Source organism: Peromyscus eremicus, chromosome 4, assembly GCF_949786415.1.
Source record: "Peromyscus eremicus chromosome 4, PerEre_H2_v1, whole genome shotgun sequence".
Classification (NCBI taxonomy): Eukaryota; Metazoa; Chordata; class Mammalia; order Rodentia; family Cricetidae; genus Peromyscus; species Peromyscus eremicus.
In genome coordinates this window covers 68828972-68899296 of record NC_081419.1, presented here as the reverse complement: position 1 = coordinate 68899296, position 70325 = coordinate 68828972, and the positions used below count along the sequence as shown (strand labels likewise).

At 50.9% G+C, this 70325-nt stretch overlaps 1 protein-coding gene across 2 annotated transcripts; it reads left to right on the top strand.

The window, feature by feature from the left end:
• Positions 1-15482: 15482 nt before the first annotated feature.
• On the top strand, positions 15483-63048 carry Prdm11 (PR/SET domain 11). Of its 2 annotated transcripts, XM_059260979.1 has the most exons (7): positions 15483-15707; positions 16036-16139; positions 16602-16864; positions 36628-36695; positions 50037-50224; positions 55067-55681; positions 56731-63048. In XM_059260979.1, the coding sequence occupies exons 1-7, from the start codon at positions 15589-15591 to the stop codon at positions 58893-58895; spliced, it is 3522 nt and encodes a 1173-aa protein (XP_059116962.1). In that variant the 5' UTR covers positions 15483-15588; the 3' UTR covers positions 58896-63048. The 2 variants fall into 2 exon arrangements, with proteins under 2 accessions (XP_059116962.1, XP_059116961.1); XM_059260978.1 differs by lacking the exons at positions 50037-50224; positions 55067-55681; positions 56731-63048 and adding exons at positions 40431-40852; positions 43844-45929.
• Positions 63049-70325: the final 7277 nt, after the last annotated feature.

The window sequence follows — 70325 nt, the reverse complement described above, 5'->3', positions numbered from 1 at the left end:
TGGAATGCATGTGGCTCAGCTCAAGGTCTGAGAGAATCCTGAGAGCTTCAGGCACAGTTGGGTCCAGGGGCTCGCACAATATCACACAATCTCTGTCCAGCCTTCTCTGTTCTCTTGTGTACGGGGCTCCATTCCCAGGCCACTGATGGGTTGGGGTTGGGAATGGGGAAGGGGCACAAGCCTGCCAGCAGGTACCTCCGTTCTGCATCCTTTTCCTCGTGAAATCATGTGAAGGTCCATCTCTTCATCCATTGGCTGGGCCTCCAACCCTTCCTTGCACCAACCATTGGGTATTGCTGATCCAGTATGCTGATCCAGGCTCTGATTGGTTGGTCCTCACAGTCACACATCGAGCTAGAGAAGGGACAGGGTGAAGCAAGCCCACAGGCATGGCTGCTGACCCATGAGGATGGGAACCTTGTTCTCCAGGTTCCCAGCACGAAGGACGGGGCTGGCGTTCAGTATAGGTACCGCAGGAGCACAGGTCCAGAGGGAGTGAATGGGCTTCCTTCACTGGGTTTGGAAGACACCCCGGCCAGGGCACTGACATATTAGAGCTTCCCCCTCCCACCTCCTTCCTGGAGGCCTGTGAGGAAGGTCACCTTCCTGGCAGTGTGACAGCTCTGCAGAGCCTCACTCCTCTAAGCTTGCCAGCTCACCAGAGCAGCCCAACCACCCCAGTTTGTCCCACAGGTGTGACACACAGTCATCACAAGTGCCACCGTGAATACTCGGCCATCTTACCCGACGTTGGTCTCCTCCATCTGTGAGCTCCAGTAGCTCACACTGCTTGCTTGGCCTCCTTTCGAAGCAGAGCTCCTGTCCCATCACCCACAGGAAGGGCACAGTGAGGAGTGAGATCATGCCTACCGCAGGTGCTTGTGAAAGGCAGGGCCTCTGCGCCGCCCTCCAAGCCTCGCTGTCTGTCAGCACACGGGCCTGTCATGAGCCCTTCCACCTACATGGAAAGGCGCTTACTGGGTTCTTCATACATGGTTGCCACAGGCACACATGTATGCACACACAGAGAGAGAGAGAGAGAGAGAGACAGAGACAGAGACAGAGACAGAGACAGAGACAGAGACAGAGACAGACAGAGAAAGAGATGGAAGTAAGCCCAGGCCCCTAGTGTCAATACTAAAGTCCAAGGGATCAAAACAACTTTTTCACCAGCAGCTCAACACACAGTAGGATCACCTGCATGCTAGACTAGTCACCAGGCCCTCAGATCACACTGGAGCATGGGACGAGGCAGCAACTCTGTATACAGTGGGTTGCTGTGTAGGGAAAGGACCTAGGGCTGAGGGCCCAGCACCTTTCATAGCAAACAGAGAAGCCTGTCTTCAGGAAGCCAGCCGGTGCATGCTCACAGTCCCCTTGACTTACTTTATTACTGTAAAGTGACCAGTGGCAGAAATGGTTTTGGAGACAGAAGACAGGAAGTCCTTACAGCCAGAGATGGTAAGCAGAGATGTTACAAGGATGCCCAGAATTCAGGTGGGCAGCCCTCCCCCATCTTGAACACGCACTTGTACAATCCCCTAAACAAGTCATGTTAGGCAGACTTTGGCTCAGGAAGTCAGGGGTGGAGCCTAGGGTTCTGCTTCACCAGGGTAGCTCCATGTGATGCCAACACTTGAGGGTCGTGAGCTCATCCCTTGGAAAAGAGGATGGAGACACACTGGAGGGGTTTTCATTGTAAGATTCCAGGTCATGGCAATCAATACAGAGCCAACGAGAATGGCGAGGATGAGTGGGATGGACACGGAGGAGGAGACTGGAGAAGTGTAGGCAAGGCTGGGCCTCCAGGGGTCTTATGTACCTGTACGTCTCCCACAGTGTGCAGGAGGCAGGGGCATGTCTGAGAGCTCAGCGTTAGCCAGCGTTCCAGCCTCAACACTGCCTCGTGAAGGCCCTATACCTGACTTACGGGGGCACTTGCTCAGACCGCCTGGGATTCCTCATTAGCAGGGTGAGGGGAAGAGCAGGTGAGTCCAGAGGCCACGGTGTGGTGCTAGCACTTGCCCAGCACAGGCAAGTTAGTGGTCTATGTGGGAATCCCTTAATTGTCCTCCAGAGAGCCCTCGTGTCCAGGCCTGGGCCTCTCCTGGCCTGCCTACCTTCCTGCTTTGCCAAGGGTGACTGTGGCTTTCCTGGGCCCTAGACGGCCCAGCCCAGACACCTCTCACTCCTCGCGTCCTGCCCCTGGCTCCTCAGCCCTCACCGGGCTCTGGATGGCCCATATTTAGGATTCTGGAGCCCCGGGGGGTCTTGGGGAATTTATTTGGACCTCAGGGCTCTCCTCCACAGAGTGGCTGGGGGAACCTCCACTACCTCCTCTCCCCATGTGCGGCTAGCATTCTGGGATAGCCATGGGGGAGAAGAAGCCTGGGATTTATTTTTAAAACTCTTTTTTTAAATTTATTTTTATTTCATGTGCATTGGTGTTTTTGCCTGCATGTGTGTCTGTATAAGGGTGTTGGATCCTCTGGAAGTGGAGTTACAGACAGTTGTGAGCTGCTGTGTGGGTGCTGGGAATTGAATCCAGGTCCTTTGGAAGAGCAGCCAGTGCTCTTAACCACTGAGCCATCTCTCCAGTCTCCATTTTTAAAACTCTTTAGTATTGATAAACATTTTTATTACCTATCAAAGAGTGAATAAGAATTTCTATGTACTTGTCACCCAACCTCAGTTAGTAATTCCTGGGCACTGCTGCTCTGTTTTAAGTTAAGAATACACCCTGCTGGTCTCAAATACAGTGAGAAGCGCCTCCTCCCTGGCTAGTCATCTACCCCTGGCAGCCGTCAGTGCCCAGAGCCACCAGTACATAAGAAATCATCTTAAGTACCAAACACATTCTGTGTGTACTTCCAGTGTTATTGTGTACTTGAAAATACATTCATTTATTTTGTGTGTGCAAGTGTATATGTGTGTGGGTGCACATGTGCCATGGTGTGTGGAGAGCAGACAATAACTTTAAGAAGTCAGTCCACTCCTTCCACTGTGTAGGTCCGGGGATTGAACTCACCAGTCCGGGCAACAAAGGGCATTACTCACTGAGCTCTCTATATATTTTGCCTAACAGCCTTACCAAGTCGAGGCTGCCTGTATCCACCGGCCCAGAGAGGTTCAGGCACTCCCCCAGTCACACAACAATAGCTTGAAGCATCATGGCAAGCACCTCTCATCAGCCATTCCGTTTCTTACTCAGATCCTGCTGTCACCATGGAGGAGGTCCTGCATCTGAGAGTCTGTTGTGTGTCCGCTTTGTACCAGGCCTTGTTCTGGCTGCAGAGGACACAGCAAGAACAGATAAGCATCTTCACTTCCTGGAGTCTACAATCTAGCTGGGGAGACGGGGGCCAATCTTATAAATAAATACTATACAAGTTGGACTATGATGTGCTCTACAGAAAGTGCAGCAGGAAGGAGAGAAGGAGCAAGAGGTGCTGCTATTTCATACAGGATGCCCAGAGATTTTACATCAGTCAAAGCCTGGAGGGCGGGACAAGCCTTGTGGACCTGCTGGAAAGAGCACTCTTTGCAGAGTGAACAGCCAATGCAAGGCTCATGCGGAGGCTGGGGCAGTGGGAGAAGCATGAGAGATGAGGTCTTCGGAAATGGGGACAGCGTCCTATGTTTATTTGTTCTGCATGAGATGGTCACTTTGTAGGGTCTGTAGCAAGGGGCCCCTTGTGACAGGTTCTCCTTGACTGTGGGGCGGGGGAGGGACAGTAGGGAGCCATTCAGGAGAGGGAGTCTGGTGGCTGAGATCAGGAAGAGTAACTGGGAGGAGTGGCTTCCTTCTTTAGGAGGATGGCCTGGTGTGGTAGATGTGTTATGGAGCTCACAAGCCCTAGATAGGCCCGGGGGGAAAAGGAGAGAAATGGTGGGATTGAAGGTTATATGTAACTTTACAACTTTTTGTGTTTTGTGAGATGGGATCTCACTGTGTAGAAGAGGCTGTTGTTTGAAGTCTGGATTACAGATGTGCGGCAGCACACCCGGCTCCTGTGCCTCTTGTAAAGGCCCCAGTACCAGGCCCTCCCCACAGAGTACTTGGTGCCTACTCCCTAGAGAGGGGATGCATCAGAGCAGGAGGTGGTTTCCAAGGCCCAGGTGGAGTGCTAAAGCCATCAGGAGTAAGCCTATCCAGAGGGGGCCCCGTACCTGCAGTGGGGGCCCCGTACCTGCAGTGGGGCAGGGCCAGGCAAGAATGGGTGACGGCTGCTCAGAACAGAAACCCTGTCTGGACAGGCTTGAGAGAGGAAAGCAGGGTTCCAGGAAATGAAGAGGCGGCTGGCTTCCCAACCAGGGACAGGCACCCTGGCTTTGCCCATTGAATTCCCCCCTCGAGTGTGGTCAGCACCAACCAGTTCCCTGATCCTCCAGCCCCAGTTGTGTCCACTAGTCCATCCACCTCGGCACAGACCCCAGAGGACTGGGACTCAGTCCCACTGGACAGCCACTGCAGACTCCTCTTTCAGACCCTAGGTGTCCGGGCTTCTCACCTCTGTAGAGCAGAGGCCCCAGGACCCTTCCTCTGTTTCCGTCATCCACAGGGTTGACGCACGGAACTCAGGAAATGCTGTTTCCCACCATTCCTGGCTTATAGAAAGGGCGCACCCCAGACCCTGCCAGGTGGAAGAGCTGCGTAGGGGGTGGTGTGCAGGAGGCCGAGGAGCTACTGAGCCCTCTCTGGGTCCGTCACCCCGACTAGCGAATCTCAGTGTGTTCACTAGTCTGGCAGGTCTCTGAATCTTTGTGTATGTGTGTGTGTGTGTGTGTGTGTGTGTGTGTGTGTGTGTGTGTGTGTGTGTGCTATGTGCAGTACACACATGCCCACACACTAGAAAGCACATGTGAAGGCTGGAGGTTGTTTTCTGAGTCTTCCTCTATTTCTCTCCACCTTATTTTTGGAGCAGGGTTTCTCACGGAACCTGGAGTTCAGTGCTTTAGTTAGACTGGGTAGCCAGCAAGTCCCCAGGATCCATCTGTCCCCTCCCTGTCTGCAACACTGACATTATAGGCACATGACCCCGTGTTCAGATTTTATGTGGGTGCTAGGAACTGAACTCAGTTCCTCATGCTCGCACAGTAAACACTTTACTAACTGAACTTTTCCCCACTTCCACATTTTAAATTTTATTTAAAATTTCCAGTTCTGGTTATGGGATCCAGTGCCCTGCATATGCTAGGCATGCATATTCTGCCATGGAATCACAACCAGCCCTGTGGAGGTTTTATAGGGTTTAATCTCCAGTGCACATTCCCCTCTTCCAGAGGTCAGTGGGTGAGGCTGAAAGCTCTAGCCTTCTAAAGACTTGGGCTTTTTAGAGACCAGCCCTACCCTGAAGTTCTCTGGAGTCCCCACAGTACACCTCATTAGCATAAACTCAGGTGCTGGCCAAAGGGCTTCTTATGAATAACAAGAGACATTCTAGCTAGAGAGTGTGCCAGAAACCAAGGACAAGGCCAAATATGTTTCTTGTTGTACCCCATGTCCTTCTGCTCTGACAGCTGGTTTCATGGTAAGGACATGCCCTGCAAAATCCTCATCAGGGCTTGGCTGCCTTAGCAACGGTGACTGTGGGCTTTCTCATCAAAGCCACAAAATAAACACCTTTCAGTCCCTTTGACTGCCCCAAAGTGCATCAGGTGCCTGCTCCAGAGGGGACTGCCATGTGTGGTGATATTCCTTAAAGGCCAGGCTCTGGCTGGAAGTGATGGCAGACACCTTTAATCCCAGCACTCAGGAAGCAGAGGTCACCCTGGTCTACAGAGCAAATTCTAGGATAGCCAGGACTACACAGAGAAACTTGTCTTGAAAAACAAACAGAACTGGAGAACTGGCTGGTGAGATGGCTCAGCCATCAGTTAAGAGCAATGGCTGCCCTTCCAAAGAACGTGGGGTCCATTCCCAGCACCCACATTGCAGCTCACAACTGTCTGTAACTCCAGCTCCAGAGGATCCAACACCCTCACATAGGCAGGCAAAACACCAATGCACATGAAATAAAAATAAGGAAATCATTTTTTAAAGAAAGGAAGGAAGGAAGAAAGGAAGGAAGGAAGGAAAAGAAAGAAAGAAAGAAAGAAAGAAAGAAAGAAAGAAAGAAAGAAAGAAAGAAAGACAAAATAAAAAGGCCAGGCCCCATGTCCAGTCACAGTCACTGGGAAGACCCTGGGGGTTCACCATTGGTTGACATGGGCAGCCCCTGTTTCTGAGACTGAGAGTAGGCCAGATGCTCCTGAAGGGAAATGTGACACCAGAGCATGTCAAGGACCATGGGAAGCAAGCCCACGAAAAACGGTGCTGCTCTGAACCACCTTCTCCAACCTCTGCCTCTCCAGTTCCTACCGACCTAGGAGTACACGTAGTACATTTTAGAAGCCTGCAGAAGGGTCCACCCTGGAAAGACCACAGTGTTCTACCAGACCCACCCAGCTGTGTTCCACTGATGCTCCTTGGAAGAAGCCCTGATCTGGCCAGAGCTCAGTTCCACAGCTGTTTATGGGGTTTCTTGCCTTGGGGCCCCTGCAGAGATATTTCACCTTTGTTCATACAGAAAAAACACACGTCTTACCAAAGCATGGCCTGAGATACTTCTACAAACACAGCCATAGAACCAGCACCCAGGCCAAGAAAAAAAGCCTGACTTTAGCACCCTAGGAGCCATTTTCTGCCTATTCCAGTTGGTTCCAAGAGGAGCTCTGAACTTGACCTCTGTATCACTTCCTCTTCACGTAGATGTGACTACATACCTGACAGAAACAGTCCGAGGGAAGAAGGATTTATTTTGGCTCATGGTTCAGAGGATACAGGCCATCATGGTGGGGAAGGTATGGTGGCTGGTGCTTCATCTGTGACAGCTAGAGTGAGGCCCGCTCATGTCTCAGTGACACACCATGTTGCAGAGAGACCTCAGTGGGAACTGGTAAGCCCCTGGCTTTAGGCTCGCCCCTATCTGCAGGAGCCCACTGCGAAAGGTTCCATGCTTTCTCCGAACAGCACCACCACCTGGGGACTAACTGTCCAAACCTGTGAGCCTTCAAGGGGGTGGGGCTCAGCGGCCCTGCAGGTTGAACCACAACTGCTTCACCCCACAGCTGTACCTGGTTGTTTGGTTTCTTAACTTTATATAAATTAGACCGCACAGAAAATCCTCTCTAGCGTCTGGTTGCTCTTCTCAGTGTTATGATTCAGCCATAGTGTACATGTGGCCATGGTTCGATTACTCTTTCTGTGTGGTCTTCTATTCACTAATTGATTTTATTTAGTACACTGGCACATACTTGTCACCTCAGCTTTCAGGAGGCTGAAGCAGGAGGATCAAGAATTCGAGGCAGACTCAGAAACAAAAAAGGAAGGGAACTCAGTGAGCGGTGTGCACTCCAGGAGGAAGCAAGAAGGGCAGAGTGAGTGTGCACTCCAGGAGGAAGCAGGGCAGAGTGAGTGTGCACTCCAAGAGGAAGCAGGGCAGAGTGAGTGTGCACTCCAGGAGGAAGCAGGGCAGAGTGAGTGTGCACTCCAGGAGGAAGCAGGGCAGAGTGAGTGTGCACTCCAGGAGGAAGCAGGGCAGAGTGAGTGTGCACTCCAGGAGGAAGCAGGGCAGAGTGAGTGTGCACTCCAGGAGGAAGCAGGGCAGAGTGAGTGTGCACGGTCCTTTGAGGCCTTTGCTTAGGATGCCGACAGCTAGCCAGCCCGTTGGTCTGGTTGACACACAGCACTGTGAAGAGGATGGCTGCAGCAAGCAGGCAGGTCTTTGAAAGTAGGATCATAAAGCAAATAAAGCCAGGAATGCTTCATGTTGGAAATACCAGCCCGCATTGCTCCGTTATCCCTCACCCATGGAGCATAGGCCGAGCACAGCTTTTGTGCTCAGCTTCTAATCTGGATCCCTTCGTTTGTCAGCCTGGGGTTGGATCTGAGTCTATGGATAAATGGGAAGAAGTCCTTTAAAGCAGTGGTTCTCAACCTGTGGGTCTTGACCCTCCACCCAGGGTCGTATATCAGATCTCTTGTATTTCATATATTTACATCATGATTCATTACAGTAGCAAAATTAGTTGTCAAGTAGCAACAAAGTAATTTATGGTTGGGGTCACCACAACATGAGGAAATGTATTAAAGGGTCGCAGCGTTAGGAAGGTTGAGGACACTGCTTTAAAGGTTTCGTTCTCCTGGCCCGCCCTTCTTTCCCTCCCCTTTGCCTCCCTCTTTTCCTCTCTCCCCCCCCCCATCCTCCTCCTCTTCTTTCTCCCCCTCTTGTTCTTCTTCTTCATGCTGAGGTCCTTATCCAGATCTTCAAATGGGATTACTCTGTCTTTTCATATTGCTTCTGGGCTCATTCCCCTTCCACAGCAGTTTTAGACTCACCCCAAAACTGAGTGGACAGTACAGAGGTCTCATATGTCTCGGCTTCTTACTCACCACAGGGGCATGCGGATTTGTTTCAGTTGATGACCTCACAGTGACATCATGGTCAATGTCCACAGCTAGCATGAGAGTTCCCTCTTGGTACTGGTGGTTCTGAACAAGTGGGTGACTGGATGTCCACCTGTATCTGCTATTAGAGTCCCTTTGTGACCAGCCTAGGATCCTGCCACTTTGTCCCTCCCTCCCTGTTACTGTCTCCACAGATTTCCTTTCCCAGAGTGTCACATGTAGCAATCGTACAATATGTAACTTTTCCTCAGTGACCTTTTCCACTTAATAATAACATTTCACTTTCCTTCCATACATAGAGCATGTGTTTCGTGTCAGTCATGGCCCAGTAGCCATGTGTATGTATATGTATATATATATATATATTATATATATATTATATATATATATATATATAATTAGATGTTAAAGGGGGCTTCCATGAATTCAGCAACATCTTTTAATAAATTTATCTCATAGTGATATTCTCTAGTAATCCTGGCACTTGAGAGACAGAGACAAGATTGTAAATTGGAAGCTAACCTGTGCTACATAGCCAGACTCTTTATTTTGTTTGATTGTTTGTTTGTTTTGAAACAGGGTCTCACTGCAGCTCTAGCTGTCCTGGAACTCACTATGTAGACCAGGCTGGCCTCGAACTCACAGTGATCCTCCTCAGTGCTGGGATTAAAGGTGTAGTCCACTACACCTGGCTCACACACACACACTCTCTCTCTTAGATAAATAGGTTAAAAAGGGCCTTTTGAATGTCATAGGCACAACCACCTGCCTTTGCAGGCTTATCTTACATGTAAATTCAAGGAATATTAATTATTCTGCCCACAGAGAGTGCTTGCTGAGCATATAAACTCAAAAATTCAGGGACTAGAGAGATGGCTCAGGGGTTAAGAGCACTTGCTGCTGTTACAGAGTATCCAAGTGTGGTTCCCAGGACCCACATCAGGTGACCCACAACTGTCCGAAACTCCAGCTGCAGGGCATTTGATGCTCTCTTCTGGCCTCCATAGACACCTGTACATGTGTGTGCATACCCAGGTGTGTATATATACACAAACACACAAATAAAAATAAAATTTTTAATCCAACTATTCCCTTGTATAATTCCACAACGTCTCCGTTCCTGCTCCTTTGATCTACTGTTACCACTGCTAGTTGGTGGGTTGTGGTGGTGCACATCAGTGCTCGGGAGATGGAATCAAGAGGATTGCCACAAGTCTGAGGCCAGCTTGGTTTACACAGCAAGTATCAGCTCAGCTAGACTGCGTAGTGAAACGCTGTCTCAAAAAACAAACAAGTTGGGTTGGAGAGTTGACTCAGCAGTTAGGAGCAACTTGTTGCTCTTTCAGAGGACTGGGGTTCAAGTCCCAGCACCCACATGGTGGCTCACACTTCTCCTGTAACTCCAGTCTCAGAGGATCTGACACTTTCTGGCCTTCATGAGCACTGCGCACACATGGTGTGCGAATAGTCATGCAGGCAAAACACTCAAACACATAAATTAATAAAGTAAAATAAAGATTTAACTCCTGACAAAACAACCTCAAAAAAGAGAACCCTTAATCAGATCTTTTCATGAAGAGGAAACTGAGGCTTAAAGCGTAGGCAAAAGTTATCTCAGTTTACGGCACAAACAAGCCCAAGCCCCCAAGGCTCGGGATCCCTAGCCCAGGTATATATATGTCTGGCCTTAAGTCCTTTTGTTATTCAAGGAGACATCAGAAGATGCAGGGTGGATCCCAAACAGAACTGCAGACTCTCATGGTGCCAGGCTTGAAGGAAGCCAAATGGGCACAGTCTCCTGATGCTCCAGCCCCCTGGCTGCCAGGCATTCTGGGATCCTGGCTCTCTGCCAAGGGTGAAAATGAGCTGCAGGCCTCTGGCCACTCTCTGCCCCTCCTCTGGGGTTTGCATCTCATTGCTGAAGGTTGCACCAGGCTTAATCTCTGTAAGTGCAGACTCCAAGGAGCCAGGGCGCAGGGAGCAGTGCCAGCAGCTTGGAGTGCTCCATGAGGCTGCCCTCTGCTTGGGCAAGGAGGCCAGAGCAATATGCAGAAATGGCTTTTCGAGCTTCACCTGGCCTATGCCTTCCGGAGCCTGCTGAGACTAATATGTCGGACGTGGTGAAGGTCACCGGCCCGCATTCTCTCTCTCCAAGTGTAGGTTCACTTAGTGACATCTTGTTCTCACCCATGTCCCCATAACCCTTCAAATGAGACAGAATCACTTTCAAAGTAAAGGCACCAGTGACCCACTCCAGGATTTAAATCACAGCACTCATACGAGTGAGGCTTGATCACAGCCTCCAGGCAGCTGGGCTTTTCCAAGAATGGAGAGGACCAATAGCCAGTAAGTAGATGTAAGATAAGGACAGCAGGGGCACCCTTTTTGATTTGTTTGCCAGGAAGCTCAGAACCGAATGGATGCTCCAGCCATCACTAACCATCTAACAACAGATTATGATAATTTTGACGCCTCATGGGTGCACATGGGAGAGCACAGTACACATAGGACATGCTTGTCATCTCTGACACCTGGAACCTGAGTTCTGACACTCCGTTTGTTTCCTAAGCCACCTATTTTGTACAAGTTGAGTATTCCTAGTCTAAAAATCCCAAATCTGAAGTAAGTCAAATTCTGCCATGTTCAACAAATGGTCAAATTTAGGAGCTTTGGGATTTGGTAAAGAGTGTGCCAGCATTCCAGTGTTGGGACACTCCCAGGTCTGAAACACTTTTGGTCAAGCATCTCAGACAGCAACATCTAACCTGGGCATGATTCTGTAAGAAAATGTGAAGTACCACATGCAAGCAAAAGCCACAGGCCTCTCTATTGGGAGGTGAGAACGCTGTCTGGTGACCATTGGAATTGGACTGTGTGCCTCTTGTCCTAAGTAGCCATTGTGTTTCTCTCCTTCTCCATCTGACCCCTGCCATCCTCTCTGAGCAGCCAGGGAAACAAGCCGCTGTAAAGTGGTGCTACGAGGCTCTCTCCAAGGCCTCCCCTCAGTCTGTACCCTGTTTTCTCCCCCTGGGATGCCCTGGCAGTTATGATTAATTCTGGCTTGTCCATGAAGACTCCTTAAGGCTTAGCAGGCATGTCCGAACCTTTTGATGTTGCTGCTGATGTGCTACTTCCACAAAGGTCATACTCCAGAGCCTTGCAAATCAATTAAAAAACAAACAAACAAACAGAAATAAGTAAAACCGGGCTGGAGAGACGGCTCAGTGGCTCACACAGTGGCTCACACTGCACTTTCATGGGACTCACTCACTTCCCACTTCGTAGCATCTACATCAGGTGGCTCGCAACCACCTGCAGTTCCAGCTCCAGGGGATCCTACCACCTCTTCTGGTCTCCATGGGTACCTGCATTCACACGTACAGCCTCTCTCTCTCTCTCTCTCTCTCTCTCTCTCTCTCTCTCTCTCTCTCTCTCTCTCTCTCACACACACACACACACACACACACAGATAGACACACAACTAAAAATAAACTAAAATCTATAAAGTGTTCTTAAACTATTTTAGATATATTTATTTTTATCTCGTGTGCATGAGTGTGTTGCATGCATCTGTGTCTGTCCACCACATGCATGCCTGGTGCCCATGGAGGCCATAAGAGGGCATTAGCTTCCTGGAACTGGAGCTACAGGTGGTTGTAAGCTGCCGAGTGCTGGGAATCAAACCTGGGTCCTCTGGAAGAGCAACACATGCTCTTAACTGCTAGGCAATCTCTCTAACCCCTATAAAAGTTCTTTAATAAGAAAAGAAAATCTCGCTGGGCGGCAGTGGTGCACGCCTTTAGTCCTAGCACTCGGGAGGCAGAACCAGGCGGATCTCTGTGAGTTCAAGGCCAGCCTGGCCTACATCGTGAGATCCAGGACAGGCACCAAAACTACACAGAGAAACCTTGTCTCGAAAAAACAGAAAAGAAAATCTCATGATGTCTTAAGTGAGTTTATGGTTTTGTGTTAGCCATCTCGGGATGCATGTCCAGGAGAAAGGCACAGCGGCTGTCTTGAGTGCTCATACTTTGAGACTTACTGTAAGAACTGGGCTCCCACATTCCTGAATCTGATTCAGCAGTGCCTCTCATGGCCCTAGACCCTCAGTGCCAGCCTCGTCACCCTCCTTACCACACTCTTGTCTGGCCGCATGGGGAAGGAGAGTCGAACAAAACTCCCAAGCTTTCTTTCCTTGAAGTCTCTTGTGGAGCTGTCTAGGGGGCCACTGGGACACAGAGGACAGTGCGTTTTGACCTGGGTCATTTGATCATTAATTCATTTGGCAGATGTGGGGGTGGGGTGGGGCTGAGACTCGGGTGGGACAAGGCAGGTGCTTAGGGTGCAGAATTAACCGAGGTCCACTCCCATGCCTCACAGACTCCCTGGGAATGAAGGCCCTATAAGTTCATGCCCTAACCCCTGGTGTGTATTTCCCTAGCCTCCACATGTTTCCTAGCGTTTTTTTCCTGGCGCCTGTTACAGGTGTTAGGAAGTCAGTGGTGAGTCAGAGAGCCTGTAAAGCCATTTGTCCTGCCCTCAGGGGGCTTGCTAGAGGCAAGCCTATGACCAAGACTAGCAGAGGTACTACCGGGGTCAGAGAGCAGTGAGGACATGGGTGGGGACACATCTAGTCCCCAGGCATTGTGGCTGGTGGAGCACCCAAGAGCCGGAGCAGGGGAGCACTGTGCAAAATGGTCCTAGGCTGTGTGCTCTCAGAAAGCACCAGAGATGGTCAGTGATTGGCTGAAAAGAGAAATCCAATCTAGTGGAGACTCTTCTAAGCTGCCCTTGTTGGTGTTGCCTGGCTATGTTCCTGACAGCTTTCTTACTTGCTTTCCTTCCTTCCTTCTTTCCTTCCTTCCTTCCTTCCTTCCTTCCTTCCTTCCTTCCTTCCTTCCTTCCTTCTTTCCTATTGTTTTTGTTTGTTTGTAGTTAGGGTCTCACTATATAGCCCTGGCTGCCCTAGAACTCACTAAGTAGACCAGGCTGGCCTCTAACTCACAAAGATCCGCCTTCCTCTGCCTCCTGAGAGCTGGGATTCAAGGTGGGCATCACTATGTGTGGCTCCTGATCAGCTTTCTGTCCTGGAATTGTCGCCTCCTCCAAGCGTACTTGTCCCTGCCACCCACCACATCTGTGATGGAATCTGTCATTAGCTACATTTTGGTGGAAGGAGAGAACCGACTCCTGCAAGTTATCTTCCGACCTCCACATGCGTGCTGAGGCGTGGCCCCACTCCACATTAAATTAAATAAATAGATATACTAAGAGAAATGGCAATGTAGAGAAGTCAGACAACCTTCGTTATCAGTCAGCCTGGCAGCGATGGTCAAGTACCACAGACAGACCACGTGGCTTCAGCCTCTCACTTCTGAAGGTTGAGAGGTCAAAGGTTAAGGTGCACTCATTCAGTTCCACTGAGATGAGAGGGCTCTCTACCTTGCAGATGGGACCTTCCTGCTGTATCCTCACAGGCAGACAGCCCCTTGTCAACACTCCCTTATTGAGGGCACCTGACCCTAAACACCTTATCCAGTCTCTCTGTCCTCTACAAATAGACACAGTGGGATTTAGGACTTTAATATAGTGGAGCGTCAAAGGTCAAACGTTTAGCCGCTAACACCTGCCCCGTGGCTGAACAGTGTGTTATTCAGACTTGAACTTGGTTCTCCGGAGTTCAGACTGCTCCCCGACGCAGGGCTTGTGGGACTCCTGCCCGTGCAGCTGCATCCCGGTCAGCCTGAGTGACCTTGGGCCGGTCCCTTCTCAACTTCCAACCCTCGGCACCCCTTTCTCCGCGGGTGGCTGGGCAACCATCGCCAGGGCCGGGAGGTGGAGCAAAACGCGGTGCTCGCACCCCGGGCGGCGCAGGTGGCGCAGGGCGCCGGCTGCAGTGGCCGAGGTGGGTGTCGGCGGTGGCGCTGCGGAGGCTGCTGCGGGCCGCGCGCGACCGTCCGCGCGTGAACCCGGGACTGTCCCCTCGGCGGCCGCCCCCTCCCACCGCTCGTGTCCTGCGCGCCCCGCGCCCCTCCCGGCCGCCAGCCAACTGCGTGCCCCCGGGGCCGGCAAGAAGCCACATGCCCCCGCAAGGAATGCCGGGCTGCCGGGAGGGCGGGGGGCGGGCTGGGCCGCGGCGCCCCGCCGCGAAGGTGGGTGACGGCCGGGGCGCCGCCCCCGCGCACACTTTCCCCGCGGGTCACCCGCGCGGCCGAACGGCGGCCCCCAGGCTGGAGGCAGGGCGCTCTGTCCCCTGCGGTCCCCTGCGCGCGCCCCCCGCGTCCCGGCTCGCAGGAGGGGCAGGCCGTGCCGCTCCCCCACCCCTCCCGCCGCCGCGGGCTTTGGGGCCCCCGGTGGGGAGCAAGGGGCTGGTGAGCCGAGGAGCAGGGGTGTGGCCAGCGGGGGCCCTGGGGAGTGAGTCACACACACACACTCTGCTCGCCCAGTCCCGGGGCCCAACACGGTCCCAAGGCCGAGCTACTGCACAGCCCTCCCGAAGAAGAGTGTCCCGGGGTCTGGCATGAGGACCGTGGGGAGGGGCTGCAGCCGGGTTCTGTGGTGCGGGCGGTAAGCATGCTCTGGGGACACTCCCCCCCTGGAGAGATGGGTGGGCTTGGAGTCAGGACTAGCGCTGGCTGGCACACAACCAGCTCCCCAGGCCCGCCTGTACCTGCTATGAGCTGCCCAAAAGGCCTGGCTTCTTCCTCCTGGCAGCCCCTCACTCGGGGCCTCACAGCCAGCCATGCAGAGCTCATTTCAGCTTTCCACTCCCTCGGGGCCCCCCTTGGCAGAGTTTGTCAGGTTCTTGGGGGATCCTTGTGTCCTTTGGACTTAGTGTTCAGGCTGTGCTTCCCAGGCCTGTCTCCTGGCCTGAGCTGCCCCTGGGCCCTGACCCCATGGGGCTGGTGGCTCCAGTCGTCCCCAGGACCAGCCCTGGATAGAAATGGCATTTCCTCTTGGCCAGGCTACAGCTGTTTTTGTTGTCTGAGTTCTCAAGCGCTTCCTCTGGGGATGGCAGGGAGGGTAACCAGACTCCTAGGGACCCCTGCTCTCCCTCCCAGCCACTCACCCCTCTTCCCCTGTCTCTTTGATCTTCTTCCTGTGCTGGTCCGGCCTCCGATGCCTGTCCCCAGGACAGAATGACTGAGAACATGAAGGAGTGCTTGGCCCACACCAAGGCGACTGTTGGGGACATGGTGACAGTAGTGAAGACAGAGATCTGCTCACCACTCCGGGACCAGGAGTATGGCCAGCCCTGGTGAGGCCCCTGGGTGATGACTTGAGGAGGGAAGGGTGGGTGGCTGGGCTGGATTGGTTGGGGATCCAGGGGATGGCCACCTTCCTTCCTGGGCAGCTCCTGGGGTCAGAGGTGAGCAGGCACTAGATGAACTTGGGCAGAGTTGCTCAAGGCCCAACTCTCAGGAATTCACATGCTCCACCACTCCTGCAGCGGACGAGCCGCCTGTTCGAGTTCTTTGCCCATCTGCAACCCCCTGCCTCCTGGACAGGTGTCCAGCCTGTCCTTCCTCCTGTACTGTCTCTGATGGCTTCTTTGCTTTTCTTCTGTGGGCCCTTGCCCTGGCCAGCTCTAGGAGACCGGAGCCCACTTCCATGGAAGTTGAACCCAAGAAGCTGAAGGGAAAGCGTGACCTCATTGTGACCAAAAGCTTCCAGCAAGTGGACTTCTGGTGTAAGTGGAGTTGAGGCTCTAGGTGACTCTTCCCTTCACCCCATACCCCACCTGGCCCTGGTCTGGAAATATTGTGCCAGAGTTCCAATGAGAGGCATTCACCCAGGCACACCAGGGTTCAGCAGCCTCTCTTAGGTCTTAAAGCCCACAGATGTACAGTGGCATTTCCAGTTCAGGCCTGTGGCCCCAGAGCCATTTTTTTTTTTTACTTGAGACAAAAGCCTTGACATTGGCAGCGTGTCCTTCAACCCCCCAGGGAGGATCATGGGTTATTGCTGCTGATGGCCCTGGGCCTGCAGCTGGCTGAGCAGATCTAGGGCTGGGAGGCCTGAGTTAACATGCAGTGTGCTTTCCATTGCTCTAAGTGGTCCTCAGTGTGGCCTCTGGTAATTTTCTCAGCCACTGCAGGACGTCTTACGTGGCACCACCACTGAACTTTTCCTCTTCTTCACATCCCTCCAGTCTGTGAGTCCTGCCAAGAGTACTTCGTGGACGAGTGCCCGAGCCACGGTCCCCCCGTGTTTGTGTCCGACACGCCAGTGCCTGTGGGCATCCCGGATCGGGCAGCCCTTACCATTCCACAGGGCATGGAGGTGGTAAAGGAACCTGGTGGGGAGAGCGATGTGCGGTGTATAAATGAGGTCGTCCCCAAGGGTCACATCTTTGGCCCCTATGAGGGGCAGATCTCTACCCAGGACAAGTCAGCTGGCTTCTTCTCATGGTTGGTGAGTGTCCCCTGTACTAGTCCTTGGGAGACGTTGATAAGGGACTTGGGGGGAAACCAGCAGGGGATAATTTGTGCCCACACAAGTGCTCTTCTGTGGTTACCTATGGCTATATGGATGATGGATCTTGCTATCCCCTTGCCCCAGCCATGTGACCTTTGTCTTTTGGTGTCCAAGGGCCATGCTAAGGGATCCACCTCGGTAGCAAGGAGGTTAGTTATCACCAGGTAGAACTTAAGGCTAGTTTTCCCAAGTATCTTTTGTGTGCTTGTGCATGTGGGTATGCCTGTGTGTGTGTGTGTGTGTGTGTGTGTGTGTGTGTGTGTGTATACCCATGCATGTGCATCTGGCTGTCCATTCAGTAGTATTTACAAAGAGCTCAGCCAACCCCTCTTCCAAAGTGGAAGATTTGTAGCTGGGGGCTGCAGGGCCGTAGAACATGATATTTGGCTCAGAAAATGGGCATGGCGGGTGCTGGAGGGAAGGATTTCCACAAGACAGACATGGTTCCCATTCTTGGGAACAAATGGTCTCTTGGGAAGACAAGCATTGAACAAGCATGTACAAGTGGTTATTGACACCCGAGAGAGAGCACAGCACACTCTGGGACACTGTGCTTGTGGTGCCTGGAACTTGCATCCGGAATGTCCGCAAGCTTTGTTGTTCACTGTCCAATGACTTTGAACGTGTTACTTTCTTCTCTGGGCCTGTTCTGTGGCACAAGGTTAATGAGAGCTGCTGGTGAAGATTCCTGTTGGCCTGGCACCGTTCTTGGGACTGCGATTGCTAAGTCACTAAGACACTTGTCATTGCTTGATATTACTGCCGTTGGCCTGTGTGGTGGTTTGAATAGGAATGGCCCCCAAAGACGGATGAGTTTGAGTGTTTGGCCCATAGGGAATGGCATTATTAGGAGATGTGGCCTTGTTGGAGGAAGTGTGTCACTGTGGGGGCAGGCGTTGAGGTCTCCTATGTTCAAGCTGTACCCTGCGTGGCACAGTCTCCTGCTTCCTGGGGATCAAGAACTCTCAGTTCCTTCTCCAGCACCATGTCTGTCTGCATGTTGCCATGCTTCTCGACATGATAGTAGACTGAACTTCTGAAACTGTAAGCCAGCCCCAATTAGATGTTTTCCTCTGTAAGAGTTGTGATGGTCATGGCGTCTCTTCACAGCAATAGAAACCCTAACTAAGGCAGCCTGGTTGGGTTCCTTCAGTCTAAGGCTTGGAGAATGAATCACAGCTGGTCTTGGAAGGGGGCTAGAACTTCGTTCCATGCAGACAGAAGAGATAGGGAAGAAGTCTACTGTGGTGGCATTGGAAGCTAGCAGAGGTGGTGTGGGATCATTTCCCAAGCCCAAGGACTGAGGGAAGCTGGTGATGTGGCCAAGCAGAAGTGTAGCTAGGTCAGGTTGTGGCACCGAAAGTATTGGTCTCAGGGAGGAGGCTGGGGAGAGGGTTCATGTCACATGAGTATGGTGATGGCTTGAACTGAGGTCTGGAGGTGGGCGAATCTGAGAGATTCAGGAGGGAGAGCCCTGAGGTTGGTGAGATGGGCAGAGTGCCAAAGTGAGGAGTAGGGGCTTTCAGACACATAAGGAGGGATTCCTAGGACGGCTCATGGAGGAGAGGCAGAGGGGGAGGGGTGTCATGGGATGGTAGAGGAAAGCAGCAGGCCCATTCATACCCCATCTCTGCCTCTCCCTGAGCATCTCCCTGGTGCCAGGCCCAGTGGCAGGACAGATCAGATGTGAGTCGTCCTACCTGCATGGGCAGGAGATGGAACTAACCAAAAAATACTGAAAATACACATAACACTACTGGCAGGTGTTAGTGAAATAAGAAGCTGGGAAAAAGTAAAGAGCCAGGGGAACCCATGTGGCCAGAGGTCAGACGAGGCCTCCTGACACTGAGCTGGGGTTAAAGGAGGAGCATGGCCACCTGTGTTAGTCAGGGTTCTCCAGAGTAACAGAATTTATAGAATGAATGAATAAAGAATTAGTCTCTCTCTCTTTCTCTCTCTGTGTAGATAGATAGATAGATAGATAGATAGATAGATAGATAGATAGATAGATAGGTAGATAGATAGATGATAGATAGATGTCTTAGCTGGACATCTATATATGTCTTATAAGCTGGATGTCTTAGCTGGTCTTCAGTGTATGCCAGGTCCTGAAGTAGTAGGCTCTAATGCCAGTGACCTGCTGGCAAGGCCAGGGCTAGCGGCAAAGAGCAAAAGCTTCCTTCTTCCCCGTCCTTATGTAGGCTTCCGGCAGAAGGCATGACCCAGATCAGAAGTGGGTTTTCCCACCTCAAAGATCCAGATTAGAAATGGATCTTACCACTTCAAATTAGAGAAACATCCCTCACAGGTGTTTCCTTCCATATTTCGGTTTGAGTTAATTCCAGATGTAGTCAGGTTGACAATCAAGAAGAGCCACCACACCACCGAAGTACAGATTGGTGAGAGGTGTCAGATGGTGGACTTGCGTGAGCAAAGGCCCTGTGGCAGGAAGGGGCACACAGCATGCCCGAGCAGCAAACATGGGCTGGAAAAGGGATGGAGGTGTACCGTGTGGGGTCCAGTGCTGACTTCATTCCTTGAAGGGCTGTGGGAAGATTCCAAATTGTTTCAAGTAATGAGGAATGACCAGATCACATTAGTTGCTTTGTTTGTTTGTTTGTTTAGTTATTTGTTTTGCTGTGTATGTATATGCTCAGGGTTGTGGCGCGTACACGTGTGTGTGTGTGTGTGTGTGTGTGTGTGTGTGTGTGTGTGTGCGCGCGCGCGCGTGCCTGTGTGGAGCCAGAGGTCAATGTCAATGTCTTCCTAACTATTCTCCACCTTAGTTTTGAAACGGTCTCTTTCTAATCTAGAGGTCGCCAGTTCAGCTAGACTGGATGGCCAGTAACCCCCTGAGGGCTCTCCTGTCTCTACCTCCCCAGACTGGGATTCAAGGTGCATGCCACAGCATTGGGTTTTTACCCGGGTCCTGGGGATCAGCTCAGGTCTTCATGCTTGCACATCAAACACTATCCACTGAGCCATGTTCCCAACCCCACGTTAAGGTTGTGGATGAGCAACTTCTGCGGCAGCCTACAGAACTACTGTGGCACTGGTTAGGAAGCGGGTAGTGAGTCAGTGTGATTTCAAGCCTGCAGTGGAGCTGGCGTCGGTGGAGACAGGGAAGAGACATGGTGAAGGGAAGACCACCTTAGGACCGGATGGAGGTTGAGGGCCAGTCAGGATGGAGTGGCTTCAGTAAGGGAACCAAGTGTCACTTGCAGCTTTGATCCTCCCTGCCTCTCACCCAGCAGATGGGTAGACGTGCCTTCACTTCTGAAGACTTCCAGGTGGAGAGAAGGTTGAGTACGATTGGGACTCCATTGTCCGTCTTGTTGAATGTTGATGCCAGCAGGCAGGTGGATGTACAGTTCTGGAACCTACAGAGGAAGTACAGAGATGTTACTTGTGTTTGAAGATGGCTAGTAGAGGTGGATGGGATCCAGCCTCAGTGTCAAGGGACTTCAACAGTTCATAGTCCAGAAGGGAGCATGGGAGAGCGTGTCACTGGAGGAGAAGCAGGCCAGGAGAATGGCCTGTCTGCACAGCAAGGAGAGAGCTCTAAAGGCTGCAGGACCAGTGGGTCTCGTGTGGCTGGGAAGCCCGGGAGGACAGGGCTCACAAGTGTCTGTTGGGTCTTGTGCCTGCAAGAGCATTGTGACATTGGCAGGAATAGTAGGCCTCAGCCTGGGATTTCTGTACCCACATGGTATTGGGCAATACTGACAGCTCAGGGTGGGCGTGTGCTACTGGTACCTAGAGACAGTGGCGAGGGTCAGTGTTAAGTGATGTGCACTGCCTGGGACTGCAGCCCACAACAAAAGCTTATCAGTTGCCCCTTGCAGGAGAGTACTGGAGCTGGGCACCTGATTAGCATAGAGGTGGCCAGCAGAACAGCTTCTCAGAAATTTACTTAGAGCTCAGAAGTGGAAAAGAGAGATAAGAGAGGCAGATGGTGATTGGAGGAAGCCACTGGGGTCAGTGGAGCTGCTACTAGAGAGAAGTTAGCATCAGCATCCTTGAGGCCAGCAGGAGGAGCGCTCTGGAAAGAAACTGGGAGGATGAGGGAAGAACACCAGCCATATGCATTTGTAGCACCTCTAGAAGGTTCTGAAGAAGCAACTGGGTATGGAAAGGAGTAGGTCAGCATATTTTCCATCACCTAAGGGACAGCCCAGGTAGGTAGGTGTGGGAGGCCGAACAATAGCTCTGTGAGGATTAGTGTTAATTGCCAACTTGGCAGAATCTGGAGTCACCTAGGAGACAAGGTTCCAGGGGATTATTGAGCCCCTGGCATGCCTGTAGGGAGATTATCTTGATAGACTGATTGATGTGGGAAGACCCATCTTAATTATGGGTGACAACATTTCCTAGGCCAGGATCCTGGATTATATAACATGGAGAGTTGAGCACAGGTGTTCACTCCTCTTTGCGTCTAGACTGTGGATGCAATACAGCTAGCTGCCTCGAGCTCTTGCTCAAGGGACTTCCCCATCTTGATAGACTCGGGAAATGTGAGCCAAAGTGACCCTTCCTTCCGTAAATTGGCTTTGTCAGATGAGATTAAGAGGTTCCGTAGTGCCTTTGTCCCCAGAACGTGTGGCCCTTTTGGTGGTAGAAGGTGGTAGCATCTGTAGTCACAGTGAACATCTTGGGACACGGAGACAATCTTAGGTTTTCTGGCTGGGTTCAAGGAAATTACAGAATTCTTTCTTGGAGGGAGACAGGAGGGTCAGGGTTAAATCAGACGCGGGGACATGGTGCCTGCTGGCTTCCCAGAAGTGGTGGAGTCTGGGAGTGGTTGGGACAAACAGCTGAGGTGCCTATTAACACATCAAAGCAGACTCTGGCGTCCAGTGTCTCCCTCAGTCCCTACCTGTTACAGGGTCCTCCTGGCTAGCATACCCTATCCCCATCCTGAACTCTCCAGCCCAGGGCCTGGGCTGGGCCCCTTTTCTCAGCTTTTCTTTTCTATATAACCCAGCCATTTTTGCTAAGTGGTCCTTTTGGTCTCTTGTTCTCCTGGTTCAGTTCTGGCCTCTTGGTTCCTGGTTCCTCTCTCTTTCTTTCTTGTCCTCCTACTCCCTCTCATCTCCCAGTTCAGTCTGGACCCTTCCAGCCTTTGCCTGTGATCTCTCTTATATCTATAATAAAAACTTCAATCCCGTAGGAGCAATCATGTCCTCCTTTTATTTCTTCCCCATGCTGGTGGCCTATAGATGTGGAGAAATAGATGATGAGACAGATTCTTGATTGGAGGAGTTCTGACCTCCAGAATTGTAAAAGAATATATTTGCTTTGGTCAAAGTGAGAGACAAAGAGAGAGACAGAGAACGAGAGACAGAGAGACAGAGAGAGAGACAGAGAGACAGAGACAGAGACAGAGAGAATGTGTTTTCCTGCAGCAGTAGGAAACATAGACTGATGGAGGAGGCATGTGTGTCAGGGACACTGGCTAAAAAAGTGCAGGGTGGTAGATGGAGGTGGATAGGTCCCACAGCAGGGATTTGACCTTCAGAATCTCTAGCAGTGAGTAATACCAAAGACTTGAAGAGAGTGAGTGGTCAGGGAGGCTCAAGAAAGCAAGAACGTGTGTGCGTGTGCATGTGTGTGTGTGTATGTGTGTGTGTATGTGTGTGTGTATGTGTGTGTGTATGTGTGTGTGTGTGTATGTGTGTGTGTATGTGTGTGTGTGTGTGTGTGTGTGTGTGTGTGTGTGTGTATCCCACATATGTCAGGGGCGGCGGCTGTTTGGACCTCACTGGGGAGCCCAGGGAGCAGCTTGGCCTACTTAGATGATAAATGAGAAAGGAAAGAAAAGATCTGAACCATGACACTGACTTGGGGCTGGAATCTGGAAACCCTGCATCGTAAATAAACTCCGCTCATTCGTCAAATCCTGTCCCCAAGCTCTCCTTGCTATTAGCTTTTCCTTGACCATCTTCCTGGTTTCGGAAGCCCTGGCCCCATCCACGAACACATGTTTGCAGTTACGGAGATGGCTCTGTTCAAATGCTTGCTGTACAGGCACGAGGACCTGAGTTTGAGCTCCAGAACTCGTGTAAAAAAGCAAGCTGTGGTGGCTAACTCTTACAATCCCAGCACTGGGGAGGTGGAGGCAGGCAAATCCCTGGATTTCCCTGGCCAGCGTTTCTAGCCAAGTGAGTGAGCTCTAGGCCAGTGAGAGGCCTTGTGCAAAAAAAAAAAAAAAAAAGGTGGAATGGTTTTGGGGAAAGACACCTGTTATTGACCTCTGGCTTTCAAAGCCACTCATATATGGGTGTGCACACACACACACACACACTACTGTTTTGTGCACAATAGCACAATGACATGTGCACACAGCACTCCAGTGGGAATGGAGCCTGATCATAACACACACAACCCTTAGTGCTTACTGAGCCGCTGACACCTGGCCAGGGGTGGACTTGGCACTAAAAACATTGCTCATGCTTCTGCAGTGTTCTTCCTGTGACACCGTGTATTTATTGTCATCCTACTGGGGGTGATATGGGCCACTGCATACAAGACTAAGCAGCTAGGCAGAGCTCCAGTGGGTTTCAGGCCTGTTGCTGTCTGGCTGCAGAGCCTGCCTCATCTCACAGCTTGGTCCTCTCTATCTCCCTTCCTTCTGGGCCTTTCCCTTTCTGCTTCTCTTGATTGGGTCTTTTCTCCTCTGTCTTGCCCAGCATCAATTCTCTCCCTGACTCTACTCAACTGGAGGAGAGCTGGCCCCACTGTGTGCTGACTGCAAGTGAGGCCCTGGGTTTCCAGGGATGGAAGGCCGCCCTCCACTGCCTGGCCGCCCTGGCATGAGTTGTACACTCAGTTCTGACTGCTTTGACAAGATACGCCCCTTCCTCTGCTCTCTCAGCCCAGTGGAATTTATCCTGCTGTAAATCATGGATCAAACGCCCCCCACCCCCAGGTCCCGCAGGCCAGGCCAGTGCGGCACCAGGTGCTTCGAGTCACTGTGTGACCCTGTGGTTTGGAAAAGAGGCAGAAGAAAGAGGAGGCAGCAAAGGTTTCTATTTTAAGTTTGTCATCCAGTCCACGTTTTGTTCCGGAGAGGATGTAGGGCAGCCTAGCCAGGTGTGCAAAATAGACCACAGTGGGGTACTACAACTAAGAGAGAGGAAAGAAAAGTGGGGGTCTCACGATGGGGCCAGGAGTTAACAGGCTAAATCTCAGGGGGCTCAGAGAAGCACAGAGCCTCAGGCTTGTCCAGCGAGTAAGGAGGGGACATTTCAGACAGATTGGAGTGTGTGTGCATGGGTGTGTACAGGTGAACAAGTGCTTTGCTTGTGTGTGTGTGTGTGTGTGTGTGTGTGCACTTGTGTGTGCCCCTGCAGAGGCCAGAGCTCTTACATTTTGAGACAGTGTTTTCTCTTCCTGAACCCAGAGTTCCCTGATTGGCTAGACTGGATCATCAGTGAGTCCTAGGATCTTTGGTCCTGGTACCCCAGCACTACCATGCACAGCTTTTCGGTGGGTTCTGGGGATTCAAACTGAGGTCCTGAGGCTTGCGTGACAACCACTTTATCAACCGAGTGCCCTCATCCTGAACAGGTGCTTTTTTGTGCTTGTTTATTTAATGTCTACTAATCCTTAACTATGAAAATTTAAAAGAGCCTGGTGTGGTCACGCACACCTGTAGTCTCCACACCCAGAAGGCTACGGCAGGAGGATCACCAGAGTCTGAGGCCAGCCTGGGTTACATACTGTGATGTTGTCTGATAAAATCCAAAACCCCAAACCAAACCAGAAAGCTCTGCAGAAAGATGTAAGAATAGTGTAGAGAACACTTTGCTGTTAGGATCACCTGTTGCTACATCTTATAACATTTATGCTTGTTTTTATAGGTGTGTGTGTGTGTGTGTGTGTGTGTGTGTGTGTGTGTGTGTGTCCCCAGTCCAAACCTTTTCATAACGTAGTTTGGGGGCTGGAGAGATGGTGTAGCAGTTAGGAGCATTTGCTGCTCTTCCAGAAGCCCCAAATTTAGGTCCCAGCCCTTGTCTAGCAGCAGCTCACCGCTGTCCATCGCTCCAGCTCCAGGGACTCCAGCACCCTCTTCTGGCCTCTGCAGGCAACCTCACACACATAGCACACATGTGTGAAACTAAGGGTTTTTCACTTGCTTGTTTCTATCTTGAAGTGGTTAGGACCCACGGAATGCCCAGTCTCTGTCCTGGCTACCGCACTATACCCGCCATAGCACAGCAACCCCCAGATGACTCAGGAATCAGGGAGTGCAGATTGTCTTCCAATAAAATGTTATTGAGGGCCTCAAAAATCTGATTTGTATGTGATTTCAAATAAAATTTGAATTTCATATAAATGTAAAAACCGTAGAAGTGAAGTTACATGGAAAAAAAATTTCCATTTTTTTAAAGGTGCACAAACCATTCTTAGTTCACAGGGGTATGTGAAAACGGGGTGGGGGCACACCGGATGTGACCTGCCATCAGTAGCTGCCTGACTTCTGTCATATGCCACTCTGGGTTATTGCTCCAGGCATGTCTCATATGTGTAATGTTGTCTTGTCGCTACTTCGTAATCAATTTCCCAGCTGCACGAGGAGCACTCTTAATGAAGGCTCTTGCCTGGAGCCTTTCAGTGGCACAAGCAACCGTGGTGGTCATGCTTCTTAAGCTCCTCCTTCTCCATCCTGATAGTGATGCTTACTAAAGCATGCAGCCGATACAATGTTTATAGGATGGTCCACAGTTCCCATTGATCTCATTCTTCACTTCCGGCCAGCTCAGATCATGCGTTTTCCCGACAGCAGTGTTGCATCTTTCTCATTGGGTGGGAAAGGCAGTATTAAAAATAAATTCACCTGTAGAGTGACTGGAACGGGGAACCCTTGCCCCGCACAGTTGAGACCAACCAAACTGTTTGAACGCCATAGTTTCATAGGTAGTGTTTCTGGTGAGGCTGGGAGAGTCTCTAGACACCCAGGGTTCTCTGGAGTCGGAATACTCACGACTTTGCACACCTTTGCATGTCATGCTTGAGTCTCTCTCTCTCTCTCTCTCTCTCTCTCTCTCTCTCTCTCTCTCTCTCTCTCTCTCTCTCTCTCGTATGTAATGTGCATGTGTATCTGTGCACATACGTGTGCATGCCTGTGGAGGCCTGAAGCACACATCCAGTGTCTTCTTCAGTAGCTCTCCACGTCATTGATTGAGGCAGGGTCTCTTGCTGAATCTACGGCTAGCTTTTGTCTGGAATTCACTGTGTCCGTGTCCTGAGTCCTGCCCCACCTGCCCAGCTTTTACTCGGAGTCTGGGGATGTGAACCCCACTCTTTGAGTCAGTGCAGCAAGCGCTTTATCCGCTGAGCCACGTCCCTAGCCCTAGTGATCTCGTTATTTCCCCATGTTTGTCTCAGCTTTGAGGGGACATCTTTGGTTACTGTTTTACTATTACTGTTACTTTCTCGAGCTTTGCCAGAAAGGAGTATTCACTTAGACAGTGTGCATCTGTCTTTTGGTCACTGCCTAGTGACAAGTAGTAGTAATTGATAGTGCCAAGTCAAGTCTTCTGTGACACCAGCTTACTCGGTGTCATGAAACGGGGGCAATTAGTGTTTCCTGTAAACGGCCAGATGGGTAACTCTTCCCATTGTGTGGGTCACAGTGTCTCTGGCAAGGACAGATGCCCTTAGGACGGTGCTATGTCCTGATAAACCCAGAATGTACTTAGGTCATCTCCTCTCCCAGCATCCCAGCTCTGTGACACAGTGCTCTGTGCAGGACTGGTTGTCCCCTGTGACTGCAGAGGTACCAGGATATGACTCACTGCTGCTGATCTGTTTGGAAAAACCCTTCTGAACGGCAGCATGGTGCTTTCACATCTGTGTTTTACTTTTCCTCTGGCCATTCCAGTTTACATTTGTGTTGCCTTTAGCCAGGCAGGTTCTTCTAGGTTTCTTTCCATCCTTGCTCAAGGCCCTTCCTGCTCCAAACTGTCTTTCTAGTCCCATCTCGTGTACTTCCTGAGGCCCACTGTAGGACCTGAAGATGTCCTTTGCTTCCCCAGGAGGAAGGGGTGGGTGGGTGGTCCTGAGACTGGTGCAGTGGGGTCAGGTGCCCTTCCCTGGCAGAACCATGCGACTCTCAAGGGGAAGTACTGTGTGGAGTGGCCAAAGGGCTCTGGACAGTTCAGATCCTGGCACTTCAACTGAAATGGAAGCCTGGCTTTGAGTCTGTCATCTGTTTTTGGTGTGCTCCAGCATCGATATAGGAAACAAGCACACAGCCTCTGGAAGACACCCGGAGTTATGAGTATTGATGTTCAGCCGGCCGGGGGCCTGTGGTGACAGGTGACAGGCTGGTTTGATTGTCCCCGGCCAACTTTACATGGCTTCAGGAAGGGATAGAGAATGTGAATATGTTGGACTTGGATGTAAGATCTAGATTCGAATAGGCCTCATTTACTACATCTCCAGGGCTTTTCTTATTTTTTTATTCTTCTTATATTTCTTATAATTTTTTATTCTTCTCTCATATATTCCATCCCAACCACAGTTTCCTCTCCCTCCCTTCTCCCCACTCTCTCCCCCCACCTCCTCTCTCCTCTAGATCTATGCCCCTGCCATCTCCTCTCAGAAAAGAGCAGGCCTCCCAGGGACATCAACCAAACCTGGCATAATATGCTACAATAAGACTAGGTGCAGAGCATCAAATCCAGGCTGGACGAGGCAACACAGCCTATTTATGGGGAAAAGGGCCCTATAACTAGGCAAAAGAGTCAGCGATTGTCCCTACTTCCAGTTAGGAATCCCACAAGACCACCAAGCTTCTCAGCCATAATATATGTAGAGGATGTAGGACAGATCCCTACAGGGACCCTGATCTCTGTGAGCTCCCAGGAGTCCTGGTCAGTTGATCCTGTGGACCATGTTCTCGTGGTGTTCCTGACGCCTCTGGTTCCTCAGATCCTTCCTCCCCCTCTTCCATAGGACTCCTCGAATACCACCTAATGTTTGGCTGTGGGTCTCTGCATCTGCTCCCGTCAGTTGCTGGACGGAGTCTCTCTGGTCTCTTGGATGAGGATTCTGCTAGGCTCCGGTCCCAGAACATTCTGCAGGCAGGACAAGCTATAGGTTGAAGGTTTTGTGTTTGGGTTGGTGTCCCAATCCCTCCACTTGAGGCCTTGCCTGGTTACAGAAGATGGCCAGTTCAGGCTCTGTGTCCCCCATTACTATGGGTCTTTGCTAGGGTTACTCTCATAGATTCCATGGACTTTCCATTGCACTAGGTTTCCACCTTGCCCTTGAAATGCCCCCAATTCCAGTAGTTTCCCCCAGTATGCCCCCTAGTTGATCCTTCCTATTCCCAACCCTGCCCTCCCCTAGTCCACCCACAAAACCATTTTTTCCCTCTTCCCAAGGAGATCCTTGCATTCCCCCCTTTAATCCCTTCTTGTTACTTAGCCTCTCTAGGTCTGTGGATTGTAGCATGACTGACCTTTACTTAACAGCTAATATCCACTTATGAGTGAGTACATACCATGTTTGTCTTTCTGGGTCTGGGTTACCTCACTTAGGATGATTTTTTTCTAGTCCATAGATTTGCCTGCAAATTTCATGATGTCATTGTTTTCTACAGCTGAGTAGTACTCCATTGTGTTAATGTACTCCATTTTCCTTATCCATTCTTTGGTTGAAGGACATCTAGCTTGTTTCCAGTTTCTGGCTATTATGAATAAAGCTGCTATGAACATCGTGGAGCAAGTGTCCTTGTGGTAGGATAGAGTGTCCTTTGGGTATATGTCTAAAAATGGTAAAGCTGGGTCTTGAGGTAGATCTATTCCCAATTAAGTATTAAAAATAAAGAAGACTCACTATTGTTCATGGCAATGAATGCACAGAACTAAAGAAACCCATCCTGGTGGCAGTTCCAGGAAGAGTCTGCAATCACCAAACTCCCAGAGGCAGAGACAGAATGGCGGGCAGTTGCTGAGAGCTGGGACACAGGGAAGCACTGCCAGAGAGTGCCAAGTGTTTATCATGTGAGACAACAGGTCCTTGAGTCACCGTAGAGCTCAGGGCCTGGACTACACAGTGCTGTGTCAGAGCTGCCGAGGGCAGTGTGGACACTTGGTGGAGTCATAGTAACAATGCTGTTAAGGCAGAAGCAGCAAGAACCTGAGGAGGCAATGGGCATGGGCTGTGCTGATGTCTTGTGGTGTGTACTTCTTCCCAGACACATCGAGTGCTATCTGTTACACATACACACCGGTGGGTGTGCCAGTCAGACCTCAATAAGGTGTTTTTGTAAAAATAAATTTGATAAACAGCATTTGAAGAGCAGTAAAAGGAAATACTCATTGCTTTATTGCAATGATGATAATGGACTAAACTTCTGAAACCGTAAGCAAGCCCCCAATTAAATGCTCTCTGTTATAAAAGTTGCCTTGGTCATGGTGTCTCTTCACAGCAATAACACAGTGACTAAGACAGAAGTTGGTACCAGAGACTGGGGTATTGCTGTGACAGGCCTGATGATACTGTTTGGTGGAGGAATGTGGAAGACTCTGAGACTTTGGACTAGAAAAGCAGTTGGGTGCTTTAAGGGATGGGGGGTTCTTAATGGGCCATCCCAGTAGGAGCATGGAAGACAGTGCTGGGGACAGTTTGTACTATGGAGGCCCAGATCAAGAAGTTTCAGAGAGGAACTGTTGTTGTTTTTGCTCTTTTTGGGGGGGCCTGCCATCCATCTCCCAGATAAACACACACACTAGAGGCTTATTCTTAATTATAAATGTCTGGCCTTAGCTTGGCTTGTTTCTAGCCAAATTTTCTTCAGTTAAATTTATCCCACTTACCTTTGCCTCTGGGCTTTTCCTTTTCTATTCCTGTATATACCTTTTTCTGTTTTTTACTCTGTGGCTTGCTGTGTAGCTGGGTGGCTGACCTCTGGAGTCCTATTCTTTCTCTGGCTACTTCTTTTTTCCTCCCAGATTTTTCCTTCTATATATTCTTTCTGCCTGCCAGCCCCACCTATCCTTTCTCCCACCTTGCTATTGGCCATTCAGTTCTTTATTAGACCATCAGGTGTTTTAGACAGGCACAGTAACACAGCTTTAAACAAATGCAACATAACAAAACATAAACAAAAGTAACACACCTTAAATAATATTCTACAACAAAGAAGAGCATTATTAAGTGGCCTAGAGACTGTTTCTGTGGTATTTTGGCAAAGAATGTGGCTGCTTTTTCCTCTTGTTCTGGAAATCTGCCTGAGGCTAAATTGAAGAGTTTTGGGTTAATGGAACTGGCGGAGGAGATTTTTAGGGCAGCCCAGTCTTGATTGTGTCCTGTGGTTGTTAGTAGTCATTTATTCAGACCTGTCGTGAAAAGAAGCAAGCTGGATAAAAAGAAATACAAATGTAATGTGGGAGCCAAATCCTGTGCTCAGGGAGATAAAAAGTTTAAAGAAAAGCCTGATGCTAAAAGTCAAGTCAACCTTAGAATAAGACTCCACCCAGCTAAGGTTCTAACTTGTGAGAAGGATTAAAGTGAAGGAAACCATTGACCACAGACCCCAAGATGTTGGAGATGCCAGAGTCACGGGATACCTGCCCAGGAAAACTGCAGACCACATGTGGAACCAGCCCACATGTGGAAAGAAGTGTGTTGTAGTCAACAAAGCTGGAAGGAGTTGGACATTTGAAGAGTGCTTTAATATCAGACATGGAGATGCGGAATTTGTGGTTTGCCCTGCTGGTTTCTGGTCTTGCTTTGGTGCACTATTTCCTCACTGTGTTCCCTTTCCTCCCTTTTAGTCTGGCAATATATATCCTGTGCCACTGTATGTTGGAAGTATGTGTTCTGCTTTTTGATTTTGATTTTACAGGGGGATTGCAGTTAAGAGATTGCCATGAGTCTCAGAAGAGACTTGGAACTTTGAACTTTTAAACACTGTTGAGACTGGTAGACATGGGAACTTTTGAAGTTGGACTAAATGCATTCCTGCATTATGATATGGCTATAAGTGTATTGGGGATGAAGAGTGGAATGTGGTGGTTTGAATAAGAGCAACCTCCATAGGCTCATATATTTGATGCTTAGTCACCCGGGAGTGGCACTATTTGAAAGGACTCGAATGATTAGAAAGTGTGGCTTGTTGGAGGAAAAGGGTGGGATTTGAGATTTCAAAAGCCTATGCCAAGCTCTCTGTCTCTCTGTCTCTCTGTCTGTCTCTCTCTGTCTCTGTCTCTCTCTCTGTCTGTCTCTATCTCTCTGTCTCTGTCTCTGTCTCTGTCTCTGTCTCTGTCTGTCTCTCTCTCTCTCTCTCTCTGCCTATAGATCAGGATATAGCTCTCAGCTACTACTCCAGCACCTGCCTGCATGCGACCATGCTCCCCACCATAAGGATAATGGACTAAACCTCTGAAACTATAAGCCCCCAGTTAAACGCTTTCTTTTATAAGAATTGCCTTGGTCATGGTGTCTCTTCAAATCAGTAGAACAGTGACTAACACAACTGCCTTCACCACTTTGTCCCTCGAGTTCGTCTCTCTAGCTGCTCTCTTGATGGCATTTACTGAATGACTGAGTGCTTGAATCAAGAAAATCCTGAATTGTAGTAAAGCTAAGCCAAGGAACATCCCCCAGGACACCTTGAGGCCTGATCCAGCCATAGAGGCTTCAGGTAGCTTCCGTGTTAATCCCAGCCCAGCTTTTCCCCTCTGCTCTGTAAGGGACAGAAAGGTAATTAGTACCACTCTGCGTTGGCTGGCAGACACCACCCCCTTGTCATTAATTCCTTGTTGAATTGACAAGGACCATTTGGTCTTTTCTTAATGGCACTTGCAGTCATGATGGCTGATAGCCACCATTAGCCTTATGCCTTCTGCTGTGGTCAAGGCTACAAGGGTGCAAAGGTGCTCTGGTTTTATAGAGAAAATTGAGGTCTTCCCAGTGAAACCCCTGCCCAAGGCCACACGTGCAGCTCCTGAACTGTGAGCTGAGATTTCAGCCCACTGGGAGCTGTGACAGAACCGCGCAGTGTTGGCGTAAGGACCGGACTCCGGGCCACTCCATGGAGGTCCCTGTAGACTAGGGCGTCTGTCATCTGGGGAGACTGTGGAGGAGAGGAGGCCTGAGCCGCAGCACGTCTGGCCTTTTTGTCTTAAATTGTGTGTGTTTGCACTTGTCCCTGTGTGTGCAGGTACGTGTGTTCATGTGTGTAGAGGCCAGAATTCAACCTTGGGTGTCATACCTCCGAGGCCCATCTTACTTTTGTTTTGGTTTGTTTTTAAAACAAGCTTTCTCACTTGGCCTGAGGCTTGTGGATTGGCTAGACTGGCTGGCTGGCAAGCCCCAGAGATACTCTCGTGTCCATCTTCCCAGTGTCAGGATGGCAAGGTTGCATCACCATGCCCAGCTTTTTTAATTCAGATTCTGAAGATTGAACTCAGGTCTTCGTGTCTGAACAGCAAGCGCTTCGCCTCCAGCTGGCTCGTCTTCCCGGCATCCTGTTTCTGAGACTGTCGGAAGCACGATGGCTGGTTAGGCTCATCCACAAAGGAGAAACACCCCCGCTTCTCTCTCCTCCTCTAGAGGTAAAGCGGAGTTGAAGGTTTGCAGAGCATGCTCCATCCTCTGATCCTGTAAGCACAGCCACAGCTGCGCTAGTGTGTGACCACCTGCTGGTAATGCTGGGGCGTGCATACTGGTTTCTGGGGTGACAAAGCTCCTGATGTGTCTGGATTCCCTGAATGCCAGGTTGGGACGGATGGTTTGAATGTGGTACTTCATTGCACAGAGAGTATGGCGCCGGTTAGTTTTGATTACTACAGAGAAGTCCGAGTAGTGTGAGCGTGTGGTACTGGGAATAGAACCCAGGGCCTTGCTTGTGTTAGCTGAGGGATCCTCTGTAATGTTGCATCCCCAGTGCTCATTGCTGTAACAGCTAAATTGGGAACTGGATTCATAATTTCAGCTGTTTAAATCCCTGACCACTTGACTGCTTTGCTTTGAGGCCTGCTGCGAGGCAGTACATTATACTGGGGAGCATAGGCAGGCAAGCTGCTACACCACATGGCCCCTGGGAAGAGACTATCGTCTTCCCATAGTGCTGAGCTGAGGACCAAATTACTAACTCAGGAGCTTAGGGGAATATTCCCCAGGTCTGAGCCGTAGCCACACAGATAACAGGAAAGGGTAGTGAAAGAGCTAGGCGAGTGGTAAGTTCTGAGTGAGTTCTTCCCTTTTAAAAGTGTGAAATCTGATGCCTTGTGAGTTTTGCTGATGGCTGTGTCTCACAGCTGCTTTAGGAAAGTCCAACAAGCTAACAGCTGGCCCGGGTTAGAAACCCTTAGACCCTGGCGAGGGAGCCTCTCCCTCATCACGGCTAACAGACACCATCAACGGAAATGATCTTTGCCACTAGGGTCTTGAAAAAAGTGATGGGATGTCATAGAGCTAATACGCTAGAGCTAATATGGGGGAGACCAGGGCTGTGGCAGGGGAGAGTTTGCTCAGATCAGGAGGGCCTGCAGAGGTGACATAGTCTGAGAGCCACAGATCAGAAAGGAGCTGCTGTTACAGCTCAGTGAGGAAAAGTTTTAAGAGGATGTGGTCACTTGGGGGCCATTTCTGTGAGCTCTCGCCATTAGGTATTGTTTCTCAGTATTCGTTTCTATAATCAAGGACTCCATAGAGAAGGGGAAAGGAAGGAGGGCTTATTTTAGCTCAGGGTTTCAGAGGGCTTTCAGACCGTCATAGTAGGGAAGGGCTGGCAGAGTTTGTGGTGGTGGGAGCGTGTGGTGAAGACGCCGCACATAGAAGGCAGAATGAAGGGCCAGAGCCAGAGTCTGCCAGCCAGGCCCCACCTCCTGAAGTCTTCACACCCTTCAAAATAGTGCCACCAACAGGGGACCACACGGTCAAAACGCGAGCCTGAGGGGAACATTCCAGACGAGACTATTCCATTTTCTAAATTTTTGCAAAACAGTGTTGCATGTTGTTCGTAGAAGAGGATCATGTGTGTGGCAAAAATGGGGTGAGGGGTCCCCAGCTTCAGGACGTGGTTATCCTTGGAGGGGGGAAGTGGGGAAGGAGTTGGAGGCAGAGCTGGTCTTTACTTGGGATTTATAATTTTTATTTATTTAAATATTATTTTATAATATTTATTTATTTATTTATTTGTTGTGTGCATGTGTGTATGCATATGTGTGTGTGCACATGCACGTGTGTGGTATGTGTTCATGCCTGTGAGTATACATGTGTGTGTGTGTGTGTGTGTGTGTGTACATGCACATGTGTGTGTGTTCATGTGTGTATGTGTACAGGCCTATGTGCGTGCATGTGTGTGCAGGCGTTTGGTGAGAGGACAGCTCTCAGGAACTGGTTCTTTCCTGTCTCCATCTATGATCTGGGGATGAAATTCAGGTTGTCAGGCCCATGTCCTCATGCCTATACCCACTGAGTCATCTTCCTATCCCAGCCTGGGATTTTTTTGAAGCCAAGGGAAAGATCTGAGAGGAACATGACTAGTGTGCATTCTGTTGGTTCTTGCTGTCAGCTCCATTATCCTCTTACCATTTTGGAGTGCTTGGAATACTCCAGGAGTATGATTCTTTTAAAGGTATGGAAAAGAGATTCTGGGCATGGCTGAAAGCTGGCTGACTGCCCCTCAGAACAAGCTGCAGCAAAGTGAGGGGCAGAGAGAGACTAGGTTAGTTACCTTTCCCCTTACCGTGACAGAATGCCCAACATACCCAGCTAAACAAAGGAGCGTTTATTTTTGGCTCACAGTCTTGAAGGGTCCAGTCCATAGTCTTCGGCTCCATTAATCCTGGACCTGTAGTGAGGCAGAGCATGGCAGTAGGAGCCTGAGGAGGAGGATGTTTACCTCATGGTGGACAGGAAGCAGAGAACAAGGGGCAACCTAGTGTATCTTTCACAGCACTCTCCAAGTAGATCTTCCTCTTGGAGTTCTCAGCACCTCCTGAAGTAGCACCAGACAGAGACCGTATGCTCAGCACAGGAGCCTGATGTGCACACTTCATGTTCAACCCGGAACAGGCCAAGGTCAGGCAGACAGGTTGGCAGGACTCAGGTGCACGGGCCTGAAAGGCTATAACCGTGAATGTGAATTTCATCATACGCTCAATGGATAAAACCTGGAGATGGAGAGCGGCATGGTCTGATTTCAATCGACAAACACTTGGTCTTCCATTTTGAGGAGAATGGATAGAATCTTAACATTAGTATCGAGGGGCTTGTGGGGTTGCTCTGTACCACCTAGTCCTCGGGGAACTAGCCTTGATCTAGCATATTTTTCCACAATTAGGAAATTCTGTGTTATATGCTAATTATATCTCATCTAAGCTGTGGAAACAAGAAAGGAGGAACATGTCACTGTGAAACTCAAAGAGACAAATGAAAAAAGGAGACAGATCTTCAAAATAATATTGAAAGTGAAAAACGTTTATTAAATGAAAGATACTCATTAAAAAGGAAACAAAGACATTGGGCGTGGTGGCGAATGCCTGTAATTCCAGCAATCAGGAGGCTGAGTAGGAGGAGAGTTCCACTCAGCCTGAGCTACATTAGTGAAGCTCTGCCTAAAGCAAAATGAAAATAAAACACCAAAAAAGCAAGTGAAGTAAGAAAGGAAAACTCTGATAGATAGAAGAAACTGGAGTAGGCACAAAGAGATGATCAGTGGATGGGAATAGAGTTTTGAGAAACTTTCCTTGACACTGCTCCAAAAGACAGAGTAAACTATGAAGAGGTAGTTAAGACACGGAGGACTGAATGAGCTATTCTGTTTATTTAAGAGAGATTCTACCAGAAGAGATTGGAGAAAATGAGGAATTCTACTAAAAAACAGAAAAGCTGAGAATTTTCCAGAACTGAAATGTGGACATGATCATTAAGTAGTGAAGAGAATTTTATAATCTCTGTTTCAAAAACCACAGTGCAAAATGGTGGCAAGGACTGAGCAAAGGGAAAGACAATAGACTATAAAAGATCTGTAGTAGACTAAGGTTGCTTATCACTTGGGTCAAGAAAAACCAGAACTATTGTGAGAGAAGACAACACCCATGCTCTTCCCTTCCGTGTATCATCCTTTTTGAGTGCCTCTCTTTCTGTCCTAACCTTCAAGCTTCAAATCTTTTCCAGATATGTCTTTTAATGACCCCTGCCCTCTGAAAGGAAAGTCAGGGACAGCCTAGAATCCCATGTCTCAAGGGATCTTGATACTCAGAATGATTGTGGAGTGTAGACATTTGGACACAACCCCACCCCAAACCCCAAGGGTCTTGAATATTCGAAGTTTGAGGAAAGGAGGAACCCTTTCAAATCACAAGAGCCCGGCCCCCAGTGATGGCCCCCATCTCCCACAGACAGTGCAGAGAGAGAAGGGCTGGATTCAGCTTTTGTCACACAGCCCAGTACCTGTGGTGCTCCTGGGCCATGTCGCCAGGATTCCATCAGTACAGATGAGAGGGCGGTGACCATTTCCTCTCTGCTCTTCTCCAGGGTCTCTGAGGGAATGGGAGTGGGTGGAGAGAGGACAACAAGGATCCTTGATGCCATCTTGGGGGGGGGGGGTAGTGGGGACAGTGTAGGAGGACAGGGGGAGAGAAGTGAGACTGAGGATGGAGCTGGGCCCTGGCCTTAATGAGAAGGAGCCCCTTCTCTAATGGCCCCTTCTAGACAGTCTCTCTGTTTTACAGATTGTGGACAAGAACAACCGCTACAAGTCCATAGATGGGTCAGACGAGACCAAAGCCAACTGGATGAGGTGAGTCCCATCCCTGCCGGCTCCAGGGGGCCCCACCAGCCTCTGGGATGAGCCAAGGGAGTGTCTTGAGCTTCCAGGCTCTCAGAGCTCTCTCCAGACTGCTCCAGAACTGCTGCTGGCGGGGTTTGAGAGAACTGCCCTCTTCCCCTAGGATTCCATCACAGGCTCTAGTGGAGAGCCTGTGGCCAGACCAGTAGGCTGAAGGAATCCTGGAGGCTATAGAGGCCATGGGCTCCTGGTAGAATTCCTGCAGAAGAGGAGGATGTCCCCAGCCTAGAATGGACCAGAGGCATTTCTCCCAGGGCAGATTCCTGCTGCACGGGTGGCAGCACTCCAGGGAAGACCCAGAAGCCATACCGTGGCTGTGTGAGGGTGGAGGCTCCTGACATCTCCAGCTCCCTTTCCCACGGGGCTCACGCTAGGCTTGACTGCTGACAACAGTGGCTCTACTCTGGCCCCAGGCTGCGGCCTAGAAGTGTATGCCAGAAAGGTCCTAAAAGTCTAGCCAGCGAGAGCAGAGAACTGAACAAGGGTGGCCACACTGAGTTGGGATCCAGGCTCGTGTGGGTCCTACTAGTGGATATATGTTAGGAGAAGGGTCATTCTGTCTTCGGTACCACTTGGTGGTCTCTATCTGGGACCCAGAGGTGGTTGACAGGAGATTTAGATCTGGTTGGGAAAACAGGGATGCCTTCACAGACCCAGGGGCCCAGCCACATCATGGGTCAGAAGCCTTGTCACTGTGTAGTTCTGAGAGTCTCAGATGGGTTTCTTGGGGACTGATGGGAAGACAGGAGGTGGGGACAGCAAGGGATGTCTCAGGGAGTTGGAGCACGTGAGAAAGAGCTGGTTGGAAGTAGGGGAGTCATAGGAGGTCCCCTGTGTCCCTCTCTGTGGCCTCACTGCCACCTGTATGTCCTCGGAACTGCAGCTGGCTTGCAGGGCAGTTTGGGTTCATCCTCTTATTGAGGGTGCAGCTGTCCCCACTACCACCGAACAGGTGCAGAATCAGCACCTACACATTGCCTCCTCTTATACAAACTGGTCAGCTATCCCTGAAAGCGGCACAGGAAGTTGGGCTTGACACTCCCAGCCACCTCCTTCTCCCTTGGCCCAAAGGTCCAGGTCAGCTCGACGGTGTCTCGTATCCCTTATGCTGAGCACTGCTTCTGCTCAGATACAGGCTGGGCACTTGAGAGTAGGCCAGCCCAGCCCTGCCCAGTCCTGTCCTCTGCAGCCCTACAAGGCTCACACCTGCCACTGCATAAATGACAGAGAAGAACAGACATGTGCTGTGAGGACCCGGATGGAATAGAAAGGACACATGAGTCTTCAGAGGGGCCAGGACTTGGTTGAGGGCACCTAGAGCAAGTGGGCACAAGCCTTGCAGGGATGTTGTTAATGGACAACACAGACCAGACCCTGTCTGGGTCTTTGCGTCGGTCACCGCAGCCAGGTCCAGGCCAGCTGAAAGAGCATGTCTGATGCATCCTGGTGTCAGGCTTTTGCACTGTCACTTGTAGGGCTCCAGGAACTATGGCTTAGAGAGCTGACCTGTCCCTTGTTGCCTCCCATTTCTGAGCTTTTGTTTGGGGAAAGGGCTTTCCCACAGCCTCTTAGAAGATGTTGTCTCATCTCAACCAACTAAGCCATTGTTTAGCATGCCAGGGCTGCTGGTGTAATTTGATTGGGGATGGATCTGGGACATGACAATTTTGCAAGCTCTTTATAGTGACTCTGATGTGGCCATTCAGGCTGACAGCCATTGCTCTGTGCTGGTGGTCATGCCCCAGTGATGAATGGAGACCAAAGCAGGGCAAAGTCTTGCTCAAGTTCATGCCATCCAATGCAAAATGAGGACTGGGCCCCATGTCCCTGGACCTACAAACCAGGGTTCTTGATCTGCAAGCCAGGGTTCTTTCTGCTAACACACAAGGGACCAAAGAGAGCATGGCTTCTTGTGGCTGTGGGTGGGTGCAGTGGGCTGGAGTCTGCTCCTCCAGCCTTGTTAGCATGACTCTGTCCTGATGTCCCTAGCCTGTCCTGACCCCAAGCGGCTCCTTGGTGGTCTTAGTGGATGTGTCCTGGCTTGGAAAGGTTCCAGGATCCAGTGGTTGTGTTTGTGTGTGGCTTTGCTTTTGGTAGCGCTTGTTAATTTACAGACACACTTAGTTGTGCTCTCACAGACCAGGGTTTTGGGGATGATTTGATGGATAGATGTCTTTATGAAATTAGTCGTGGGCCAAGCAAGGGATAGGTATTCATGTTTTGAGTGTTAATCTATGCAAGCTCTGTGTTAGGTGCTCCGCGTGCAGTAATTCTCAACCAAGGGCTGTTTTGTGCCTTCGGGGGCCACTTGAGACATGTGTGCCTTTGGCGCTGCTTTCAAACATTCTAGATGAGCAGAGCTTCATGCATGGGTACCCCTGGTTTGCACTGGGGTAAAAGGTAAGCGTGTTATTGGACATTCCACGTTGTACAGTAATCTCCTCGTCTCCTAACACAGACTCTGTGAGCGCCCACAGGGGCATAATTAAGGCCCTACAGGGTTCACCCTAGTTTTACAGAGGCCCCTGTGGTCCCCACCCAAGGATAGTCACAAGTCTGTCTGAATGCAAGACCTTGTCCTGAGCTGGGTACCAAAGCCCCCAACTTTCCTTTATCTGAGTACACTCTATTGGCTGAGAGGAGAGAAAGTAGGCTGGAGGAACTGAGCACTGCTGATCTCCGCTGTGGTTTGGGAAGCACCCCTAGGTACGGGTTGGGATCCGAGTTTCCCTCTGTCGGATCACCCTGGTTCCTCCTTCTGGGTGGAACTTTCAGAGCTATAGTGAAAGGTGGATAGAACCACAACGTGGAAAGATTGGGTTCCAAAGCCAGAGCAGCTGCAAGGTCAGGTTGAAGAGCCTCCGAGGCTATCCTAGTGTCCTTCCAGGGGTAACTTATCTCTCTGTGGATGCTCGTGGGTGCCTCACATCTTAACCAGAATGCCACTCCATGAGGAGCCGCTGGTGGCGCCCTTGAGGGGGAGGAGCTGGTTTTCCTCTGCACATACACAAGGGACACGAGGGACGCTGGGCAAGGAAAATGAGCTGCACAAATGACAGAACAAGCTTCCTGTGGTTGCAACATGATGGACACTAGCAGCTAATGCCACAGACCACTGTAGGGCTACTCTTTTTTATTTTTAAAATTTTTATATTTTTATGTGTGTGTGTGCACACATGTGTGCAGATGCTCACAGAGGCCAAGAGGGGGCAACAGACCCATTGGAGCTTGAATGACCGAGTTTGTGAACTCCCTGATGTGGTTGCTGGGATACGAACTCTAATCCGCTGTCATTGTTAACCACGTAGCCATTTCTCCAGCCCCTTAAGTTGTTAAGGCTCTCATATATAGATGGAACCGGCAGAAACTGCTGTGGTTGGTATCCCCACTCTGGATGGGGAGAACGAGTCAGCAAAGGTCAAAAGAACTTGAACTGCCTGGTGCTCAGGGCAGATGAGAGGTAGGGTAACCCTACCCTGCAGTTACTGGGCTCCTTCTACCTCTTCTTCCTGCCTTTCTTCTAAGGAGGAGGGAGGGAGAGGCATCACTGTAGGAGGAGGGTGTGGTGGAGCCTAGGTGGCCGCAAGTGTTCCCTGGCTTCCCAGATGGGGCCTGTGATTAGGAAGGACGACCACCCTCATTGACGGTCATTTACCCAATTATGCTTTGTGGGATATTCAACCCAAGGAACGTGCTGCCCCTGGCGGAGCGTAAGAGGAAGCCTAAATTCTCCAAGGAGGAGCTGGACATTCTGGTCACAGAGGTGACCCGTCACGAGGCGGTTCTCTTTGGGAGAGAGACCATGCGACTGTCCCATGCCGACAGGGACAAGATTTGGGAAGGCATAGCTCGGAAAGTCACCTCCGTCAGCCAGGTCCCCCGCTCCATCAAGGACATTAAGCACAGATGGGATGACATGAAACGCAGGACCAAGGACAAGCTGGCCTTCATGCAGCAGTCGCTGTCGGGCCCAGGGACCGGGGGCCACACCCATCCCCTCATGCTCACCGCCCACGAGAGGGCCATCAAGTCAGCACTGCTCACTGCCCAGGCTGGGCACGGCTTCCCCAGGGCAGCACTGGATGGTATCGACAGCCCTTCTACCAGCTGTGAGTATCGCTGCCTGTCCACAGCCTGAATGTGTGTGTGTGGGGGGGGGGCTTGCTTCCTCACGTGCACCCCTTCCCTTTCTAGCTCCCAGCCCTCCCTGCCTCCCAACTCTTTCCATACCTCCATCCTACTTCCGTCCTGCCTCCACGTCCTGTGCATCCATTCTGTACTAGAAGCTGGCTTGGGAGCAGGAAGGACAGGGCTGCATCTAAAACCTACACAAATGACACTTGTAGGGATAAAAAGCTTCAGATGTGTCCAACTTCTGGCCTGAGGGCTGCAGGCACATCGCGATGAGTGTGGCCCTAACCCAAATCATAAACTTGTTTAAAACATTACAAGCTATTGTTTATTTATTTGTTTGTTTGTTAATTTGTGCCTTGAGCCGGAGCTTTGTAGTGATCTCGTTGTGTTGCAGTGCCAAAAGGTTAGACATGCTTGAATTAGACCATTGCTCACACTTAGAGGAAGGATAAGGGCTGAGCCAGTCCAGGGCATCCCAGCCTTCCAGCCTTAGACTTGTGTGGTACCCAGGGCCCACATGGGCTCTGCTGTTCTGCAGCCAGTGGGGCCCAGTGTCTTCAGTCTGTGCTGGGTCTGCAAAGCACATGAAAAGAGGTGCTGCAGCTACAAAGAAGATCAGGCCAAGCCTGGCGGAGGAAGGCGTCTGAAGGGTGATGAAGAGTTAACCAGGCCTGGTGCGAGGCGCAGAGGAGGGGAGGGGAGGGGAGGGTGAGCAGGCTGGGAACAGCATGTACAAGGCCCACATCAGGAAGGCGCTTGGCACGTTCCAGGAACTGCAGAAGCCAGGGAAGCCCCAGCATAGCCGGCAGGGGGAGGGGCAGCACCACAGCAGCCAAGTGGCTGGGCCGGGGAAAAGACCTTTCTCCGTGATCACCCGGTCACTTTGCCTTGTCCTCTGCACTCCAGTCTTCTGTGTTTGATCTGCTTCTCTCCAGTTCGTGCTCTCCAGTCTTCTCTCCAGTCTTGGTGCTCACCTGAGGCTGGCCAGGCTCCCTCCCTGCTCTCTCCATTCTGTTTCCCTGTGGTCCCTCCTTCTTGCCTCCCAGCCTTTCTAGTTCACCAGAAGGGGGAGCCATTGGAATCCCTCCCTGAAGGACTCCACCCCTTCCATCCCTCCTCTTCACACATCCACGCCCACCCTCATCTGCTGTCCTCACTGCAGGCCTGTGAGCAGGGCAGGAGAATCCGAGGAGGCTGTGGGGGCCAGCACCCAGCCAGCAGGAAGGTGGTTCTCAGAGTCCGCCTTCCTCCCTGGCCCCTTGCCAAGGGGATCTGCTCATTTCCTGTTTGGCTGGGGCCTCTGACAGGTGGCCACTCACAGAGTCAGCCTCGGCCGTAGAAAAAGCGTGTTCATGATGAGGCGGACTTCCTTGTTAGCCAGCTGAGGAAAACAATCTCCCAGAAAACGGAGGTGCCCCTGAGACATCAGAACCGGACTTGAGCCTGGGTCTGCCAGGGTTTGCTGAAGCCCGGGCGGGGGTGGTGGGGGCAGTATCCAGAAAAGTCTGTTTCCTGAATCCTGCCCTCCTCACCCCTCCATCTCCTAGACATCAAAGATGATGAGGTTAGCAGAGGTAACCTGGGCTGCAGGAGCCCCCATATCTACTAATAGTCACCGATTTCAGCCAGGCTGGGGCCGTGGTGGCCTGAGGGCTGGCTGGGGAAGGGGTAACGGCAGCTCAGAGTGCTCCTTCCCACCCTTTCTGGCGTCTGCTTACTGAGCATGCTCAGGAAGCCCTAGGCTGTCGCTGTGCCAGCCCCATGAGACCCCAGGAGCCTTAGGAAGGAGGAAGCCACTTAGAGGAGTAACTTTTTGGGAAGTAACTCTGACTTTTAGCCCCACACCACAGGCATGAAGGCTCTTCCTTACAGCAAGATGAGTCTGTCACAATTTTTATTTCTGCTATGGGAATCTACCTATACCGTGGCCACCTGAAAGTTCGAGACCCCTATGTTCAGGGTCTAGGGCCCTTCCCTGTATCCCTTATCAAGGAGGACTAGCCGTCTGTCTCACAAGTCCTACATAATCAAGCACTCATGGGTGGGTCATGATGTGTCTGACCTGGCAGCCTACCTTAGGGGACGACAGGGTTGGTGGCTTGCCCCACATAATCCTGCTGATTCCTGCATCAGCCTTTCCCTCCCATCTACAGCCATTTGGCATCCTGGGCTAGATGGCTCAGTGGTTAAGAGCTATTGGCTACTCTTCCAGAGGACCCAGGTTCAATTCCCAGCACCTGCATGACAGCTCACAACCATCTGTAACTCCAGTTCCAGGGGATCCAATGCCATCTTCTGGCCTCTACGGGTGCTACATGTATACAGTGCACAGTATACAGTGCACAGACATACATGCAGACAAAATACTTATACATAAAAAATAGAATTAAGATCTTAAAAAAAAAATACAGCCATTTGGCATCACCTTGCGGTAATTTTTAGGTTAGGATTCCGCAAGGTGGCCCCAGGCAACTTGGAAAGCGCCTCCCTTGTTGAAGCTGGAGCTCACAGAGAGTGGCTTAGAACTTCTGACAGGGTAGTACTTTCAGCTTGGCAATGCACTGTAAGCTCTGGGATCTCATAGTCCAGCCAGCTGCCCAGCCAGGGGCCCAGCAGTTCAGCAGAGCGTCATTATTGTTCCTTTGAATGCAGCGGACTGCAGAAATGCAGTGACACAGTCAAGGTCATAAGCCACCGCAACTGGGGCCTCCAAGTCCTTGGACTGGACTTCTTCCCTGGAATGTAGCTGCCTCTGTGGGAAGAAGGGAACCAGCTCCTGCTCAGCCTTCGCCCAGTGCCTGGCCCACACACCCCGGGGACTTAGGAGCAGGCATTTCTCCGTGGGCGGCGCCCTTGTAGGCTGGCGTGGCGTGGGCAGTAGGGGTGTTCAGAGGTGGGCCTATGACCAGGGCTGCCCTGTCTTCCCTGTTGTAACCATCTGTCCTTTTCTCCTTGCATGCCCTAAGATGATGAAGAGGAGGAGGCTCCTGGACCCTCCCGGCAGCCTCTTCGGATGCCCCCACTACATCCTCCAGAAGAAGAGGCCCACCTGGCCAGGCCCACACTGCTCTGTTCATCTTCTTCCTCAAATCAGAGCCAGCTGTTGGGCCCTAAGCCAGAGGTCCTGCCCCATCCCTCACCCCAGGCCCAGGCCTGCAGGACCCCAGAGCCTCATCCCAGCTCACCCACCATGGGCCTGGACTGGCATCTCCTCCATGCCCATGCCCACCAGACTGAAATGTTCCAGCGGTTCTGCCAGGAGCTGGTGACTGTGCACCAGGACATGGCCGACAGCATGCATGTCATGAGCCAGGCTATGGCTGAGCTGAACAGCCGCGTTGGTCAGATGTGTCAGACGCTGATGGAGATCCGGGATGCAGTTCAGGCATCTCAGCGGGGGCCAGGAAGGGCAGCCCCCATGGACTCCGCTTCCCAAGCTCAGGCACCCCTGCCGGACCCTACACCAGATCCCCCAGAACCAGCCCCCACACGGACTACCAGGTCTCGGAAGAGAAAGCACAATTTCTAACCTGGCCAGTTTGCACAAGGAGGAGCTATGGCTTTGAGATGGGGGAGTCTCTTGGGTCCAGAAACAAGACTGATGACCCTGGGGCTCTGTCATCCCCTCACCTGGTGCAGTCCAGCTTCCTGTGCTGTAACAGAGCAACGGAGCGGGTGTACAGGTTCACCCCCTTACCTCAGGAAGATGCTCAAGATACAAGAGGAGCTGCCTGCTTGATGCTTGCTTGGCCTAGAGGGTTGCTCTCCTCACGGCCTGTATCCTGCATCCTGTGCAGCAGGCCTTGCTGGGGCAGGGGGCAGCATCCGAAAGAATCTTGCTTCCAACTCAGGGCTGCAGCAGAGCTGACCTCCCAGGTCCTGATTCTGCTCTTTCCCAGGTGGTTCGGCCTGTGGGTGGGTGGGGCTAGCTCAGCAGGGTGGGTGGGGCCTGGCCTTGGCCCTGTGCTTGCCCTGCGTTGTTGCTCAGCTGCTCTGCTTGCCTTTTTGTGGAAGGAAGGAGAGTGGGGCCGTGCTGATGAGGGGAAGGAGACGATCTTGCATTCTTAGTGCACTGTAAGCTTTTTTCCCAAGCCTGTGCATACAAAGCAGGCCATCTCAGGGAGCTTTCTGAACAGTGAGGAGGCAGCCCAGTCAGTCTTTACAACCATCGATTGCTGGTCATTCCGATCACTGTCGTGTACCTCAGGGGTCAAAAATGACACAGCCATGTAGTGGTGGACCAGGACTGTGGGCCTGGCCAGCTTCCTTCAAGAGGCCAATTCTAGAGTGCTAATAGATGCTCCTTACCTAAGTTCTGCCTCTGCCCCAGCTTCTGCACTTGGAAGAGGGAACAGAACCAGCATGGAGATAGATGAGTGTACCAGTCTGCCGTGGCCCCCAGTCTCACAGCCAGTGGTGGGGAGATCCAGGGGCCAGGCCTCAGGAGCCAGCAGGCAGACTGTCCACTCACTGGCTCCTAATAAGGCCAAAACCCAATCAGGCCATGTCCAGTCCACCTCCCAGCATGCCTTGCCTCTGCTTGCTTGGGCTGTGTACTCACTTAGCATACACACCTCTAGCTTTGTGGTTTGTTCAGGGGGCGTGGTCAGAGAGCTGGGTTCTTAGAGTTAGGCAGGGAGACCAAGCTGAAAGCTTAGCTCTGATCTAGGTGCAGCTTTGTCCTCGCTCCTTGGCCTGAGGCTGATCCCAGCAGACCTTTTGCACCCCCTCCCTTTCCCCTAAGAGACTAAGTGGGCCTGGAAGCCTACTGGACCCAGTGCCTGCGGAGGCTGTTGCTAGAGCTCTTTACAAACACACTCCATACATTGTCCTCCATGAGGCGAGTAGACCGATGGCACCTGCCGTGTCCCTGGACCCTGGGCTCCATCGCCCCAATTTGTGGTTCTTTCGGGGGGTTCCTGCCTCCTCAAACTGAACATTGTCTTGTCCAGTAATAGTCCAGTGCCTGGAATTGCCCTGCCTACCCATGCTGGAACCCAAGATAGCCCTCTCAAAAATTTTTGTTAAGATGGCAATAAAGCAAAATGGATGTCACACTTCGAACACAGCCAGGCTCCAGGATCTTTTTTTGGTGTGTATTCTCTTTCTTCACAGTCCAAGGAAACCTACAAGCCCCCAGAGCAGGGATTAGATGCTTAAGGGGAAGTGTGTGGGGAAAAGGGCTCTGTGACCCTTGCATTCCCTGGATTTCATAGGCTCCCCATGGCCATGCCCAGACCCATGCTTGGCCCTCCAAAGGAAGGCAAGGACTTGTAGTCCAAAGGCAGCTAAGCATCCATGGATGCTGGTCAGCTGTGCTTCATTTTCCTGCACATCACAAGTGGCATAGTACTCAGTGAATTTAACCTCATGCTCCCCAAAAGTGTTAGGGTTTCCAGGGAGAGAAATAATTTCTGGCTGGAGACTTGAGAGGCTCCTGGCTGTCCAGGGGGTGGGGTATCCTGAATGAGACGTGCCTTCGTAGTAGCTGCATGCCCACTGATCTTGGTAGCTGCCTGTGAAGGGCAGGGCCCTGCCTGCCGAGACCCAAGACTCCTCAGAGGAACAAGAATGGCTTCCTCTGGCATTCACCAGAAGTGTGCCCACCACAGAGCAGTCTTCTCACTTGTCCTCAGCCTGGCTTACCTCCAGTTATGGGGAGAGCTTCCTTGAAGCAGGAATCCCCAAACTGTACCCTGTAATATCCTTTCTGGATAGTTCTTAGCTACATTTGGCTTTGGAATCTAGACCATTCTCTAAGTTACTGGCCAAAATGCATAGCCTTGGAAATCAAGTTAGCAATTTACAGGAGATACAAGACACTCCTCTGAATCCCAAGGTCGATGTGACTGGTTGGCCTCTACTTCTGGTCTTAGGGGAAAAGAAGCCAAATTAGAGGCTGTAAACTAGGAACAAGGTCAGAGTTCAAGGGACAATGGTCAATTTGAGATGGAAATGATTTCTGCTCTGGTGTCTTGGTGGCAGTGGGGACCAGGAGGCTAGCATATTCAATTGGAAGAGGAAATACATGGGAAACCTGTGCCAGCTTTCCCAAGGGAAGCCTTGAAGGAAGCCCATAGGATATAGGGACAGTGCTTTACAGAGGCTGGGTGACCACCTAGATGGTGGGTACCAGAGACCTAATCCAGTGACATCACAGCCCAGGCAGGCTCTTCTCAGCCAGTCTTCCCATTTCCGTCTTTCTGGGCAACTTCCTTTCTGCTGGAAAGCTGTCTTAGCCTAGCCTGGCCTGTGTCGGTCCTATTAAACAAAGTGGACGCCCCCACAGGCCATTTTAGTTCTTGAGTCGGAACCCATAGTCATTTCCTGACCAGCTAGAAAATATGGTTTACTTGATAAGACCCAGTGGGTGAGGCCTGAGAATTGTCTCCTGTGCTTATCTGTCGAGTACCCAAGGCCAGTGAGGAGACAGGACTGAAAACAATGTGTTATCTTCTGGAAAGATTCAGTCCAGAACCCCTGCCCTCACCACCACTGCCTGTCACCTTTCAATTACTTCTAGGGTGCCTAAGTCTGAACAGACAGCAGTGAACTCTGTCTCTACAGGACAGCCTGGGCCAGGCCTTTCCCATTCTGTTCTCCCAACAAAGTCTCAACGAAGGGGGACTGGGAACTCAGACCCTCTTGCAGCCAACTGAGCTTGGCCACAAGGAGGAGATGGTTCCTAGAAATCTTGGGGTCCTCAGCCATATGACCAGGACAATAGCTTCATAAAAATGAGGACAACAGGATTCTGAGCATGGGCCAAGCCATTGAGCGTTACCACTTTAAAGTGTAGGGATCTAATTAGGGGTGATGGGTGCTGGATCTTAGCTGCATGCAGTTAGCTTTCTCCTGAAAGTTCTGTCGCACAAATATGTCTTGTCAGGGGACTAGGTGGCTGTGATTCACCCACGGTTGCCATATGTATCTCATTTCAAAAGCCAAGTTTTGAAACAACCCAATGCAAGATGCTCAACACATTTTGATCTGATGTTGAAAATACTTTGTGATCTGTACCAAGACTGAGGGTGCTCTTTCTAAATGCTGGCTCTTGTTGGGTAGAACCCACACTGCGGGGGGAAGGGGTGCCAAGGGAAATGGATGCAGATAGTTTGAAATGTTTAGACCCATTCCAGACATTGCTGTTTTGATTCAACAAACCTTGATAGGAACTTGTTCCTTGTTTACCTTTTTTTTTTCTCTAGCACTTAATATCTGATGGCTGTCCAGAAACCAAAAGGGGAAAGGAAGCTGGTACTCTTAATGTGTTGTGTGAACCCAGTGGTTCTGGAGAGAACACACCAATGGGATTTCTGCCTCCCTGATGTATCTGGAACAGAAAAGCTAGGAGCCATCTCCGTACTGTGCCCTGCTGACCGTTAAGCTGGTTGTTTTTGGACACCAATATCACTCTTGCTAGATTGGAAACTTGGAGATATTTTGCTCATGCAAAAGAAATTTCAGGAGTGGAGTTGAGGTGGCTGAGCGTGATTCCTGCAGTCTTGGAGGCCTGTCTTTTGCCTTGGCTAGCATGTTATACCTACTTAGAGATCCCCTACGAGATTTTCACAGCTCAGGGGAGCTCTCTGGTGCTCATATAAGATACTGGTGTGAACACGGGTATACTGAGGCTAAGGTCCTGGACAAGATGTCTGACCCAGGGCTGTAAGCACCGTTGACATTGTCCAGGAGCTCAGTGTTTGCTCTCTCATTGGTCTTCGCCCCTCCAGCCTACGATAGTAGGTTCTGTCACCAGAATGGACAGTTTCCTGGGCTTCAGAGGATGTGCTGGTAAGGTGCCAGCCTCCTCCAAGGCTAGGTCGAGATGACTCTAGAAGGACCTTTCCAGATAAGAGCAGGGTGGATATGAGGACTGCAGGCACTGCCCTAGGGATGTGGGGGTCTTCTTGGAGCTGCTGGCTCCCATTGTCACCTTGCAAAGGAGCTGATATCCGCGTGAGCACTTCGATAAGTAGCACAAACTTTATCGAGCCAACGTGGGAGGTACATACGATTCCCGAGGTGATCCACCCAGAATGAGGGTCATGGTTAAGACATAGGTGTGTTTACTTCAAGCTGTTCTTGCTGACTAGAAGCATTGTTGAAAGACATTGTAAACAGCTTTGGCTCTGACCTATCTCACTTTCCATCACAGCAGTACTGTTTTGGAGATGGGTAAGGGGATGCCTGGATGTTGGAAATGTCATTTGATGGAAGCTGGGTGAGGGGTGTGGGTCCTGAATTGGACGGAACTTCAGTGGTGTCTTGGGCATTGCTGAGTTGGTGCTCTCCGTGCCCACATGGAAGCCACAAGTTGTAGTGGGGGCAAGTATAGGCTGTATAGCTGCATCATCCATTAATTAGCTGGGTCTTTGGGCAAGTTGCTCAGCCTCTCTGAGTCTTTCTATCCTTAGCTTAAACTATTTAGATTAAGCAGATGTTGCCAATCTTCTGTTGGACTCATTGGACCAACTGTAAAGACACTGCTCTTTAACCCTGATTGGGCTGTAATTAGTCACTCCTAGAGCATGGGTTATTTCTGATAAGCCTAGTGGAATACAAAAACAGCCCAAAGCCTCCCCCTGCCCCAGCTGCCATCAGAGGCCTGAGGTTTAAAAGTCAATGAAAATGGAGCTGGAGCGATAGCTCAGTGCTTAAGAGCTTTGGCTGCTCTTTCATAGAACCCAGGCTTGATTCCCAGCACCCACATGGTGGCTCACAAGCCTCTGTAACCCATTTCTGGGGGATCTAATGCCCTCTTCTGGCCTATGGGAGCAATATACACATATGGTACACAGACATACATGAAGACAAAACACCCCTACATACAAAACATTGAAACAAAATACATTTTTGTAAAAGTCGATGAAGGGAGAAGGGAGTGGCCGCCTGCTGTGGAGTCTGGTGTTGGCGGTGACCCATGGGCTGGCAGGAAAGGTACCATCCAGTCTCAGACACACAGATTGTTAAGGTCCGAGAACTGGCTAGACATAATGCAGAATACGGATGTAAGCAGGAGAACCAGCTCTAGTTAGCTGTCTCTAGGTGGGACAGCAGCTTTGCCTACATGCCCACGTACCTTAACCACTTGTGCCCTGTACTGGAGGCACTCAACCAGGTGTGGCCTATGGTTCTCACCTGTCCCCTCCCCCCCAGGTACGTGGTCATTTCCCGGGAGGAGAGGGAGCAGAACCTCCTGGCATTCCAGCACAGCGAGCACATCTACTTTCGGGCATGCAGAGACATCCGGCCTGGAGAGTGGCTGCGGGTCTGGTACAGCGAGGACTACATGAAGCGCCTGCATAGTATGTCCCAGGAAACCATCCACCGCAACCTGACCCGGGGTGAGTATGGGCAAGGGAAGGAGCGGTCCCTCAGGACCACACACACAAGGCTAAGTCCACAGGGCTAGGTTGGTACTTGTTGTGAAAGGACACACCCACAAAGCTAAGGTCAAGCCCACAGGCCCCAGGCCATGCCCACAGGGCTGAGGCCATGCCCACCAGGGAGGTTGCACCCACTCTGAGCCACCAAAGCCCAGAAAGCCCCTCAGGGAGTCTTCCAAGCAAACCACTGAGGATTGCGATATCCAGCAGGCAGACTAGACCTCAGCACAGTAAGTCGGCAGCTACCCCAGGGAATCATCTTCCCTAGGAGGCAATCCTGAGGAGATCAACAAATCCCAGCCAAATAAATTATTGAACGAACACTGGTCCTGTTCCCCGAACTCCAATTGGTGAAAAGACACTTTCCACTCAATACCTCAATAGATACTTCCTGTGTGCTAGTTGGGTTTCCTACACATTGCCACGTGATCAAGGTAATGGGAACTAACCCACCAAGATGCTCTGAGAATCCGTGGAGCAATGTACTTACTACCATTAATGCAATCTCTACCTTGACCGTTATTAAGTGCTTGGTTGTAAAATTCTAGGCTGGTGATTGCTGTGGCATCAGCCCCATCATCATACAGATGACCACACTGAGCGTTACAGAAATGCAGTGGCTTACCTAGGGTCACATGACTAATGAGGCCAGAGCTAGGTTTCCAACTTGAGACATCTAAAGTGAAGGTCTAAGTTCTAACCAACAGTGGCCACCAGACAAAGCCAGCCTCAGGATGGTATTGCTGGACTTGTTTCTGTCAATCCAAATGATATAGAGCATGAAGGAATGATTTCTACCAGAGGAAGGCTGGAGGACCTTCTTTGCACAGAAGCTGTGCATCCACATGCCTAGAGTCCATTGGGTCTACAGAGCCAAAGTCAGGCCCAAGCCATACTCTACCATATTTTTTAACTAACCTCTTGGCTGGAGCCAGCCTTGTTTGGAAGATGATTGGAGGAGACAGAAGCAGGTGCCTCATTGAAACGAAGCTGACTTAGAAGATAAAACCATACAGGCCTTTGGGTGCCCAGAAGCCATCTGACTTAGTCAAAAGCATCTGGCAATTGCAGGAGAGGCAAGAGACCTGTGGCTAAACTCCTCTCCTGTCCCCTTTGGAGCTGAGCTTGGGCCGTGCTGGTTTCATTAGGAAGGCATGTTTCTGTGATGAGAGGTGGCTCATCTTGACCTCTTCCTGCAACTCCAGAAGTGTTCAGCGAACCTTGGTTGCTGGATGAAAGCAGGAGTGAATGAAAACGGCCAAGGGCTTTCCAGAAGAATCACACTCCCCAAAGACAAAAGAAAACAGAGAGAAGTCTCAGCTGCAGCACCGATTGCAAAACTTGGATTCTTCTGGAACATTTCTTCTGGTGCCTTCTCCAAAGCACCTGCGTCATCCTCAGAAAATCCTGACACCTAGGGACAGTTTAGAGAAAGGTGTGAGTTTGGGGGAGTGGAGGCCTGGCACCCGGACTTGAGAGAGAGCAAACCTTGGAGACACAGGACGAAGCTATCTGTCATGGCTGAACTGGTGCAGGAGGACACTAACAACCACGGGGCGAGCAGAGCTGTGAGGAAAGTGGTCCTTGAGAGTGACCGGGGGCGTGGTGGCTGATTGATGGAGGCTAGACTTTAGGTACAGAGTCTGGGTCCTTTAAGGGTGTCTTCAATGGCCTGTCAGCCCCGCTCTGGAAAGTCCCCTTTGCCCACTCACTAAAGATATGACAGAGGGGTGTGTGTGTGTGTGTGTGTGTGTGTGTGTGTGTGTGTGTGTGTGTGTGTGTTTGCAGACCAGATGTCAACCTCAAGTGTCATTCCTGGGCAATCATTTGAGACAACTCTTACTGACCTGGACCCTCCCAAATTGGCTAGGCTGGCTGGCTAGTGAGCCCTAGGGAGCCATTTGTCTCTGCCTGCCCAGCACTGGAATTGTAAGTGCCTGCCACCACACCTGGCTTTTTTCTCTTTCTTCTTTATTTCTTCTTTTGTTTTCACATCCCAACAGCAGTTTCCCCTCCCTTCTCCCCTCCCAATCCCTCTCCCCACCTTCCCTCCCCCACATCTACTCCTCCTCCTCCTTTCTCTTCAGAAAAGGGCAGGCCTCCTGTGGATATCAACCAGCCATGGTGTATCAAGTTGCAGTGAGACTAGGCACCTCCTCTGCTATTAACTGGACAAGGCAACCTGGTAGGAGGAAAGGGTTCCAAAAGTAGGTAACAGAGTCAGAGACAGCCCCTGCTCCCTCACTTAGGAGTCCCACAAGAACACACCAAGCTACAGAACCATGTACAGAGGGCCTAGGCCAGTCCCATGCAGGCTCCCTGCTTGTCAGTTCAGTCTCTGTGAGGCCCTGTGAGGCCAGGCTAGTTGATTCTATGGGTTTTCTTATGGTGTCCTTGACCCCTCTGGTTCCTACAATCCTCCCTCCCCCTCCTCCCCAGGATTCCCTGAGCTTCACCTAATGTTTGGCTGTGTTTCTTTGCATCTGTGCCCATCAGTTGCTGGGTGAAGCCTCTGTGATGACCATTGGGTACCTGGCTATTTTTTTTTAACGTGAATTCTGGGGATTGAACTCAGGTCCTCATACTTGAAAAAACAAACACTTTACCAGCTGAAAGATCTCCCCAGTCCCCATCCTCTTTGTGTATCCCAGGCCGGCCTTGAATTTGATTTGCAGCTAAGGCTGGATTTGAACTCCAGAGGTTCCTGCCTCCACCCCCAAGCACTGGGATCACTGAGGCTCCACCGTACCTGGCTTTTAGAGAGAAGGGCATCTTCATAACTGGAGGCTGCTTAACCAGATCGTCTGTTGTTATGGAAGTGTTAGTAGGAGCCTAGAGCTTCTGGAGAGAATGTAAATTATTCATTTGTGGTTATCTTTGAAGGATAGGCGTCTACACGTTTAGGTGATCTATGTGGGGATTTTGTTGTTGTTGTTGTTGTTGTTGTTGTTGTTGTTGTTGGCTCTGGTTTTATCCCTGAATGTCATGGAAGATTTGGAATAGAATTCATAGTGACCTTTATTAAAGGTCATCTCTGGATCAGAGGTTTTACATGGAAGCCATGAGTCTAGAAGGGTTTCCTGCTTGTCCTAGGAAACATGGACTGCTTTATCTTTGAACACAGAGACAATGGTAGTCTGATTGTCACCCTGACCTCCCTGCATCCTCAGCTCTCTGATGTCTGTTGAGTCTATGAAAGCTGAAAGGGCACCCTTGAGTTTCAGAGGTTTGGCCTGGTGACTATGTCACCTGCTCTGTGACACAGACACATTACATTAACACTTTAAAATTTCATTTTATGTATGTATTTTATGTGTATGGGTGTTTTGTCTCCATGCCTGTCTGTGTGTCACATGTGTGCCTGGTGCCCTCTGAGGCCAGAAGAGGGCGTCTTCTGGGTACCCTGGAATTAGAGTCTCAGAGTGTTGTGGACTGCCATGTGGGTGCTGGGAATTGAACTCTTGTCCTTTGGAAGAGCCGCCAGTGCCTCCAACCTCTGAGCCGTCTCTCCAGCCCACACATTGCATTTTTAAATGGTTTTTCATCTCATCATTACTAAGCTTTCTGTGGTTCTGCTGGTGTGGAAACTGAGGCTTCTGGAAGCTGACTGAGTGCCGGGAGCCTGGGATGAGGTTGTTACTTAAGCAGCTCCTGTGAGGACAGAATAGAGACCTGAGTGGCTTAGCCTTGCTGTGCTGTTATCTGTGGGAGCCTGAAGACTCGAGGAAAGCGGCTGAGGAAAACCAAACACAGAGCCTCCTGACCTTCACCCAGGGGCTATGAAATAAATCCTTCCACCAGAAGCCTGGACACTGTACATTCAGAGCAAGCCTCTGCTCAACGTTACAGAGTCAGGACCCTGACCCTGACCCTGACCCTGATTCAGAAAGCCTTTGAGACTGCCCAGCCCCACAGGCTACTGCCAAAACTTTCTGAAAGCTGAAAGTGCTTTCTCAGCATGCTTCCCCCTGGGTATACCAGCACTCTGTAGTGGCCTGTGCTAGTCTGCTGGCCGTGTTAAAGAACCTAAAATAGCTTATTATTGGTGAGCTCACCAACCTTGCAAGGTAATTACAAATGATAGAAGAAGAGACATCTGTATTTGAGAACGCTTTGGGTCTTGTGGCCGCCTTCTCCTTATCTTGAGGGAGGCTGACATACGACATTTTTAGGAATCTCTCTTGCATTTCCAACCTTAGCCATGACTGAGAACCACAGACCTTTGAACCATCTTTCTTGGTGTACTTCCGGTCTTCAGGAGGATAGAAAGACAGCGGCTGTGGGGTGGCTGTTTCTCCCAGTTCTCCAGAACCATGAGCATGGAGTAAGGCGGGGCCTGTGCTGTCCCCGGGCCTTTTACTGAGGCACAACACCCATCCTGCAGCTTCTAGGGGGCACTCTGTCCCCTGGTGGACGGACACTTACTCAGCTCTGAAGTTTGTTGTTTTAGTCAGATGGGGAGGGATGCTGTCTCCTAGGATCATAGTATGGCAACCCCGTCCGTCCGTCCCCATAGGACGGTAACTTCTTTTTATTCTCCCCTTCAGACCCATCCCAACTCAAGGGGCAGCATTTATCCACAGGAGGGTTCTTGAAAATCGCCTCTTTGTGAAGGCCTTGTCCTGGGACTCTAGCTCCCATGATCTGCCCTTCTTGCCATTTGGGTCTCAGCCAACCCAGGTGGTCAGAACCAGGAGGATGTGTAAGGCGACTCCCTAGCAGAAGGCCCGTTCTGTTTCCGGTTGGTTTCTCCATTTGGGGCTTTTCCCCACATCCTCACACCCTGGTTTTCCTTCCTAGGAGAGAAGAGGTTGCAGAGGGAGAAGGCTGAGCAAGCCCTGGATAATCCAGAAGACCTAAGGGGTCCTGTGTTGAGACAGGGCCGAAGTCCCTACAAGCGCAGCTTTGAGGAGGGGGACATGCACCCTCAGGCCAAGAAGAAGAAAATAGACCTCATCTTCAAGGATGTACTAGAAGCCTCACTGGAGTCCGCTAACATGGAAGCCCGCCAGCTGGCCCTGAGCACCTCTCTGGTCATCCGGAAAGTCCCCAAGTACCAGGACGATGACTACGGTCGGAGTGCAGCTGCCATGACACAAGGCATACAGAATATCCGTCGGACCCAGGGGGAAGGGGACTGGAAGGTCCCCCAAAGGGCGGCCAGAGGACTAGGCCCATTGGAGGATGAAGAGGAGGAGCCTACGTCATTCAAGGCTGACAGCCCTGCTGAGGCCTCTCTGGCATCCGACCCCCATGAGCTGCCCACCACCTCCTTTTGCCCTAACTGCATTCGCCTGAAGAAGAAAGTGCAGGAATTGCAGGCAGAGCTAGATATGCTTAAGTCCGGGAAGCTGCCTGAGCCCCCCATTCTGCCACCGCAGGTACTGGAGCTCCCTGAGTTCTCAGATCCTGTAGGTAAGTTGCTGAGGATGAGGTTGCTGTTAGAGGGAAGAGCGCATGGCGCGCTATGTGGAGGGTGGCCCAGAGCTCTCTGTCTCAGCCACCTGCCAGGAGACCCAGTGAGTGCAACGCAGAGGCAGCCATCTCCAGGGGTGGGAACCCACTCCCTCAGGGGCCAGAGGCAGGCTGGCTTGAAGCTCGAGGGGGGGCATTGCATGTGCCAACCTGTATCCTCCTTGTCAATAAAGGACGTCCCATTGCAGGAGGGCTGTGTGCTGTGTTCTTGACCTGCTGTTTTCTCTGGGGGTGGGGTCCCACTGTTTTCTCCCCCTGGCCCGACTTCTCTCTCCCCAAGTCCTGAACTGTGTCTGGGGGTGTCTGCTGGGAGCTCTCACAGCTCCCCGAACTCAGGCCAGGAGCACGGACTAGTCCACTTCTTCCGGACTCTGCCCAGACTACGTGGTACTTGGTACCCAACCTGGAGTTCTAGAAGGACGAGGAACCAGAGGACCTGAGGCCAACAGCTGTGCAACTTTGTCCTGTTTCGCTGGCTTCCTGGGTCTCTTCAAGTTGTCACACCAAGGCAGAACTGGGCATTGATTCTGTGTAGATCTGCAGCTAAGCTGGGTTGTTTCCCTCAGCTTTCCTTCTCAGCTACCCTCAGAATGGGATGGGGTAGACATAAAAATACATTTGCCTCAGTATCCAGGCTGCCTTCAGCCTTACCCTGACCATATCAGTGGTGGGCATTCCAGTGCCAGGTCCTCCAGTATAACCTGAGTGTGTGACATGAAACATTCTGCTCCTTCTAGAACATTCCACCCCAGAAGCACCCACAAGTCAAGACTGAGCTTGGGTGCAGGCAGCCTGGAGCCTGGGTAGTGTCCAAAGGCCACCATGGACAATCCATGGGGAGGAACCATGAGTGTGGAGAGCAGGAATACCCTTTTATCTACTTCAGGCTGGAGCTCCATCCCCATGGGGGCCTGTTCTCCAGCAGTACCTTGTTAAGTCTGTGTTGTCAACAGCGCATGTGACTGTTTCCTTCCCCTCTTATCTTCCAGCCTCGGAGAGCATGGTCTCTGGCCCTGCCGTCATGGAGGATGATGACCAGGAAGTGGATTCTGCAGATGAGTCCGTCTCCAACGATGTGATGACAGCCGCGGATGAACCCTCCAAGATGTCCTCCGCCACCGGACGCCGCATCCGGCGCTTCAAGCAGGAGTGGCTGAAGAAATTCTGGTTCCTTCGCTACTCCCCGACCCTCAACGAGATGTGGTGCCACGTGTGCCGCCAGTACACGGTGCAGTCCTCGCGCACTTCCGCCTTCATCATCGGCTCCAAGCAGTTTAAGATCCACACCATCAAGCTGCACAGCCAGAGCAACCTGCATAAGAAGTGTCTGCAGCTGTACAAGCTGCGCATGCACCCGGAGAAGACTGAGGAGATGTGCCGCAACATGACCCTGCTCTTCAACACCGCCTACCACCTGGCCCTGGAGGGCAGGCCCTACCTGGACTTCCGACCGCTAGCAGAGCTGCTGAGAAAGTGTGAGCTCAAGGTGGTAGACCAGTACATGAACGAGGGGGACTGCCAGATCCTCATCCATCACATCGCCCGGGCACTGAGGGAGGACCTGGTAGAGCGCATCCGTCAGTCACCCTGCCTCAGCATCATCCTGGACGGGCAGAGCGATGACCTTCTCGCGGACACAGTGGCCGTCTATGTGCAGTACACCAGCAGTGACGGGCCCCCAGCCACGGAATTCCTATCTCTGCAGGAGCTGGGCTTCTCCAGCACAGAAAGCTATCTCCAGGCGCTTGAGCGAGCCTTTGCTGCTCTGGGCATCCGCTTACAGGACGAGAAGCCAACCGTCGGCCTGGGAGTGGATGGGGCCAACATCACCGCCAGCTTGCGTGCCAGCATGTTCATGACCATCCGCAAGACACTGCCCTGGCTGCTGTGCCTGCCCTTCATGGTGCACCGGCCCCACCTTGAGATCCTGGATGCCATCAGTGGCAAGGAGCTGCCCTGCCTGGAGGAGCTGGAGAACAACCTGAAGCAGCTACTCAGTTTCTACCGCTACTCACCACGACTCATGGGTGAGCTGCGCTCCACGGCCTCCACCCTGTGCGAAGAGACCGAGTTTCTGGGGGACATCCGTGCCGTGAGGTGGATCATTGGGGAGCAGAATGTCCTGAATGCCCTCATCAAGGACTACCTGGAAGTGGTGGCCCACCTCAAGGACGTCAGCAGCCAGACACAGCGGGCAGACGCGTCAGCCATCGCCCTGGCCCTGCTGCAGTTCCTCATGGACTATCAGTCCATCAAGCTCATTTACTTCCTGCTGGATGTGATCGCGGTGCTCTCACGCCTGGCCTACATCTTCCAGGGAGAGTATCTCCTGGTGTCCCAGGTGGACGACAAGATCGAGGAGGCCATCCAGGAGATCAGCAGGCTTGCGGACTCCCCAGGGGAGTACCTGCAGGAATTTGAGGAGAATTTCCGAGAGAGCTTCAACGGGATCGCCGTAAAGAACCTCAGGGTGGCCGAGGCTAAGTTCCAGTCCATCAGGGAGAAGATCTGCCAGAAGACTCAGGTCATTCTGGCGCAGAGGTTCGATTCCCGAAGCCGGGTCTTCGTGAAGGCCTGCCAAGTGTTCGACCTAGCCGTCTGGCCCAGGAACAGCGAAGAGCTCCTGAGCTTCGGCAAGGAAGACATGGTTCAGATCTTCGACCACTTGGAAGCCATTCCTACCTTCTCCCGGGATGTGTGCCGGGAAGGGGTGGACCCCCGGGGGAGCCTGCTGATGGAGTGGAGAGACCTCAAGGCTGATTACTATACCAGAAATGGCTTTAAAGACCTCATCAGTCACATCTGCAAGTACAAGCAGAGGTTTCCGCTCTTGAACAAGATCATTCAGGTCCTCAAAGTCCTCCCCACCTCCACGGCCTGCTGCGAGAAAGGCCGTAGTGCCCTCCAGCGGGTCCGCAAAAACCACCGCTCCCGCCTGACCCTAGAGCAGCTCAGTGACCTGTTGACAATTGCTGTGAACGGACCACCCATCGCCAACTTCGATGCCAAGCGAGCTCTGGACAGCTGGTTTGAGGAGAAGTCTGGCAACAGCTACACGCTGTCAGCCGAGGTCCTCAGTAGGATGTCTGCTCTGGAGCAGAAGCCCATGCTGCAGGCTGTGGACCACGGCTCTGAGTTCTACCCAGACATGTAGGGGGCCTGCACTGCAGAGGTCACAAAGCCGGTGAATATTTTTTTAATCTATACTCTTAAGCTTTGATATATTATATAAATATATATTATATTATATTATATTATATATATATATATATAAACCCACACTGAAAATTTTTTAAAAACCAAGGTGATGTGTCCACCGGAAGCTACTGACAGCTTTCAGAAAGGAGCGATGTCGGCAACGGACTCTTGTCTCCACACTCGGCAGCTGCAGCCTACATGGCAACTCATCTTCGCTCACAGGAGCGCGTTCGGGGGGCCACACGTGTTCCCACCCAACGGTCAAAGCGGCATAAGCTAAATGGCAATTCTCTTTGTCACTTTTAGGTGGCTTTGTTCCGTTTCTGTTATCATGTATCGGTTGAGGGGCTGGGGTTTGGGGTGACGTTCTCGCCTTCTCCTTTTTGGTATGGTTTTATGACTAGGGGGTGGTGGGGCGGGGGGCTTGTGGTCTCCTCACTGACGTTCTGTTCCGGTCCAGTTACATTGCGTCCAGGTTTCCATGGGGTGAATCGGATTTCTGGATCGGACTCTCTGGCCTTTCTCTCGTCGCTTGACTTCAGCTTGGGAGGTCTTTCTTTGTTCATTTTTCCGAATGAACATATCACCTGTCCCAACAACCAATGTATCAGTCCCCCTCAACTGTGAACCCACCACACTCCTCCAGGCCGCCCTCCCCTCCCTAGGTTGTCAGTTCCCTTCTTCGGCCTCTGGAGGCTAAAGATATCAGCGGTTACACTGAAGGCAACTTTCCTTTTCCACATTGAGCTTGAAATCTGGTGAGCAGGGGGAGAAGTAAGCTTTGTGCCCCAGCAGAGAATAAAACATTGTATTTCCATTCAGATGTAGGGCTGTTGGGGAAACAGTGAGCCGAGAAATCTAAACCCCAACAGGACTGCAGTTTTGGCTAAAAACAAGTAAGGTGAAAAGTGTATATTTAACTTCCACAAATCACTTGTATTTTGTCTTTATAATTATGAAATGTGGTGGTGGGGTTTGGGTTTCTTTTAGTAATCAAGGAGCAGCTGTTTTGTCGTTCAAGGGCAGAATCCGTCAATGCAAGTCAAGTCCTGGGCTGTACGGAAGTCAGATGAGAGTCCATAGAGAGGCTGTTCCTTTTGCAACAGGCTGATGGTATGCTCTGCAGCCCGGCAGAAAGGTCGCAAGATGCCGGACAGAGTTTCTCTGCCTATGAACAGTTTCCTATTTTGAATAGAGTTGAAGTGTCCTAAAGAAAAGGAGAAAACAGGAAGCGAGACAGGATTCTCAAGGTACAAACATGTATGCACACCTACACACACACACACACACACACACACACACACACACACACACACACACACACTCTGCAGCTACAGTATAAGCTTTAGAAATGGCCGCTTGCCTCCCCCGACCCTGGGGGCGGACAGTGGTTTAAGCTAGAGGAGTCTGACCAATGTTCACTTATCTACCAGTATACCTCGAAAAGAGTTTTCAGAAACGTGCGTGAGCTGTCGTAAACTTCCTCCCTGTTTCCACATCCAATTTGTGCAGTCTATGCAGATCCCAGAATGTGGATCCGGGTTGTCTACGGGGAAGGGAGGGAGATCTGAAGTACCTGCCCATGGTCAGTTCTGCAGAGAACTGTACCTCTCCTTCAGTGGGGGTATTAGAGATCTAACCACAGGCAAGGCCCCCATGCCCTCGACCTGCCTAGCTGGGCCTACAACTCTGTGGTGGCTTCCTTCCGTCTGGGTTCGTCTCGTCTCTGAGGCCTCATGGAAATGTCATTAACACTGAACATGTTGCTACCCTTTCCTGGTTCTGCAGTCTGTCCGTCCTCCCTCAGATCCTCCCTCTGCCTCCGTGGTCTTGGTGCTAAGATAACTTTAGAATCATTGCTGCTAGCCAATAGCTTTTCATGATATAAATATATTATATATATATATATATATTATATATTATTTTTGAAATGTTTTTGTTTTCAAGAGTGATGTAGCATGTTAAAACAAGAAACAAAACTAAACAAACGAGAAGCTGGGTCTTTCCAACTGTCCCACTGCCAGGTCTCTTATGCTGCCTTCTACAACCAGTTGAGATACCCTGCCTGGTGACTTCCATCCCTCACCTCACTCTGGTCCCCATCTCAACTCCTCGCCCTCTGAGCAGGGAGAGTTAGCAGGAACTAGGGAAGGAAAACCCAAAGCCCCCTTCGGAGGCCTGGGAATCCCCAGCCTCATCCCACTTGCCGGCTCTGAGCTGGTGTCTCCCTCCATCTGCTCCTCCCGCTCCTAGTCAAAGCCTAGCTGGAGCCACATGGGCCGCCGTTGTGAAGCACAAGGTCTCCCACTTGCCCGGCTCCTGCCCTGGGACCTCATCTCCTCACAGACACAGACTTTACTCCGCGGAGTTTTCATTGAGAGCTGAATGGACCAAGGTGGGTTCAGAGTAGGGATGGCTGGCAAGGCAGGTGGGTCTCTCGTGGGCAGCCTGCGGGCATAAATGGTGGCCTGGGCCTTTCCTCTTGCCAACAGTTGCCTTACACGTCTCCTCCCCAGTGCAGGGGGCTTCCTTCACCTGGGAAGGGCCCTCTCCGGGATGGCCCTCGGCCAGACATGAAGCCAGGACTGACTGTCCACTCCCAAGAGGTTGTGGCTGAGCAAACTCGAGTCCTCAGCCATAGAGACAGGGTCTGACATCCCAAGCCAACGTTACCTGAACCTCTTTAAGGTGCCCAGGAGCAGTGGACCTGCCTTGAGGCCTCCATGAACGAACTGTTCCCACAGCACATGGCTGCTAACAGTTGCCAATTCTCTGGTCCTCTGTCTCCCCCACCCTCCCCCTATTCTCTGCTGCAATGGCCTCTGCCTCAGAGCCGCTGAGAAGCTGAGCTCTCGTACTGGCTTACATTCGGCTAGGTGCCTCTGAAACTCTGGGAGCTGGTGACTCTGGTTTTGCCTCAGGATGATGAGTGACTAAGGAACGATGTGGATGAACTCCACACACAGTCTTTTCTCAGCTTGGATGCTCCCTGGGAGGGCCAGGGCTTCTGCCTAGGGAATTTCGTTTGTGAGGCCCTGTGATTTCAGGCCTAGGCATTTCTCCTGCGCCCGTTGGAGAAGGGCTCGGGTTGACCCACACTTCTGGTCTGCCCGGCTCTCCTCATATCTCGGCTGGTGTAACAGACTGTGGAGAGTCGGCCTAGCAGCATACATGCAGTTGTTTCTGATGGGACAGGGCCCTGTAACTCAGTCCCTGGTGCAGAAGTGAGAGTCGTGGGCATAGAATGAATGTGTCTGTGGGGCTGGCACTTATTCACTCTGGGCTGACTAATAGTGACTTTCATTGGCTCACGGTGAGAGTAGGAGGTGAGATGGTATTGAAGATTGGGGCTGGTGGCTGTTGTGCCAACCGGGTACCATGCAGAACCATATGGTTGAAATGTTCTCCTGAGCAAAGGGAAGCAATGACCACTTAGCATGTGTGAGACAGGAGGCCTGCTCAGCCCCGTGGGCAGCTCCTGCCCAGGGAGAATCCCTGCAGGGACAGCAGAGTCCAGGCATCAGAAGTGGCAGCACTTTAGTTTTATAATGTCGGCTTGTGGCATCTCATGATGCCAGGTACGTCCGCCTTGCCCCATCCTCACTGGGGAATGAGAGCCCACTGAGCTCCAGGATCCTCTGTAGCCAAGTTCTTCCTGGAGCCCTTGAGTGTGAGGTGCCTGGAGCCCCTGTCCTCTGCTCAGGCTCTGTGTTCCCAACTTGAGTTGGTTTGCTGAGGTTTCTCGTTGGCTTGTTCGTACCAGACCTTTGATTTTGCGCAAAGACCCTGGAGTGACTTAAAACACCTCCTAAGTGTTTTTCATTTGTTTGGAGGAAGAGAAACGGAGGAAGGTGTGAAGGTGGACATGGCCGTAGAGAGATGGAAATGGACTTGAGATGTTACCCAGCCTGAGCTTGAGGGCTGCATCCCGTTGCTGCCTACCTGGAGCTAGATGGGGACCAGGAGAGGCCACATGGGTTGAAGTCTGATTTCTGTCTTCTAGAACACACCTTTGTTTTTCACTTCTGCCTCCAGGGAAATAGGAATTTGGCATCCTAACCTGTTTTCAATGTGTGGTCTGTGCTAAATCACAGGTCAGATTTGTGCTTTTTTTTTTTTTTTTGTGGTCCATGCACCCCCTTTGGGCATAGGCCCCAGGTTCACTGGAGAGGTTGTGTGCCCTGAGTGCCCTTTAAGAGGCAGCCCAGTCAGACTGGGCTAGCAACTGCAGCAGGGAGAGTGGTCCTCCAGAGTGAGGAAAGGCGGGCACAGCAGGCAGTTAAGGTGGGATCACTCCTTTGTACACTGCCCTGGGTTCTAATCTGACCATTCCTCCAATCCTTGAGGGAGAAAGTGCATCAGATGTACATGGTCCTTCTCGGAGGAACGCCCTTCTCCAGTCCTCTGTCAGTCAGGGCACTTTTAAGAGTCTTTGAGGTAATCTTTGCATGTTAGTCAGAGGGAGTTAAAGTGCCCTTTGGAGAGGAAAATAGTATGGCCCTCCTCTTCCACTAGCACGCTCTCCCCTTCCCCAGTCCCTTCAAATGGTATCACCCTAGAAATACCTATGCAATCCAGTCCCCCTGGGAGGCTGTGCATGGAGGCAGGGGTATGTGCAGTGTATCATACTGATGCTAAGGCATATCAATTGTATATACTGACATATACAGTACGTATACACGGCAGAGTAAGAGTAAATCACGTCTATATATCTATAAATAATATCCTATATATTTATACATTTCTATGTTTTAAATAGATATAAAATAGTCTATAGAGCTGGAAAGGTGGTGCGGAAGCCTGGTGCTGGGTTGGGAACGGGGAGGAGACAGCTCTGGAGAGGAGGTGGAAATGCTCACTAGGCTGGATTGCTGGCCACTGTTGGGGCATCTTCCTTGGGGTGTTGGAGAGGAGGCTGGCTGGGTCCCAGCTCTCTCCGTGCACTTTCTCTCCTTTCCAGCCAGCTCAGGCTGAGGTTGGGAGGAGATACCCTGAGGTCCAGCTGCAATGGCCCCTACCTCCCCCTACCACTGGCCTGCACTTAGCTGGTCATTGCTGCTTGGCAGTAGGGGGTTGGACTTGGTCCCTGACGCCTAGTGGAGAGACCTCTGCACAAACTCCCCAATACCCTCCCCTAGCAGGAGTGAGCAGCGTTGATGGCAATAGAAAAGGAGTACCTGGGCTGAACCGATGTCCAGAAAGATGTCATCCCAACCTCCCAAATGCTTCTGTCCACCCCCTAGAGGCCAAGCCTCTGAAGTTAGCCATCCTGGCCTCCTTCACCGGTTCAACCACTGTCTCTAGAGCACCAGGAGTTGAGGAAGGCAGCGTGAGCTTTAGGAAGTGCTGCCTCTCCCCATCCAGAGGCCCCACCTGGTGGAAGAGATGTATCTGCACACTGACATTTTCAATGGCAACTCAAGTTCAGGAGCTGGGCCTTGGCCCAGCCCACTCCGCGCAGCCGCAGCTGCTGGCTGTACTCAGGACAATCTGTCCCCTCTTCCCAAACCAACCAAGCAGCCCAAGCCACCTCTGCTGTGACAGCAGGTTTAGGTTTAGTTCACAAACACTGTTCTCATTCTGTGACTGGATGCTCAAGCCCACTCTCTCTGGGGAGGGTATCTTCAGCTTGTTCCCAGATTACCCCCCGCCAGCAGGGTGGGGATACCTGGGACTCCAGGGAGTCTGGCCAGCTGGTGGCATGGCAGAGGGCTTGTGCAGCCCAGATGGGAGTCCGAAGCCTACTGCTCCCAGTGTCCTCTATCCCCTTCTCTCTCCTGGAAGCAGAAGAGGTCTGAGGACAGGTACCCTCCCTGCCCTCCAGACCAGCCTGCCTTCAGGCTCCACAAACACACTCATTTCCCATTCCGAGCCTTTGCGGGTCTTCCCTGCTCTTCCTCACCATCCTACCAACGGACCTCAGTCTCTAGCAGACCAGTCCCATACCACAGTTGAGACCAGGTCTGCTCTGCCAATGCCCACTTCCTTGAGCCACAGCTAGCTGCCAACTGGGCTGAACACCCTCTAGTGCCTGGCTCAGTGGAGTTCAGGACCAATGGCCCGAGCCTTTCTCCCACTACAGTGGGTCAGAGCCTGGCCAGGGGATAGGCATTCCCAGTAGCAATCCCACAATGCACTGTACCTCAGAGAGAGAGAACGTTCCACAGGGCATCGAGGGGACCAGCCTCCATGCAGAGGGGGCAACCGCTCACAATACTGCTCATAAGAAGACAAAGGCCAGGATGTCCTAGGGCATCCCTCAGTCTATCCTTTGGCCTCTCTGGAAGAACCAGTAGTCTTTTTCAGCCCTGGTCTCTCTCCTCTCCACCCCCAAGCTGCTGAACCATTTTCATGTCAATCACAAAGAAAAAAATAAAGTGGGGGTGGGGGGAATTCCTAGGAGCCTATTACCACATACATATTAATATGTTAATACTTTCTTTCTTAAAAACAACTCTCAATGTTATTATTTGGCAGACTGTGCTTTATAGTACCTGTGTGTCGGGGGCTAGAACACTGGATACAAATAGAGCTATGCTGGTTTATAATCTGTATGAAGAGTCTTTCCTTTTGTCACATTATCCTCGTAATGTAAGAAGATTATTAATAAAAGCATTTAAATTGACGCATCAAGCTTGGCTCCTTGCCTCTGTGATGGGCCTCAGTGAGTCATGTGGACCCCACCAAAGGCTCAGCTGTGGGGTTGGAAGGGTCCTTGAGTCCTCTTTAGCTGTTCTCTGCTGCTTTTTATTTTCCCACTGCAGTCCACTTAGGGCAGGAAGCCCCTGCACATATCAATCAGGCCAAAGAAGGTGTGACTGGAACCATGTAAAACACCTACCCCATGGACGCTGGCCCTCCAAGAATCTCTCTGGGGAAGCATCCAGAGCCTCTGCAGACCAATGGGCTCCAGCTCCCCTGCTTAAATACCTTTGGAGACTCTCCACTTGCAGGCCTGGTCCCCACCTGCTTAGAAAGGTCTTTCCTGAGTATTTTGCTGTTGGCACTGACGAGGGTGAGATTTTTCCCACATCTTTTGAGGAAGGAGTTAAGCAGGCATATAGTCATTCATGACATTGCTCTAAGTTCAGGCTTTTCCCCTTGAGATGCTGAGGCCTCTGCTCTTGGTCCCTCTCCCCATCCAACATCCTCACAGTGGTCTTCCCTCTTCCTTTCTCCTTACTTCTGCCTTCTTAGCATTAGACATTTTCCTTTCAGCCCAGAAGCACCATCACCTCCACATTGGTCACCTAGTGACTGTTGTATGGCACTATTTCTAGGGAGATGTGAACAGAAGTCTTCTCAATCCAGTGACAGACAAAGTAAGGATTCCACCCAAGTCCAACTTGGTGAGCCAATGAGTTTATTGGCGTTACTTAGGGGAATGTGGGTGAGGATTTACTTACAGTCATATGGATGACTAACAGGCAGTTACATTACCAAAAGATTGTTCCAGCATACGTAATGACTCATGAAAGCTGGAACCCTTTTGGAAGGGTTGCAATAACTTAACAGAAAGGAGATTCTGCCCTTACCACTTATATAACATTGGAGAGCAAAGGGCCTTGGAAGTCTGATTAAGTTCCAGGGATTTCCTGAGACTTAAGTGTTATACAGAGTCTTAAGAAGCCTCTCTTCAGAACCTCTCAAGTCCTAATGAGCATCCATTCAGGATGCAATGTTTCAGTTCAGAGGAAATTGCTACACAGCACTTTCTCTAGTTCTTTTGTTGTGCCCAGATCACGACCCCTAGAGAGACCACCAAAGACAAGCATGCTGGAATGCAAAAGCAAGGTTTAATTTGGAATATCCAAAAGCAATATAAGCCTAAGCAGGGACTTCGTCCAATACATCCAACACAGTGGAGGCTGGAGGAAGTGCCCACCTCTCTGCAAGCTCAGTTTTTAAAGGCAAAAACCACAAGGTTACATCATTTAAAGGTGCTAGTACAGGTACAATTCTGATTGGCTCACTTCTAGGGATTTTCTAGAAATCATGACTTAATATTACTTATAAGGGAGTGGTTGCCTGCCACCATTTCTCATTGGCTGCCCTCAGGTGGGGACATTTCTGTGGTCAGTTACCCTGGAAACCAGGGAAAGGATATTCCATAGTCCAGCAGTCATTACCTTGTGACTACCTTGTGACTCTGTACTTTTACACTTCCTGGAATCTGAACTGACTGGTTTTAGTAACTCATGGCCTGTACCTAAAAGGAGAAACTGGGCCTTAGTTTTAGGGTGAAAGCATTTTGGTCTTATTTCTAAGATGGCTCATTTTGGTCTCACACTTTTATTCTTTCCACTGCCTGTCCATGGTGTTCTCTGAGCCTTGGAGAGTTGATGTAGAGGTCCAAGCCTTGGGCTACTCTGCTACTGCAACAGTCTCTTGTTTTCAGGCCTTCACTGATGGTTACTAGGCTCTGCCAGTTCACCATCACTTGCAAAGGAAACATCCTTTTATGACCAGTTGCAGCTGACAGCATTGCCCTGTGGCTCATCCTAAGCATACAAGTATTTAGAGGAAAGTTTAACAAAGCCATATCACATCCATGTAACAAAAAACAACAGTAGTTGCTTCCCTACTGGGTCCTGGGACCTTCTCAGCCACAGGTTTTTGTCCTAGATTGCAGTGTCAGACATGAATTCCTTCCTATGGAGCGGGCCTTAAATCCAACCAGAAAGTTGCTTGTTGAACCCTGAACAGTCTGTGCTACTGCAGTACCTGCAGTCTTGCCTTTCTTGGCACAGCCAAGTAAGACTGTTGGTAACAGCTGTCCCCTAGGAGGCTGCACTATACCTTCCAACATTATAAAAACAAGTCAGTGGGGAGTGAATATTCAGTTCCGTCCCAGCCTTATTTCCCCATGTCTTACAATCAGAACATACATTGTCTTCACCCATAGGGCCATATTATCCAGTTCTGACATACAGCTAACAGCAGTGGCAATGACATTATTTTGGGGACCTATGGGACCTCCCTGGCCAGCAGCTCCCTGCTCTGAGCTTTTTGTCCAACAACCTTTGACTCCCCTGACTGCTCATTCCATTCTCATTATATGACATATCTGTGTCATACAATGTCAACAATGGCCTCTACTGCTTTTTACTTGTTTTTACAAATCCAAAAATGCTGAAAGGTTGGCATTACGTAACAGAAGCTTTTTTACAGAGAGTGGGTAGGATCTCAAAAGCCCACTGACATCCACCCTAGATAAGAAGTCCTAGTTGGTCTTGGACAGCTAAGGGGGTGATAAAAATAAAACTTAGTAAGGCCTAGTACAGTATAAAAAGACCTCATGACTTTTTATCAATTCTTTAGTCAAAAGAGCAGTGTTGGGTACAGTGACATGGACAGGAGACACTGCCCCATTTAGCCTTCCATGGTCCGCAGACATTTCCCTTGATCCATCTGCCTCCTCATCCTGGCATGATGCTGTTGTCATGGGGACACTGTGTACCTCCCAGCCCCTAATAGTCTCAATAGGGCTGGCTTGTATTCCTTGGCTCAGTTCAAACCCAAGGGCTTCACTCTAGCCTCCCAAGCCCATGGCTGGAGCTGGACCCTTGGTTCTGACAGACTGCAGAGCAGCACTGTGGAGCTTGCCTTTCCGTCAGCTACGTCTGCCTGTTAAAGGACCCCAGTCTGGGTGAACAATCTTTAACTCTGGTGTACTTTACAGTACATACTCAGCGGGGGTGGCGGAGGGAGTGGGGAAAATAATGTGGACTCTATTCATTGAGGAGACATGTCATTCCGTACCAAGCAGAGGAAGATGGCCACCCTGGGAATCCCTTCCAAAGATTCTCCACTCATAGACAGTTCAGCCTTGTTGTGTACTCTGTCAACCGTCTAACGAACCTTGCAACCACCACTATATTAAGGAGGTACAACATTCCATTCCTCATGGGGGAAGGGTCGCTATATTGAGGACTTCCGGAACAGGTGTTCCATCTTCACATCCATCAGCCTCAGGTTTGTGTCTTGGCATCTACTTCAGGGGCCATGCAGACTCCACCACCACCCCTGCCCCCACCCCCAGCTCATCTTTGGTTTTATCAGTCCCTGTTTGGGTACCAGTTGTATTGTGTGATACTATTTTGGAGGAGACTCAAATAAATCCTAGAGAGGGAACCAATGACAGACCAAAGCAACAACAGTCCACCTTGGTGAGACAATTTTATTGGGGTTCCTTACAGGATTATGGGTGAAGGCTTACTTACAAAAGTATGGATAACTTAAAGACAAGTTACATCACTGAAAGCCCACCCCAGCACAGATGACAGCTTATGAAAGCTGGAACCCTGGAGCTTTCTGTGCAACCTGCAGAGTCCAGTCAACTCCTACTATTTATATTCCCTTGGGCAGGGAGGGGCCTCGAGAATCTAGTCAGTTTCAGGGACTTCATGAAACGTGTAATAGTTTACTTCCTGAGTCTAAAGGAGCCTCTCTATCTAGGGTAGAATGTTTCAATTAAGAGGACATTATTGTTCAATGCCTCCAGATCTGACTGACCCGGGATTGCAGAAGTTTCTGGAACATGATTTTGTCACCAGGAAGCAAGGAGGGAAAGACCCACCACCTGCCCTTGCCTATGAAGTCAGTCCCCTCAGAGTGACTCTCGGAGGATGTAGTAAACTCCTTCCGTTCCCTTCCCTCTTCCCCCCAGTTTTCCAAGGTCCAAAGGACAAGTTGAAATCACCCAAGAGAGAAGACTCAGGAGCATGGCTAGTGGTATGAAGACCAGGAGAGCTTCCTGTACCAGCATCTAGAGTAGTCTTTGAAAGCAGATCTAGCCAGGGTGCTCTCTTAGCATGCCACATGGGTTTCCCAGGGGAAATCATCCCCTTGTGCTCCAGCCCCTGCCTGCCTCCTTGTCTCATCTGGTCCTCACTGAGTGGTCACACGGTCCTCCAACCCCTGCCAATTTTTTTTTTTTAAATCTGTCTGGGAACCCTAGTCGATGCCCTGAGCCCTATGCCTGGGACAGCTGTTCCCAGCATGGCAGCAGGTTGTGGCAAAATGTCACCCTCTTAGTAGGGGACTTTCATGGCCATTTATATAATTCTCTCTCTCTCTCTCTCTCTCTCTCTCTCTCTCTCTCTCTCTCTCTCTCTCTCTCTGTGTGTGTGTGTGTGTGTGTGTGTGTGTGTGTGTGTGTGTGTGTACCCTTTCCTTAGTAATGCCCATGAGGGAAAAATAAAAAGCGTTTCATCTGCAGTGGGTAACACCTGTCACCAAGGGGGCAGGTGACAGTGTATGCTGAAGAGATGAAGGACTGAGCAGCTCCTCAGCGGAGCCTAATACCAGCACCTGCCCTGGCCACTCCAGAGTCCTGGATTCCTCCTCATTGTCCTCTCCGTCTTGGTTTCCTCGTGCAATCAGA

Bases quoted from the DNA above. Each gene is read 5' to 3' on its own strand.
- Prdm11 (XM_059260979.1), top strand. From the start codon at position 15,589: ATGACTGAGAACATGAAGGAGTGCTTGGCCCACACCAAGGCGACTGTT. The intron at 16,140-16,601 runs GTAAGTGGAGTT...ACATCCCTCCAG, and splicing joins CCAGCAAGTGGACTTCTGGT to TCTGTGAGTCCTGCCAAGAG. The intron at 50,225-55,066 runs GTGAGTATGGGC...TTTCCTTCCTAG, and splicing joins CCACCGCAACCTGACCCGGG to GAGAGAAGAGGTTGCAGAGG.